Source organism: Phodopus roborovskii, unplaced genomic scaffold, assembly GCF_943737965.1.
Source record: "Phodopus roborovskii unplaced genomic scaffold, PHOROB, whole genome shotgun sequence".
Taxonomy (NCBI): domain Eukaryota; kingdom Metazoa; phylum Chordata; class Mammalia; order Rodentia; family Cricetidae; genus Phodopus; species Phodopus roborovskii.
In genome coordinates this window covers 34,240,977-34,301,924 of record NW_026126433.1, presented here as the reverse complement: position 1 = coordinate 34,301,924, position 60,948 = coordinate 34,240,977, and the positions used below count along the sequence as shown (strand labels likewise).

Sequence of the window (60,948 nt, the reverse complement as noted above, 5' to 3'; positions counted from 1 at the left end):
TATCACAGTGACTGAGCTTATGCCTAGCCTTGGCATTATAGGTATACAAGGCAAATCTCAGTGATGGCTTATCTTTTTCATCTGATAACAGGGAGTGTGTCAGTTGTGAGAGACATTTTCTTGGAACTGAAAAGTAAAAGATACAAAAGCAATTTGATGCCCACAAACATTGAGCAACATAACAAACAGCAGGCTATGGACACTCCTGATAGCAACTATTTTCATGGACCACACTGTGGGAGATGAGCTACACCCAGAGACTAAACCAGTGCCCCTGAAGAGAGGATAAAGGTTGGGATATTGAAGGTTTAGGTTAATAGGTTTTTATCCCTCCAAAGCTTCTGTGAACACTATTCTTAAACCTCAATCAAGAGCATTCCCAGCTCCCCTCACCCCACCCTCACCCTACCCACCCCCGCTTTCCCAGCCCAATGGCCATCTCTCCAGTAGAAATATCTTTATTTAAAGTCCACTGAGCTGGGAAAGTGTTTGCCTTGGAAGCATTAGAATCTGAGTTTGAGCCCTATAACCCACCTTTTAAAAGCCAGGGATGGTAGCTTCTAATCCCTGCACTTCAGAAGGAGATGAAGACAGATTCCTGGGAATCCCTGGCCAGTTTCATGTCAGTGATAGACCCTGTTTCAAAAAAAAAAAAAAAAAAAAAAAAAAACGAAGGTAGGCAATGAATGCCTGAGGAAGATACCAAAGCCTGAGCTCTGGCCTACATACACATGCACAAATACACATGCATACACCCCTGCTCACACATATGCAACCGCACGTGCTTGAACATACACAAACGTACACAAATACAAAAGTTCACTGAAATTATGTCATTTCACTACATTTGCACTTAAGACTTTTTTACTATACTTATAAGTAAATTTCTTTCAAAAATGAAGTACATTGTATGCATATATAAAGTTCCCAGACAAAGAAAGTTTTAAGAATAAAAATTACAAATGAAATATATATTCTTATTTCTTAATGAAAAACAGGTAAGGCAGATCAGCAGGTACAGGAACTTGCCACCATGCTTGATGACTTGAGTTCAAGTCACAGAACCCTCATGGTGGAAGGAGAGAACCTACACTTGCATGACCTCTGCAAGGGTGTTCATACCTACACCCACCCACAAGAAACAAATAAAATCCAGTAAAAAATAAATAAGAGCAGATTATTTTGTCAATTATTAAAAATTATTTTCAAGTCATGATGTCAAATCACCACGCCCGAGGAGCAAGGTTCAGCAAGCTACTGTGTGTGGACCACATCTACTCAAGTAAGTGTTGCATACATCTCTACTCATGTAAAAGTTGTACACACCTCTACTCATGTAAGGGTTGTATCCACCTCTACTCATGCAAGGGTTGTATTCACCTCTACTCATGTGAGGGTTGTATTCACCTCTACTCATGTAAGGGTTGTAGCCACCTCTACTCATGTAAGGGTTGTATTCACCTCTACTCATGTAAGGGTTGTATCCACCAATACTCATGTCATCATTGCTGCTGCACACTGAAGCAGCTTTGCCTATCACCCTACATCTACCATGAAGAAGATGAAGGACACCTGTTAGATTGGTGCTCAATCTGCAGGGAGGATTGGTTTTAACTGAGATAAAGTTATTATTGAATTAACAGCATTGAAAAGTTTACAAATCTCTTTAATATTTTCCAACTCTTCCTGATAATCACGTTTTCAGCAACAGCTTCTTTATAGAGGAAAACACCTCTGCAATGTCACCCAATCTCTTTCTGCCTCTGTGCATCTCCAACTGAAATATACCCCAGACCAACTTTCTAGGGAGGGTTGCTGTAGACCCCAGTCCAGAGACCACCTACTTATGGTACACATAAATATGACCTTATAACTGTTTAAACATAAACCTAGAAGTAGCCTGCTTCATCAGAATCTCTGCTGCTTCAAAAGCTTCTGTGCACTTAGACTGAAGAGTGATGAGTGTGGAAAGGAGTGTGTGTGTGTGTGTGTGTGTGTGTGTGTGTGTGTGTGTGTGTGTGTAGAGATAGGGGGGTGAGGGAGAGGGAGGGAGAGATGGGAGAAGAAGGCAGGCTGGCTGCTTTAACTTATAGTCCTGGGACTCTCAAGGCTGAGTCAGGGACATAACATGTTTGAGGACAGCAGCCTGGGCTATATATCAAGACCCTGTCTCAAATTAGGGGAAGGGAGGGGAGGGAAAGGGAGGGGAGGTGAGAGGAGAGGAGGAAAGGGAAGGAAAAGGGGGAAGGAGAGGAAAAGGAAGTGAGAAGCAAGGGGGAAGGGAAAGGAAAAGAGGAAGGAAGGGAAGGGATGGGAAGAGAAGAAAAGTCTTCCTTTCATGGCTGAGTCCCTGGCCTAGCCTCTCCTCTGACCAGATACCCCCTCCATTTGGTGATCCTGCTGCAGTCTGCAATATTTGCTCTTCTGAACTAATGTGAGCCAGTTCCCACTCCCTTCCAACTCTCTCCCCAGGAGGATTCTCCTTACTAATCTTTCCTTTAACCCCCCTCTTCATGAGAGCTCCTTGCTTTCCTCTATCAAAACCAGATGTGTCACATTTGTTCTGTACAGAAAAGCAAAGATATTGTTCAAGCGAACTACCCAGGCCATGACATATAAAAGAATTTCAAACAATCATTCCAAAACACTAAGGGTTTGAAAGCTTAGCCCAGAGGAATAGTTTTCTTTGAAGCCAGTCTTTCACCCTGAAGGCTGTTCCTGGTCTGGAGCAGCTTTGGCCTGCTTCCAGGGGAAACAGTGTGCTGACACCAAGCAAGACTCACTTGTCCATCCTGCACTATGACCCGGGAATACATCAAAGCAGCTAACTCAAGGCCTCTTAGGCTAAGACTCTACTCCATCTAGGTCAGATGCCAAAGTGCAATGAAACATGCACGGTTTTATTAAGGAAGGTCTCTGTGTCAGCAAATAAGAGGAGAGACTGGGAAGGCTGCAAGAGTCATCAGCCCACAGTGCAAGGCACCATCTGTGAAGGAGAGAAGGAAGAAAGGTCGAGTGCAAACAGTGCTCTGTTATACAATATAAGGAGGGGCCATAGAGCTGTCCAGTTGTCAGAGAAGTCCAGAGGAGCTGGTATTTCTGTCCTATGGATCCAAGCAAAGCATCATAAGGACTGACCACTCTACTGACACAGGTACTTCTGAAGCTTATCATGTATGAGTTAATAACACTACAAATTTTGGGACAGGATTCTGTTTGCAATCTATGAGGAATTTTATTGCTAAATATCTCTGTTGCTGGAGTGTTGACAGGTACAAGGTGGATGATTGTATAAAGGCCTCAGTTTCTCTTGGTGTTGAGCTATTTCAAGGTCCATCGACCTTTGTGACCTGGGTAAAATACTCAGAGGACCACCCACTCTCAAGCCTTTACTATGGTATGGGAAGGTACAGAGAATAACAAAGACATTGATCTTTGTATTTTCCAATAACTGCCTAAAATCAAAAGCTAATGTATTGTAGCAATCAGTATATTCCATCTCTATGCATCAAAGATGGAAATGAAGTGCAGGCTGTCAAGAAAAAATTTAAATGACTTTAACATGTCTGATATCATAGAATAAAATTGTATTGATGCACATGGCAATAAACATTGAATTAATTTAACTGTTATAGTATCTAAATAAGAATGGAAACTGCATTGTTATAAGAGTGATAGTTTCACAAGTGCTTTGGGAAATAAAAGCAAGAAGCTTCTGGGCAAGACTGGCTTAAAAGGGGAAATGTTCAAGTTACTTTGGAAATAAAGAACAAGAAATAGGGAAAAGATAAAGCTGGTAGGATGGCAAATGCCGTGTAGGGGTCAGTAACACCTCACCTAGGATCTTCTGAGTACTCAGTACTCAATGAGATTAACATAGGTAGTTAATGGAATTGGATTTTTTGAAAATCACAGGCTGAGGTGGAGCAAACAACTGGAACAAAGTCACATATCAGTGAGACACTATTTACAAGAACATGGCAGAGCAGTAAATAGAGGTCAGGGGGACAGGGTCAAGTCAGGGCCATGTATCCAGGGATAGGAGGATACAAGCCACTATCCAGTTACATATATTTCAAATGAGTTCCCCGGTTGTCTAAACTTAGATGTTTGTGGGTTTTTTAAGATGTATTTGTTTATTTATTATGTATACAGTGTTCCTGTGCCAGGAAAAGGCACCAAATCTCATTACAGATGATTGTGAATCACCGTGTGGTTGCTGGGAATTGAACTCAGGGCTTCTGGAAGAGCAGCCAGTGCTCTTAACCTGTGAACCATCTCTCCGATCCCTTAGAGGGATTTCTTAAAGGAGTTTATTCCTCATACAGAGACCAACTTAGACTCCCGAATACTTCATAACACTGTAGAAAAGCCTACACAACCCCCACAAGCAACATTAATCCATTCATTCATTTAACACTTCGTGAACACTACTATGCAGCAGGCACTATGCTATGCCTGGTGATACCAACATGTCAGTGAGTTATAAGGCAAGCTCTTGAACACTAAGCTATATCACTGGCCTCGTTTTTGCTTTTGCTTTAAAATAGGTGGTGGGGGGTGCTGTATATTGGGGCTGGAGAGATGGCTTAACCTTTAAGAGGACCTATTGCCCTATCAGAGGATCTAAGTTCAAATCCCAGCACCCACAACTGGGCAGCTCACAAATAACTTTAACTCCAGCTGCAAGGGACCCAATGATGTGCACACACACACACACACACACACACTACAAATAATAATAGTAGAGAGGAGCCATGATGGCTCAGTGTGTCCTCCTCTCTGCTATGTGGCTGTGGTATATTATTCTAAATACAAGTAAGCAATTCTAACTGACCACAAAGTCTTCCAGCAGCACAGCAGAGAACACTGTGTGCTGTGAGTGTCTAAATCACAACTGGAGACTTTCCCAGAAATTTTTCAAAAGTCTAAAGGCATCCAAAGAAATCCTTATTGAAGATGTGGCAGGCTGTTATCTATGCCAGTGTCACAGACTAAAGGCATGCATTACCTGCTCACCAGTTCTGGCAAAGACATACTTAAATGCCATAACTGGCATTGAGTAGACTTGGGGTTCCCCCTCCATCTTCCTTCAGCACCTCCATTTTGCAGACATGTTCCCACAGGAAAAACAAACAATAACTCCAACATGTAAGAGCCTTAGAGAACTGGCTCCTGTTAAAGATGCATGGTTTCTTGGGAAGACACAAGAAAGGTACTTTGTGTGGGAGGGTTGGCTGAGGAATGGGGAGCTGCATAGTTTTTAACATTGTTTTTTTGCATGGCTCAAAAGGAAAGGTGGATACTGGGTAGGTCTGATTTACAACTTGGGCTAAAACTAGCCCTGTGCAGCTTAGCAGCCTAAATTCTATGGCTCTAAGAATTAATCAAAGTAGGAGAAAAAAAAGATTTAAGACAATGGGGCTGGAGAAATAGCTCAGCAGATAAAAGCAAGTATTGATCTTGCAAAGGACCTGAGTCCAGTTCCCAACACCCACATAGGATAACTCAAAACCTCTTGTAACTCCAGCTCCAGGGGATTGAGTGCCCTCATCTAGACACTGCAGACACCTGCTCTCACACGTGCACATACATAACTAAAACTCAATTTTTTTAAATGAAGATGGTTTCGAGATATATTAAGTGAGCCAGTAAACAACCTTCTAGTGCTTTGGTTAGTGGTGGCTGGGGACAATTCACTAACCAAAATCTCCAAATCTCCATACTTAGAAAAAAAACAGAATTTTTCTTAGAGACCAGGGGTCTTTTGGAAAGGTCTCAGAACTTGTTAGTCACTATGTTATCCAAAACAGGAGAACATCTTTCTTGAGAGTTGATGGTTATCATGCTGAAGACAAAGGATTTCATGTGGAAGCTTGTTTTGTCGCTTTAGTTCCCTGGGCCAGAAGGACAGACATATGTTAACTTTGGCTCATAGTTATGTGAGCAGACTAATCTTGTTTCCAACCAGCCACTGGGGTGGGGGGACCATGCAGAACAAGTCCAGACTATTTCCTGAAGAGTCTTATTGGCTACCAATCTGGCTCCTAAGCGTTCAGAGCCTCTAGAATAACAGGCTAAAGAGATTTCTTTTATCCTGTATCCTTAACTATGGCTAATAAGCATCAACCCCTAAAAAGCAGCTAAAATGTTAACTACCAATGAAGGTCAGATGCCTCATTCATTCATAATACAAGTCTCTGGCCAATTATGGAAATGCGACAGTATAATAAAGTTCCTTGTGTGTGATGTGTCCTCACCGGGGCTTAGGGACTCCTTTAGTGTTCTGACATCAGGATAATTTGTTTGAGTACTAAACTTTGGGACAGTAACATAGTCCTAACTCTCAAGATTCCTCTGAGTTAAGACCACATGTATTCAGATATTCAAAGACACATTTGACCTAACAGTAGTCTTGAAGGCTTACTTGATAGTAAAATTTAAGTTTTAAATCATTCAATTACTGTCATCTTCAAAGCTGCAGGAGGGTAGCTGAACTCTAGCTGGCTCCTTGCCAAATATTTAATGAGTCATGAAGGGTGGAACTGAGCCCCATAAATGAATAGAATATTTGGTAATGTACAAGGTCTTCCAGAAGGGAGGCTAGAGGCTATGATGAAAAAGTATTGAAACCGAAAGAAAAGGTTCAGCCTGCCAAGAGCCTTTCATAGCCTCAGTCTCCCAGTATCTCTTGAAATTTTCTCTCAGTGCCTGTAGGAGTCACTTCAATATTGGGAACCAATCAGCAATTTTTAGTTGGACATCACACTATCAATACCATTATACATAGGAGTTTTCTATGCACATGGCCCTTTCTCATAGATTACCCCATCTATTTCCATAATAACTTTTGAAGAAGGCATTACAGTACCTATTTTAAATTGATGATGCTGGAGCTGAGGAAAACCATACAATTTTTTCAAAGCCTATTTTGATAATAGAGCTGGTGAAGACATTGAACTCAGACTTCAAGGGCTGTGTTCTTTTCATACATCTATCTTGTGTTTCCCAATCACCTGAGTAATCATCAACACTTAAAAGAGCTTTAAATTTTGTTGTTTTTTTTTTGTTTGTTTGTTTTGTTTTGTTTTTTGGGGGTTCTTTGGGGGGGTTGGTTTTTCAAGACAAGGTTTCTTTGTATTGCTTTGGAGGCTGTCCTGGAACTAGCTCTGTAGACCAAGCTGGTCTCAAACTCACAGAGAACTGCCTGCTTCTGCCTTCCGAGTGCAGGTATTAAAGGCAGGTGCCACCTACACCCGGCTGATTTTTTTTAGAAATAATAATTTTCTCTAAATGAGAAATGGACTCAAAGTCTTAGAAATACTATTTGATATAGCAGCTGTTAATGATTGTGATTTTATGTAGCAGCTGTTAATGCTGTCCTTAGCACCTTGAAGAGTGAAATGAAGGATGTCATTGTAAGTGCCCCATTTAATTTATAGTTTGCAAACATAAGGATGAATTTTAAGTACATATCAGCAGGCATACCACTGTAGGAAATAATCAGTTTAAAATACAAACGACAGCTAGCCTTGGGTCCCAATTTTTTTTCACCCCTGTAACATTTCTTATCTCTTAGACCAGGCTCATCCTGTTACTGGCTCATATACACTATTTTGATTTTAACTAGCTCTGGAATCCTAATTGTGGCAGGGCCATTACAATGAGCAGTTACAGCTACTTAAAGTAAGTGACCTGATAAAAATCTGATTCCCCATCTGGACTCAGTGGGCGGAACCCCTGAGGTCTTCCTGTTTTGTTATTGTACAGCAGAGAAGAATCATCTAGTCTCAGCAGAACACAGCTCCCTCTACCGGTGATCCTGGCGGAACTGTGCTGCCATCCCTTGCTCCACAGAAAAGCCTGAGTCCTTGTCACCGGATCATAAAGTCAGATCATAAACTTCTGTGTTCGCTGGTAAGTTCTCTGTTGAATGAATTATTAAGCACTTTCCCCAGCAGCCTCTAGCATAGTGTTAGTTAATTTTTGGAAGGTTTATCCACCAAGTATTGGCATTTTGCACAAACAGAAACAAAAAGCAAGCCATGCTGCTGTGTTTCCAGTTCTGTTCTGTGCATAGAGTTTAAATTTCTTGATTTTTATACTGCTTCTAGATCTTTGTCTGCTAGTCCTAAATCCACAAGTATTAATATCAAGGGTTTGAGAGTTGCTTCTATGCAGCCAGTTTAATTCCACACATTTTATGGCTAGAAAAACTGAGTCTTGATGCCTGCTTTTTTCTTGGTCTCTTGTCTCTTAGGGAACTTGAAAATAAAAACTTTTAAGAGGCAGAATTTGTGTTGTGTGGTGGTCGGGTCAGGATTAGGCTTGAGGAAGTGAGTGGCTACTATTAAGAGGATACAAATTCCAGAATGTACTCTAATTCCAACCCAGGTCTCAGCAGCCTCTGCTCTATGTTATTCTCTCTGCTAGGCTCTGGATGTTTTATGTTAGGTTATGGGTTCCTTTACCCACTCCTAATTATCCATCTGACTCTACTATAGTGGATAACACTTGAAATGTGCTTAGGGGTGTGCTCTTATTGGACAGCCTGGGCCTGTCAGAACTCTGAGAAACTCACACACACCTAAAGAGTGTGTGGGTATCTGCCTGTGTGGATAAAGGTGACTGCCTAGTAAATGCATACGTGAGTCATGCTGCTTAGTTAGTCTAGTGCTGAGACCAGTTACAGGACAATTTCCTGAAACAATTAATAAGGTCTCAAAATCAACTTGAAACACACTCAAACAGTGAGACTTTGTCTGGAGATTCACAAATGCCCTAGGTTAAGGTACAATTTGTGCAACTGCAATTTCTTCACAGTGTCCTCAGGCTTTAAGTCCCTCTTATTAAGTAGTCAAGGCCAACTGACTGAAGTTGGTTGTACAAATAATAAGTAAACCAAAGAAAATGGCATTTTCATTTCACTCTTTTTTAATTAAATTTTTTTCATTTATTTTACATCCAGATCCAAAGTTCCCCCTCCCTCCTTTCTTCCCTCCCACTCCCTCCCCCCACCTCCTCCCATCCACTCCTCTGTTTCTGTTCAGAAAGGAGTACTGTTAACCACTCTCAGGAACGGATTTATGGGGCTGCCAAACACTGTAAATTCTCAAAGCGTAGAATCGAGTAAGACATGATCTCCTCATTTGTCGCTCCACCTCAATTTTCCACCTTTTAGCGAAGAAGCTCCTGCACACCTGCCTTGCAAAGCTGCATGAGATATTATTAAAACTATGTGACATGCCCCAGGCTCAAGTTAGCATTCCAGTACTCTAGAGGTTGATTTGGGAAATTGGCAGAAGCCTAAGGCCAGCCTGGGTTGTGAGTCCTGGCCAGTCTAAGCTATAGAAGGAAACCCTGTCTCCAAGAAAAAGAAAAGAATATCCACTTACACCTGGGACAGTGTAAATAACATTCAAACACTAAGGATAGCTGTGTTCTCTATGACATTCTCAAAGAATTCTAGGCCCATCTGGTTTGAGAAGGAGACCCCCCCACACCCAAATATTATCCCAATAATGGAGGCACACACTCAATCTGACCTCTTTTAACTAATTATTTGTGTTTTCCTTTTTTAATATAGGCCACAGTACAAAATCCATGGGAAAACGCAATAGTTTCTGATCTTGCTGTTAAACATTAGTGACTTTTGTGCAAACAACAGTTATTTCCCAACTCACTTTGAAATCTGATGTGGCTTAATTACTTTGTTATCTTTGTTAAATTTCTGTTCCCCCAGTAACACCAACTTAGCAAGTTCACTATGAACCCTTAATTGGTGTGACTTATTTCTTCCATAGTCTGTTAACATTGACAAGGCTTTCTTCATGATACTGAATAAAGAGTAATAATACTTTAGTAATGTTACTAAATAATTAGTAACATTAGTGTGATATTTCCATTAATAAAATGTCTTACTATGTTCTTAGTCCTCCCCCCACCCCACCCAGTGCTGGAATTACAGGCATATGGCAACATACACGTTTGACACCAGTTATTTTCTCTCAGGCCTGGTGCACCCCGAGAGCTACTCTAAGGGCTGCTTGTACATTGAGTACAAGTACAGTACCTGAGGCCAGGTATACCTCTAGCTTCATATTAGAGATGAGGAAATGGAAACACAGAAATTTTAAACTATTTGCCTACTAATAACTATCCAGCACTGAAATTCAAACCCAGGTCTCCAATTTGTGACCCCCTAAACAAGGTTGCAAGGAAATGTACTGCTCAGAGGTGGCTGAGTAAATCTGGTTCACACTGGGTTACAGTGGCAGATGGGTGGAGGGAGGGCTTCTACATATTGCATAATTGCTAAAAGGTAGTTTTAAGGCATCGATCTCTGATTCAGGATATTAACTTCCAACAGATATTTGCTCTGTTAATTTTTTTAATAAAAAATCATGCAAGATGATGAATTCATTCTACCCAACAAGAAATCAATCCATTGTCAAATATTTATTCAACAACTATTATAGTACAAGCATCATGCTAGGAGCTGAGACAAACATATCATAGAAAATATCCTACTTTGGGGAAGCATAGCCTTGTGCAGAACCTTAGGAGGTGATCATCTTAATCAATAATAAAATGTAGTATGCTCATGTGGGTGCATGCTGTAGTTTTCCTAGGGATAAACAGGGAATTGAATTCACCATGTAGTCAGAAAACCACATATATCTTGTGGGACCAATGCCATCCCTGAGCTCCCTGACTCTGGAGCCCATTGCCTCCCCTCCTCTGCCTGCTAAAGTCCTAGTCAACCCTCAAAACCTGAGCAACTACCATTGCCCTCTGTCACTTTCCTGCCACTCCAAAGTCAGCATAACATCTCTTTCCTGCTCTGACTACAATGCAAAGATAAAATATCTTGCTTTTTAAGTTTGACTTTTCCACTAAACGGATCACTACTCTAGACAAAACTCCAATGAAAACCTAAAACAACAGTGTTACCAACAAAGAAGCCACTCAGCTAGTGTTTGATGCATGAATTAATCAAAGAATGAACTTCAGAAGTTAGTCAGAGGGCATCTGATTCCACCATCTACATGAACTATTCATCTCCTACTTAGACTGTCTTGAAAACTTTGTCATGTCTTGAAAACTTTGTCATCTCGACTCCACTTGGGTAAAGCCAATCTCAGAGCTTGAAATATTAGTAAATGTGTATATTGAACCAGTTACCTTTCCTTTGCACCATTAGTCATGATTCTAATAGTTTTCCCTGTGAGGTAAGAGCAAATGTTTACAGCGCTGTATCAAACCCTCCAGTTAATAGTCACTATGTGTCTGGTGGTGGTGGCACAGACCTTTAATCCCAGCACTCAGGAGGCAGATGCAGGCAGATCCCTATGAGTTTGAGGCCAGCCTGGTCTACAGAGTGAGTTCCAGGACAGCCAGGGCTACATAGTGAGACACTTTCTGGAAAACAACAACAACAAAAATCACTATGCTGTGTACTCTTTTGCAAAGTGAACCTGGGACAGTTCAATTCCTTGTCCAAAGACTCCATTATCTCACAGCAGAGCCAGTCCTTGACTTCTTCCCTCCACCCCTCTGAACAATAGAAAAAAATGTGCTCCTGTTTCCTTCCATCAGCAAGGCTAGACCTGAAACAACACACTAGGCAGGAAATAGACCAGCTGGTCTCACATCTGAGTGACTACTCTTCTGGGTACTGAGGAAGGGCAAGCCCTGCTAGCTAGCCTTTCTCCTTTCTCAGAGGCAGCCACACCCCCACCCCTCGCCCCCACCCCCCACCCCCCACCCCCCCGCCCCACCCCCGCTGACCTCCTCTCTATTTTCAGTGAAGACATAGGGGAATTACCTCCCCTCTTCCTTAACCCAGCTCTTATAAAGGTCTATCACCTTCCCAGAGATTAAAAAGCAGCCTGCATTGCTTCCAGCTGCCCTGCTCACACTCTTTCTAAACCAGCATACTTCTGCACACAGCTTTCAACATCAATGTTTATATGCAACGCAAGTCCCTCTTTTTTCCCCCTAGAGTCATTTTTTTCATAAAAGTAGTTAATTTTCATTGGATGACTATTAAGTTCCACGCACACAAAAATGAACATTATACCCTGTGTCACAAAGAGGAAGCCGGTAGGCAAAGGAGATGAGCAGTTTTCCCATGTCACCAAGTTGATTCCTAAAAGAACAGGGTCTCAAAACAGATGCATTCTGATGCAGCACCTAAGTTCCAGCTCCCTTTCTAAATGTTGGGTCACAGCATCCAGAAGATGGAAAATAGTAAGTTTGCCATTCTGCAAGATCCACTGTGGTCTAAAGCTGCCTTCCTCTGAGAGGACTCTTCTAGAATTCCCTGGTAATTCATAGCTACTTGCCGTAGAATGTAACCAATCTTACACCTTTACAGACACTTGGGGGGGGCAGGGCTTTTGATTCAAGAGACAATTCTGTATCTATTACACCAAATTCTCAGTATTTCCCTAGAAAGAGCACATAGCAGAAAAAAAATTGCCTCAGTCTCCATGGCTGAACTGCTTTTCTTGGGTTTCCAGTCATAAAAATATGAATCAGGCATACCCATTTCTGTGGACAGTTCATGTGGAAAACAAGAAAACAAAAAATGCTCAGGAAAACTTCATCACTGGGGACTTCCTTGTGCTTGAGGGGTAGGTGTCTGAATTATATGATACAGTGAATGACTAGTATGTGTGAAGCCAAGAACCACAAAAACAGGGTATGGTGGCTGGCACATGCCTGCCAACCCAGCAATGGGGGGGGGGGAACAGAAGGATGAGAAGTTCAAAGTCATCCTTGGCTACATAATGAGTTGGAAGCCAACCTGGCTTTGTGAAACCCTGTCTCAAAATATATGTGAGTGTGTGTGTGTGTGTGTGTGTGTGTGTGTGTGTGTGTGTAGAGAGAGATAAAATTATCTCAGAAACATCTTAGGAAATGATGTCTTATATTTGATTTAATATATGCTCAGTGTGTATGCTCTTGATCAGAAATTCAGAGAAAGTTTAGAAAAGAAGAAACCAACTTTGGAAATAGCTTACATTATTGAGCATTTACTATGTGCCAGGACCTGTTTCTCAGACACTTAACACAATGTTAACTCAATTGCTCCTCGGAAGAACACTGCTAAGAAGCTACAAGATTTTCTCTGTTTACAGGACGCCCAGAGGAACTGAATGATTCAGATCGCACGGTTTTAACTGACAAAGCTGGTTGCTTACTCAACCTGCTATATTGCCTCACAATGTTCTTACAAGCCCATGCTATTAACACATGGCCAGAAAATTCTCAAAGCTGCACCAATGCTGACTGAACTCCACAAAGGCGAACCGAACCCTACCCTTCCACTCCAAATAGTCCTGCAGCCACCTCCTCTCTTCCACTGGTGACTAGTGGTGAATTCTATTCCAGCAGTAACTGTTGTGGTCTTGGCAGAATGCCGGGAGACAGCCCAGAGGGCAGTGCTGTGGCACCTGGGATGGCCACAAGTGTCTTGGCTCTTAGTCCCAACCCCACCCTATCAGCTGCTGTGCAGTTTCCTGTGATGTCCCCAAACCAATCGGAGTGTCAACGTTACTGTGATTTAAAAAAAAAAAAAAAAAAAAATAAAGAGTGGGTTAGAAAGCCATTCTGTTCTGTCTGCTGCTCCAGGCTGCTCTGGGGTTGGAGCCGGGAGGATGGAAGCAAGCCAGTTAAGAATGCAAGGCTCTGCCCACCAAAGGGTCTGGTTTCAGCCACTCTGCCAGAAGATACAATTGCACTAAAGACCATGAGTGAGTGGACTGAGCGCCAGCTCTGGCCAAGGGGTGGGGACATAACCCAGGACAGGGTTTAACCCCGTGACCTGTACATTTTCTTTCTCACATTCGCACACCACAGATAGTCTACAGAGCCTCAAACAGAGAAAACCTCTTAATCTTCTGAATTCTTTTCCTGGTTTGTTGAGTAGCCAAGGTTTGGGTGGGGCTTTTGTGAATAAAAGGGCTCTACTTCATTTTCCCTCCACCGAGGAACATGGTGAAGCGCGTTGCAATTGTGGGAGCCGGGGTCAGTGGCTTGGCCTCCATCAAGTGCTGCCTGGAGGAGGGACTGGAGCCCACCTGCTTCGAGAGGAGCGATGACCTGGGAGGACTTTGGAGATTCACCGTAAGTAGGGGATTTGCACGCTTTTGTCTGCCTATTGAACAATGACTTGGAAAGACTGGAAAGGTCTGCCGAATGGAGACCCATTCAGGGGGAACTTTGAAATTGTGAATGGTAAAAAGAGACAAGGCAGAGCTCTACACTCTAGTCTAGAGGGGGCGTTCTAGCTGTCTAGGCTGAAGAGGAAGAAATGCCCCCAGAGAAGCCCTCAAAAGTGGAGAAGAAAAAGCAATGTCTGGGGCTGACCAGGAAAGCACAGGGCAGCGGTGCAGGACCAGGTGCTGGGGGGGGGGGGGGTAAATGGGGGAGGGGGATGGGTGTCTGCACAGAACGGAGGTTCCAGAGAAATCTACAGAGAAATGGGGCTGCCTCTAGTTGCACAGTCTCCCGGTCCTGCTTCAGCTGTAACACAGTGACACGGGATTCAATGAAGCAGGAGCTCCATAACGGAGATCCCGCTGCCTGGGCAAAGGTCATCCATACCATGGACTAGCACTACAGGATGTAAGTCTGGAATCTAAGCAGGGTACTAGGGTGGACGAGTCAGTTGTCTGGAAAGCCCTAGTGGGGTTAACAACAATTCTGCTTCGAGTCAATGAAACCCCAAAGCCAAAAAAGAAAGTGTTCTTTGGGCTCCAGCATTCAACCAGGGAAGAGATTTTTGTTGTTTTGTTTTGTTTTAATTCTTCACATCTTCAAGGAGAAACCATTTTTCCATGAAATTTAGGCAAGCTGTCAGGAGCTGGGGAAAGGAACCAGTGTCAGATAGCTTGGCCTCGGATCTTTTGAGAAACATTCCCCATTATAGATGCTAGGAACTTGGAACTGAAACAAACTGTTTTCTAAATCAGAGAGCAAAACTCTAGAGAAAACAACATTGTCTGTTTAGGCACAGTTCTCCAGTGCAAGCAGGCATGGCTCACATGAAAACACATCTGTCTTAAGATGGCTTGGCTACCAGACATGATCTTCACAATGTACAGAAATTTTCCAAAGGGGTCTGATAAAGGAGCTCTGTTAAGTCCGAGAGGATGGTGAACCCTCAAGTGCTAAATTTCTCTTCTGCATTCACATTCATTGCAGGCATTACTAATCAAACAGTTGGCCTTTCTGTAATGACCATCAGTATGTTAGATGAGTACCTCTGATCAGTAGATGTTGAGAACTGGCTTGAAAACAAATGAAACTGTTCCATTAAATTCAGAGGGTTTTTTTTTTTTTTTTTTTTTTTTTTTTGAGGTGACTTTTTTTTTTATTTATTATTTTACATGTTGATCCCAGTTCCCTCTCCCTCCCTCCCTCCCTTTTACCTTCTCTGGCCCCTCACATGCACCCTGACCACCCTCCCCTCCCATCCCCCCACCTAGATGCAGACAGAGAGGACAAGACCAGGTTGCAGAAACACATAAAGACAGCTGACCTGAACAAGGAGGAGCTAACGGGCCCCCAGACTGATAGCTGGGAAGCCAGCATGGGACTGACTCAGGCCCCCTGAATATGGTCTCAGCCAGAAGGACTGAGCAGTCTAAGGGACCTCAGACAGTGGAGCCAGGATGTATCCATGGTGCACAAAAGGACCTTGTGAACACATCCCTCATGGAGGGATAACTGCCTTAACCTAGAGACAGGAGAGAAGTCCTAGTCCCTATTTCAAATGACCTGTCAGATCTGCATGACCCCACCTGGATGGCATTGCCCTACATGTGGAATTGGGGTGGGGGGATGAGAGGGGAGGGTGGTCAGGGTGCATGTGAGGGGGCAGAGAGGGTAAAAGGGAGGGAGGGGGAACTGGGATTGACATGTAAAATAAAAATGTTATAAAGATTATGAATTAATTCCTTGGCCACTACTAAGATCATGATTCTGGTTCTCCTAGCTACCATGGCAGACAAAAGTTGCCATGAAAAGGAAGGGTACCATAGGCTGAGGCAAACATGGATGGAAGTCACTAATTTAAATAAAAAAAGAAAGAGCATAACTTGAGCATAACTTCTGATTGCCACTCGAGTGGACAGAGAACATGTATATGGAACACCTTTGTCACAGTGAGTCTCTCTGGTGGCTGAGGGGAAGGAGTGGCTCACACCAGTAGCACTGTTGATTGATGGTCTCACTTAAAAAACAACAGCTGGGGTTGGAACTCAGTTGCTAGATGACAGGACACATGAAGTCCTAAGTTTAGTCCCACGAAACCAGCAGAGTAGTGCATGCCTGTGATTTCAACATTCAGGAGATAAAGGTAGGAAGATTGGAAGGAAGATCATCTTCAGCTACATAGTAAGGGGCCAGCCTGGGCTACTTGTCACCCTGTCTTCCAAAACAGTAAAATAGTAGAAGGAAAAGAATTTGAGGGATTGCCTTGCCACTAACAATAAAATTGTTTTTACAGAACTTGACTGTAGGAAGGGAGAAGTAGTCTTTGAGTAAAACCACCTGAGTATTGCCTAGAGGAAATTAACAGTGCTAGCTAACACACACCCTATAACAGATTTTGGGGCTTAATCACCATCCAAAGGATACCTTCCTGTTGGTATATCAAGATCTTCACATACATCCTTTCATTTATTCAGCAGTTATTGATAGCATACAGAGCACTTTCCATATATTTTTATTCTCAATAAGGGAAAAGGTGAAGTTTAAAAATAGATCATTCTTGTGAATCACTGAGGAATTATTCCTCAGCTGTTGCTTCCTTGGGCTTGGTTAACTTGATTCTTTTTAAAAGGAATTTTCATGTATTAGTTTGAGTGCACATGTCTGACAGTCAGGGCATATCTTTGTGGAACCGCCTTGTCACCAAGCTTGTGTGGTGCCATCTCACTGGCCCCTACAACCTTCTTTAACAGTCTTCATTCTAAAACTTCAGTAGCCTTGATGGTTTTCATTTCATTCACATACTCTTTATTATACTTAATACCATTTATTGAATTTCTGTTATCCATATTGGAGTCCACTAGACAAACCTCTCCCCTCACTAAGATTATATTCTTGGACTACAACAGATTTCCTCAAAGATTTCTATAGCTCTTCTACACAGACCCAAGAGCTGGTCCCTGTCCTTCACTGAGAGTGACTGTCACCAGGAAGCAGTATGGGAAATGATGAAGCATTCTCTCACTGCTACATCTCAGTTATTAGGACTATTATTACCATCATTTTTATTCTTATGATATAATTAAAGTTTAATTAAAATTTTTAATACATAATATAAAATCAAGGTACATTGTATAGAATTCTCAAAGAAGTAATAAAATATCATTACAAAAGAACTTTTATATTTTTACTTCATACTTTGTGGGGTTTTCCTCGTTTCTATTGTACTTTAAGTATTTCACACAATAAGTTTCAATCATATTTACCACTCTCCCTCAACTCCTTCCAGATCTACTCCCCCTGCCCCACCCTTATGTCCTCCTTTTTTTTAACAATCAAGTCCAATTTGTGCTGTCCATACACTATTGAATGTGTGACATTTTAATGTACTGTGGTTAACCTACTTTCTTTTCCATGTTGGGACTTTAATGGCTTGAGCTAGAGTGGGATCTGTACATGTTATCACAACACCTATGAGTTGATAAATGGAACTGCCTTTTTGTGTCTTGAAAACACTACCCCTGGCTTTACAATATCTCCACCCTTCCTTCCACAATGATCCCTGAGAACTGGACAGAGGTGTGATATGGGTGTACAATTGAGGGGTGAGCATTCTTCAGTCTCCAAGACTAGTTCTTGGCTCTATAAAGTGTAAGATATGAGTTTCATCTTGTAGAGCTGGACTTGAACCAATCAGAAAGTAGTAGTTACCACCATGAATTTTGTGCCACTATTGCAAGACAGTGAGCATATGTTGCTAGTCTAGTCGTTATTGTAGCTCACAGGGTTCACAATTGGGTAAGATTAACGATTTCCCCTGCAGTAGCATGCATAGACCCTTCTAGCCCTCTGAAAGCTAGCCTGCATGAATGAAGCTTCTGGGCCAATACCAGATTGATTTCTCCATGTTCTGTGACTTAAGTATGTGGTGCCTTCATCAATCAGGTCTTACTATCAAGCTCTGGATGAGAAATAAGAGTACTAGCACTGCCCTGTAATGTTTGTGAGCCTGTGGGTCCACAAAGGCAAAAAACTTCAGAAGAGATAAGCTACTTCTGGCACTGGGCTTTTTATTTATGCTGTCTAGTAGAGGCATTGTCCCCTCATCGTAGGATAACTCTTGTTATTTGTTTATATGTGCCTATTTTAGGAGGCTTTTGGAGTAGTAGGTTTCCATATGACTTCTTTGAAAGGCCTTTAAAGCTAGCCATCCTCCCTGTATTTCTACCTCTATCTTTTCTACACACTCATCACCCCAATTTAACCCATCTTGTTCTATTATTCCCCTTTAACTCCTTATACCATTGCACTCTATACCCCCTCTCTTGAAAACCATACCACCATGGTCCCTACTAATTTTATGACCTTTATGGATATTCCAAATGAAATACATATTTTTGAAGACTAAAAGCCAATATCCAAAAATGAGAGGGGAAAAATGTGCCATGTGTCTTTCTGAGTTTGGGTTACCTCACTCAGAATAAGCATTTCCAGCTCCATGCACTTACCTGCGAACACCACCTTTTGTTTCAGAGATGAATTCCATTCTGTAAATGTATCACATTTTGTTTTCTATTCGTCAGCTGATCAACATCTTGTCCACTTCCACTTCCTGGCTATTATGACCAGATCATCAGTGAATGTAGATCACTGGAATCCTTTGGGTCCAGGCCCAAGACTGGGACAGCTGGGTAATGTGGTGAATCTATTTCTAGCTTTTTGAGGAACCTCCACATTGATTCCCATAGTTTCTGCACCAGTGTGCATTGCCTCTTTTCACCATATATGTGCCAACATTTTTTTTGTCATCTGATTTACTTTTGTTTTTAATCTTGGCCATTTTGATTGGGGTAAGATGAAATCTCAAAGTTGTTTAAATTTTCATCCCTGAGGCCTAAGGATGTTGACCATTTTTTAAAACGTTTCTCAGGTATTTATATTCACCCTTTTGTGAATTCACTGTTTAGTTCCATGCCCCATTTTTTTGTCTTCTTATTATATTTGTATTATTTAAAGCAACTTTTAGATTTAAATATTTTGATCATATTTTCCCTTCCCCCAAGTCCTTCTAGACCCTCCCCCCTCCCTACCCACCCCATTTTAACTTCTTTCTCAAAATAAGGCAGAAAAGACCTTTGACCCACAGCACTTCTGCTGCCAGCAGCTCCCCTAAGCTGTCCCCCTGATATCACAGCTAATAGTTAACTTGAATGAGAAGCTTAGCAGCACAGTTTCAAATAGTTTGTCCCTACCATTTCCATTTAGCCCAGGGCGGGGGTGCATTCCACTGTCCCTCCATAGAGGTGGGGAAACTGAGAGGGAGAGAGGTTAAGGAAAGTCCAAAGATCACCCAGAAAAAAAAAAAAACACGAAGAGCTCACGTGTGGACCTAGGCAGTCTGCCCCTGTGCTATGGAGACTTACCGTGCAGTTCTAGTTTGTTTCACAGTTCAAAGGTCAGGCAAACCCTGAGATGTACAGGGTCCCACCAAACACCACAATCCCATTGCGCAGCAGAGCCAACGTGGACCAGAAGCCCCAAACCATCCCATTCATTCTCTTAACTTGTCCCTTTCTCCAAAGCCGCTCTCCCCATGATCACTTTCATGAGAACCAAACTGTTCCCCTAAATGGCCCCCATCATTAGCCGAGGCACCCAAGACGGTCGGCAGCTGGCAGGGAGGGGTTGTCTGAAGACAAATCCAGAAGGTCTGGGAACCATTGGGGCAGATTGGGGAGTCACTGAAGCAAACTCTGGTCTAGGACTCATAAATAGCATCGGGTGGTAATATGGACCCATGTTGATTACATATGTGCTCAATACTGAAGCCTTGGTGTTTATACAGGAGAAACAATTGGTAGGAGAAAAGAGAGAAGGGAGCAGAGTTCCCCGTGGATTCTACCCTAAGGGCAAAGCCATCTCTCTGCAGCTAACATCTGTGGTACATTATTTCACAACAGGCTTCAGTGTTTCCTGGAAGCTCCCCTCTGTTTCCAAGAATTTTCTAAGTTTTACAAAATAGAGGGCTTCTCCACTCCCACTCACTGGCAATAAGAGTTTATGAAATACAGGGTAGCTTGGCCTATTTAGTTCAGTGGACCCTCATTACTCCCTGACATGTAAACATGCCATTAAAATGCTGTAACTTTGGGAGATAGTTTTATATAAATCTTCATGGTATCTCTCTCTCTCTTTCTCTTTCTCTCTCTCTCTCTCTCTCTCTCTCTCTCTCTGTGTGTGTGTGTGTGTGTGTGTGTGTGTGTGTGTGTGTGTGTGTATGTGTGAGATTCATCTTTACTAAAAATTGTCTGTACTAGCATTAATATAGTTGTGAAGATCCTGGAAGCCAGAGAAACTTGTGAGAATTTGGATGTCTACAACCATTTTTTTCTTTTCTTCTGACAACGCAGCTTCTTTTCTGGGCAGTTTGTTCTTACTCAGCAGGACTTTAACTCTTCATAGCTACATTCTTATTCCTGGAGCTCAGAGATCACCGCCATTTGGAGTAAATCAAGCCAGCTTTATATTTAGTGCCCATGCTCACCGGACCTTCCTAAACTCTTGCTATCCACACACAGCTAGGAAGTACTTCCGATATAGCTGGCATGTGTAAAGAACTAAATTTTCAGTTCACTTACTTTTAATTCTAAATTCGATTAGTTCTGGTAGAATTTCTCAGCCTATTATATCAACTTAGCTATATGGATCCAGTTTCCTCTTCTCCATAGCCCAACTCTCCCTCGCCTCTCTCATTCATTTTTCCCCTTCATAAAAACAATTTTTTTCTCCTAAATGGTCTCATCAATTCTCAGGAAACATGGGATCTCAGAGTATCAGGGCAACTGGCAGAGATAATACTAAAAATATTTAACAGATAGATAGATAGATAGATAGATAGATAGATAGATAGATAGATATAAAGAGAGAGATCATTTTTGAAACTTAATATGGAAAAATAATGCAAAACATTTCATTAATAATTTTAGGTTAGTTACATGCTGAAATAATATTCATGCGTTTTAATTAGATAAAGGATATTTTTAAGAAACTTCACTTGTCTTTTAAAGTATGACTACTCAACAGAAGTTGTAAATATAGCTTCTATCACATTCCTATTAGGTAGTGCTCTTGCAAAGCCTTGTTACTCAAATGTGGTCCATGGCACAGCAGCGCATCCTATGAATATGCTTGTCTAGAAACTCAGACTCTCAGGCTTACCCAGAAACAGGGTCTACATATGAAGAGATCTCATAGCAACCTTTGTTCTAAAGTAATGCAGAGAGCAGTACTGTCAAAACTTAGAATAATTGGGTTTTCTTAATTTACACTGTTGGCTTTCAAAGCATAAGAAAATGAAAGTGAAAATTGTGCAAAATATAATTTATATTGAGTTAGGGATTATAAAATTAATTTCAATAAATGCCATTAAACATAACAATTACAAAAATGATGTATTTTTTATTTGAAAGGTACACATACAGTATCACTACTACACTTGGAACTTTTAGCTGAAGAAAATATTTCGGTGAAGTAAAAGTTCTGCACCGTAAACAACTACAGGCAGGCAAGCTTGGACTATATGATGCTACATTGATGTCTAAAAGTGTTTTGTTTTGTTTTGTTTTGTTTGTGGCAGTAAGGATAGAACCCAGGGCCTTAAAAATGATCAACAAATACTCTCACACTGATATACCCCAACCCAATATCCGAGGTTTTTGTTATGACAATTAAGATAACTTCTTGCTTATCAATGTACCTAGTTTGGATTCCATGGATAATAATAATAAAGTAAATGTAGATGATTCCTAAGTATTGCTTAGTAGCATTCTAAATAGAGAAACAAAGGTCACGAAGGTATGTTGACTGAAATGGAAGATGTTAAACCATGTCAGTTCAAAGTATTCTATTTTAAAACTGCTGTCCAATATGAAGCAAAGGGTGTTACAGTTTTAAAATGTAATTACATCACTCTCCCCTTCTCTCTCCTTTCTCCAGCCCTCCCCATGTCCTCCCTCATTCCCTCTCAAATTGATAGCTTTTTATTATCACTGCTACATATATACATATGTATATGTGTGTGTATATATATACACACATATACATATATAACCTGTAATGTCCATTTAGTGTGGCTTACCACTTTGTATTGTATAGTCCATTAAGGGCCTTATCCCTGGGAGAGGCTAATTCTTTCTCTCTCAACAGTCATCCGTGGCCTGTAGTTCTTTATCTGGGGTGGGACACCCTGAGATTTCCCCCTTCTGCATTAGCAGATCTACTGATATTATTATTCAAGTCTTGTTTTAGGCAACTAAAGTAAAGTTGTCAGATGTGGGTGGGATCACATTCCAGGTTACAATCAACTCATATAAATTGATATAGACCAATACTGCTAATTTAAACCAGTAATGTTTGCTTTTAATCATATTTAACTATATTCTCTATGATTGCTGTACATTTTGTTTATACCTAGATTCATATGCTTTCTGGGAACAGAGTGAGCCTATCTATATGCAAGGTTTATGCTCACATTTCCACTTGCTCATAAAAATAACTTTCTGTAAAAAGAAAGTGTGTGTGTATGATTACAAATAGTGTTATAACACTAAGGACTTTCTCTTTGAAATTGACAGTCCTCCATAATACCACCCACAAGACAAAGGCAACATATAGTCAAAGATTACTAAAACATATCCCTCAGTCTTGCAAGAATTATGTGCAATATTACTGTTACTAATTACTGGAGTCCAAATTGAGGGAGGAAATTGGTTAGGGTCATGCACAAGGTTGTCCAGTCTTGAAACTCTGATCCTTCATCTTCCTAACTCAAATTGTTCTCACAGTCCTATGGGATTTGCCTTATTGCCATCTCAAACATGCCAACTCTCTCAGTCCCAACTGCTATTATCTCTAACCAGGTCCTCATTAACAATCAAGAAGATTTGTGTCTTAGTTTTTACCTGGATTCTTTCTATGTCATCTGCATACCCTATAATCTCTAATACATCTTTAGTAGAGTTTAATATGAATCATTTTATGTTGCCATGAACTTCCTATAAAATTCTAAAAGCCATAGTTTTTATGCAAAGCCTTCATAATTCAAATTATGCTCCTCCATATCATTCTAAGAGTAATTCATGAAGTACCTAGCAATTCTTCTTTATCCAAGCCTATGTCCAGGCTTTTGCCTGTGTGTTTATATATTCGCCTGTATTTTGCTGCAATGCTGCACTGGATGAGTTCCTCCCAGATTTATTTGGTTCCATATCATGACTGAAATAGTGATATGGTCAAGCAGTTTACACTGGGGTCCAATGTTCATCATTTCTCAAATGCAAATCCTATTTTAAAAGTGACTGGTAGCATATATTATCTTGTTTAGTTTCAACTCAACCAATGTTTGAGATTTCAAAAATGTTAACAACCATTGAGTGTGTATGTACAAGCATGCATGCTCATTGAGTGTGCACTGTTTACACAGGAATATGTTGAAGAAGGAAGAGCCAGTCTTTACCAGTCTGTGGTTTCTAACAGTAGCAGGGAGATGTCTTGTTACTCAGATTTTCCATTCCCAGAAGACTACCCAAACTTTGTGCCAAATTCTCTGTTCCTGGAATATCTCAAACTGTATGCAAGCCGGTTCAACCTTCTGAAATGTATTCAGTTCAAGGTAAGATATGAACATCAATTATCAGTCAGGAAGTTGTCTTTGACTTGTCTCCTATTACCCCTCTGTAGCATAGCCCTGAGCTCTGAGGATGAGCTAGTGAACTGGTATGGGTAATGAGGCTTTTGCACAAGACAGAATGTAAAAATGTAGAATCCCAAAGACATTTTGAGTAATATAAAGCAAACAATAACATCTGTAGGAAAGACTTAAGAAATTCAACTTCTCTGAGTGTTTAAAAATAAGACAGCAAAGCCTTTTGGCTAGTGAACAATTTTTACTTTGACGTTTGACTTGTATTAATTTTTTTAAAAAAAAAATCTTGGGATTGGAAGTAGAGTATTTAGCTAGCATGCCACATACGAAGACCTGGATTTGCTCCCCAGTACACAATCAATAAATCAGAACTTTATACTCATTTTCATATGTCTAGTCAATGAAAAACAATAAGTTATTTGTACCTTGGAATACTCCCAAATAACTCAGGCCATAGGTTACCATCAGTTTCTTGGTATGGGTAAACTTCAGTAGTATTTTGTCTAAGACAACTGTGATCAAATTTTTATTTTCAATGATGTATAATTGTTGATTCTGTTAAAGAAATGTCTCTATGAGAAACAAGTTTGCACAATAGAAAGAATAATTTTCAAGCCTCATCAGAAGCATGGGTTATAAGACTGGGCCTTGGAATAGAGTGCTTACCTAGCATGTCACATTTGAAGACCTGGGCTTGATCCACACATCACAATCAATGAATTAAAACTTGATACTCATTTGCATACATGAGTTCAATAAAAACAAAAAATAGATTGTTTGCCAGTGAGAATTTGAGCAAATTACTCAATGTTTTTGGTTTTCACCTTTTCAAACTTGAAAGCTATCTAATAATACATCATGTTGGATTTGATAGCCTATGACTCTAGGGTTCTGTTCATTATTATGCTTGGTCTCTCTATTCCAGGCCTTTTGAAATGTCCACTCGTGTATCAGCAGCTCTGAAACAAACTTGACAGCTGCTAATCATGTCTGTGATTCTTTTCAGACCAAAGTCTGCAGTGTAGCAAAGCGCCCAGATTTTTCTATCTCTGGACAGTGGGAAGTCGTCACTCTCCATGATGGGAAGCAAAGCTCAGCTACATTTGACGCCGTCATGGTCTGCACTGGTTTTCTAACTAACCCTCACTTGCCCCTGGATTCCTTTCCAGGTACAGAAGTTCCTATCAATTACCTTGAATTGTCTCAAGGGACCCATCCTCATATGTGGTTGGTCCCAGGATGAATTTTTATGGCTCTTCCATTAGATAGTTAAAATCGTGATGTAGCATTTTTTTCCAAGAAGAACTTTTCCTAGCCAGACAATTTTTGGCTTTCAAACAAATTATGAGTGCAGATGAGACTAGCAGATAACATACTAAGCAGGTTTCTGCTTCACTGGGGTTCTGTGTTCCTCCTTACATGACAGGCAGTACTTAGTCTTCAGAAATGTGGGGTGCTTACACAACTTGTTCACCCCAGCAGCTGCTGCTCACTGCTAAATTTGTGTTTAAAGGACACAAAGGGCAGTCTTGGAATAATGGAATGAGAGACTTGATTTGTGCTTGCTTGCTTGCTTGCTTGCTTGCTTGCTTGCTTGCCTCCCTCAGAGTGGGCAAATGAGAGCTTCCTGGCACTGGAACAATAGTCGAAAGGAAAATCAGTCTTCCCATACAAGTTAAGACATTGTCAGGTCTCAGTTCCTTTACTTAGCTTTTGCAGCCATAATTCATGTTACTCTGTGCCAAATTTCAGTTCTGTATGAACTCAGGGAAACAGAAAATTCAATGGCTTGAAAGTTTATTTCACCTCCAGTAAGCTTTCAAAAGTTAGACAAGGAAAATTTCCTCCAGTTCATCTTGACATGACCTGAAGTGATTCCATGATCCATCTTACACTGTCACACTTACTTCCAGTGAGCCCCAGATCTACCCCAGAGCTCACTCAGCTCAGGTCAGATTAGGATAAGTAGAACCTGAAAACTACCCTACAATAGAATTGAACCAAGGTAGACTTCTTCCCAACACAGGAAGCTTCCCTGAGCAATCCAAGCCTAGGCCAGTGAGATGGCTTTCTGTGCATATGTGATGTCACCCAAGTGCACGCATGGATACAGGCACACACACACACACAGATCTCCAAGCTTCTACTTGAACACATTCAGCCCTCAAGGAGAAATAACATTTGACATTCTTGTCTGCAGATTAAAGCCTTGAAAACCCAGCCAACCACTTACATCTCTCTAAAGGATCTCCCAGTATAGGATTACTCTCAAGTATCCAGGAAGCTCCATAGTATAAAAGGAGGGGGAGCCATGTACTCAGTACTCACAATACATTACACTAAGTGCTTTTAACACAGAAGTGAATACAACATGTAACTAGTACGAAAGACATGAATAGAATTTTTACTGGTTTGATATAGGAATCACAACATACATAAGACCCAGAGTAATATGAGTGCCCCAAACTCAGAGATTTCTGTGGTTCTGGATCTGATCTGGGAGCTGTATCAGGTTGGACTAGAACAGACTATGAATGCTTGCAAGCCACTGTGTTCAGTTTGAACTGGATGAGCTGCCAATCTGAAAGGCACAAGCTAAGCCCCATGGCTTACCACATAATAGTTTTCTCTCTTCCCTCACCTTTTGAAGCCTCTGAGAGTGGGGAGTTGATGGTAAATTGAGAAAGTCAGATTACTTAGCCTAAATACATGTATCACAAATCAAGTGAAGAGGGCTACACACAGGCTACAGCCCTTGGTATCATCCTCACCAGGCACTACCAATTTGAAACCCCTGACTCCATGACTTTTCAAGGGGGCTCTGAGCTCTAAGACTCTGATTCTGATTTTAAATGGAGACTTCCCAGCTCTGCCATCTCCTCCCTGCTTTGGAGTGGTTGTGAACCATGACAAAAATTTAAATTCAGTGAAAATGTCCAAAATATTTATCACAGGTTCTGAATGCTCCAAATAGGGAAAGGAGTTCTCAAGAGTCTTTGTTAAAAAAAAAATATGAGTATCACAACTAGAATTAGTGTGCCATTTCCCCAAAATAACTATTTTTATTTCTTTAGTTATATTTATTCTGGCATTTGTTTACATAGCCATATTTACCTACCGTAAATTCTTATGCTGTCTTCCTGTGAGGTGAGAGGGGAAGGTATTAATAATTGGAGACTCATATAGTCTCATATTTGTCCATGTGTATCCCAAACAGGCTGAGTCAGGGATATTCTATACTAACATATGGATCTAGAGACAACACTATGGTCCATCTTGGCTTTTTCCAGTTGTCCTTTCCTGGAAGGTCTCTGAAGTGTATGGAATTTCTGAACTGAGTTATTACTTAAACATGGTCAAAAACTATACCAAATACTAAATTATCTTAATTGTGGTTAAGTTTTGACCAGGATTCATTCTAGAGTGTGAATGATTCTGTGTGCACTACAGAGACACCTGGTCTTAAGATAGCCACTTCCTGCGATCACGTTTGTACTGAGAGCCTAGATGTCTTATCATTGTTCTACAATGATAAGCCAGGGTTTCTGATGATCAGGTACTACTTCTGATTGTGTAATTCAGCCTTGAGAGGATTTTCTAAAAGCTTTCTGTTTGCATTGGATGTCTCAATGGGATTTGACACCAACTGCCTGAGCTATCTATGAGCCCAGGAGACATTGTCCTGATGTCATACAAACAACTCTTTTTTTTTTTTTTTTTTTTTTTTCTGAGCCAACTCTGACTCAGCAAACTCAGCCTGAACTGTGTACTGTCAGCAAACTCTCCATTTTATGAGAACCTTTGTGAATGGGGACCATGTTTCATTGGTTTTACCACCCCCCCATATCATTTAGAACAATGCCTGTTCTATGGGGTACATATTCATGGTCCCCAGAAAGTTGGATGAATTAAATCAGTGATTAACTTCTCTGCTCTTGCTCCTGTTTATAAAAAGCTACACAACTAGAACACCACCCTCCCGTGGACATCATCTTCCATGGTGTGGTAACAAGGCCTCACACTCTTGTGCGCTATGTCTTATGCCACAGTGTTTCAGCTTAATGCTTAATCATTTAGTAAGTAAAATGAGAGCACTATCTAATGAGATAATTAACCCCTTTGCCTGTAATCACATAAGTGATTAATTAAATAGTTGTCAGATAACATTTTATAAAATTGTATATCCATATTCCAGGTTTTCTCTAAAAAGAGTACCCAGCCTAAATCATCTTTCAGGGTATTATCAAGGGGAAAATATGTATGCTTATTTTACTGATTTTGTAAGTTCTGTATGTGCTTTTGTTTTCTCTATAGGTATAAAAAATTTTAAAGGACAGTATTTCCACAGCCGACAGTATAAACATCCGGACATATTTAAGGACAAGCGAGTCCTTGTGGTTGGAATGGGAAATTCTGGCACAGATATTGCAGTGGAGGCCAGCCACTTAGCAAAAAAGGTAACCTTGATGTTACCTAATGAAAGAAACCTTCATGTTAACGTGTATGCCTCAGCCAAATGGTGCTTGACATTATGACAAATGTCGAAAGACAAAGAATGCCCAACAGAAAACTTTCTTTTTCTTTTCTTTTCTTTTTTTTTTTTTTTTTTTTTTTTTTTTTGAGATAGGGTCTTACTATGTCACCCTAGCTAGCTAAAAACTCAACATGTAGATCAGGCTCACCTTGAATTTGTAATAATCCTCCTGCTTCTGTCTCCTGCCTAGAATTATGGGCTTAAGCCACCAGATGCAGCTAACAATAGATTTTTGGAACTTGCTGTATAGATGATGATGACCTTGAACTCCTATTCTCCTCGTCCCTCAAGTTCTGTAATTTTAGACATGTACTATCAGGCCCAGCTAAGTGCTTTTGCTAAGGATCACATACTCTACTGTGAATCCCATTTGCCACCTTTCCTCCAAAACTAACCTCTCTAACATTTAATTGTGTCACTTTTCTTATCTTCCAACCAGAGCTACAGTACACATGTTTCTTCACTCAGTCCCATGAGTCCTTCAATCCTGGCAACACTTTCTTACTAACAGTTCTTATTTTTAGTCATTGCTCTGCCGGGCCCCTACCATCTCATGCTGAGCCTGGATCCTTGTCTCCTAACAAAACTGGAGAGACAATTCATATTTATCTGGATTCCTCATTACCAAATACTGTACTAGATGCTACTTGGTCCATGATTGCAATCACCAAGACAAGCCACTGAGATGGATACTGCTCATACCCCTGATTACAGACCACTAAACCAGGAATGAGAGAAATAGCAAGCCTAAAGTCCTGCCACTACCTCAAATCCAAACACAAGCCTCAGTAACTCAAAGTTCATGACTTAGGAAACTCTGCTCTTCATCTTGACAGCCCCACCCCACAGTCCACTCTCCCACTCTTAACAAACCATGCAGACTCCAAACTACCAACAAATGAATCCTCTGAAAAGCCACTATGCTACTTTGCTTTCTGATGATCAAAAGCAATTTTAGGGGAGAAAGGGTTATTTGACTTATGCTTCCTGGTCACAGTCCCTCAGCACAGGCAGTCAAGGCAGAAACCATAGAAGCACACTGCTTGCTTACTGCCTTGCTCTGGCTCATGCTCAACTAGATTTCTTATACAACCTAGGCCCACCTGTCCAGGGATAAGGCTGCTTCCCGCAATGGGCTGGGACCTCCCACATTGATCCTAGATCAAGACAGTCTTTCACAGACATGGCCACAGGCTATTCTGATTGAGGCAGTTCTTCATTTGAAGTTCCATCTTCCCAGGTGCCTCTAGGTTGTGTCAAGTTGACAATAAAAACCAACCTGCACATATCTGCCTTCACTTACATTCTCAGTTTGGAAACCTAGTAACTCCCCTTTCCTGATAAATCGTAGATGTACTATCCCTGCATCCTAGAGGGGAAAAAAAAAGGACCTATCTCATTGTTACCTAATGAAAACTTCATCATAATATATCTCAGTCAAACTGTTTGAAGTTACGATAAATGTCATCATAGTGGAGAACACTCCATATTCTGGTTCAAATCTGCCATTTACATTCTTATTGAAGGACTGATTTTGACCTTTCCACTTCCTTGACTTTATTTCCTCTTTGCCACACCAGCCCCTCCTGCTGCAGTGATCTTTCTCTTAGATTGTAAAATACATTTTCCTTTTATACAAAGTGAGTTTTCCCTACTCAGGATGTGCCAAGCACTGTACAGGACCCAACCTGACAAAATCAAGATCCACTCTCTTGGAGAATAAATCTGTAGGGGAAACAGATGCCAAATAAATAAATGAAAACCTCATAAAGAAAGAACATTGAGGGCATGTAACTTTGAGATCATCCCCCCCCCCCCCCGCCGCCGCACCATGTTAATTTAGACAAAGGAATGAGTGGATGGTTAATTCACTAAAACATTAGTTAACTGATTTAAAGAGACTTAGCAATTTGGAGACATTGTCCTGAAGAAAAAGAAAGGAACTCCTGAAAGCAAAACTTAGAAGGAGTTGGACCACTATGATCTCCACCTGTGGTAACATTGAATCTATTTCTCCAATTATCTGGAAATTCTGGTGGTCAAAAACCATGCTTTGATCAAAAAGATGACCTCCCCCTTGTTTTCCAGCAGAATTGGTGTCTACTATTCTATACCATGACAAAGAGGCAGCATCAGTCAGTGAAAATAGCTCATATCAGAACCTCTGATGGGCCTGAGGCTCTTATCACATTTCCAGGGCTGTGTCCACTGGTCCATGATGTTATAAAGTTAAACAAAAATAACAACATTGGCTGTGGTCTACTGGTCTACCTGCATCACTTAGTTGGAAGAAAATGCAATATGTTCAGTCTGTTTGTATCAGCAATCACCAGATTGGGACAGCCAAATGTTTTGCTTTCTGAACAGTTATCCAGAAAATTACTTACTGTGTAGATATCAAAACACTATTTGCTTAGCTTAATCAGCTAGCTGATAAATAAAAATGACCAAACAACCAATATGACTGAGAAAGAAAGACAGATGACGAGAAAGGAGGGAAGGGAGGAGGAAGGGAAGAAGGGAGGGAGGGGAAGAAAACAAACACCCAAATTAATACTCTAATCTCTTGGACTGCCAGTCAAGCTAGTACTTGTATTGATATCACCTTTGTAGACAAGTTCCAATCCCTGCCCTGTTCTTATTGCTGACACCTCCAGTGAGTACATGAAATTACAACCAAATGTCTGTTGCTTTCTCAAATGAGATTTAAAGCTTCCTGTAAGTTGCTATTGTCTCTCAAGCCTTACAAACAATGAGTATTCGATAATACACCCTGTGGTGTTTTAATACGCTGAATATTGAAACTATTAGAAGAACCAAGACTATCTTGTCAGGTGTGAATCTTCACAGTAACAGATGTATTCGTATTATCAATCTTCATCCCCCTGAGACTATTTGGTTGATTCTAGGTGTTCCTCAGCACCACCGGAGGAGCATGGGTGATCAGCCGAGTCTTTGATTCAGGTTACCCATGGGACATGATATTCATGACACGATTTCAGAACATGTTCAGAAATTTACTCCCAACTCCAATTGTGAGTTGGTTGATATCAAAAAAGATGAACAGCTGGTTCAACCATGTGAATTATGGCGTGGCTCCAGAAGACAGGTAAGTATATCTGACAGAGGGTACTAGGAAGAGGGAATGTTGACTTTTCCAATAGCAGTGAGAAGGCTGAATGCTAAAAACTACTTCATACAAGTTTCCTCAATAAACAGAGGAGAAGTAGATTGGGGAGTGGAAGCAGAAGGGGTGAAGGGGAAGGACTGTGAGGAGAGAAGGGAGGGGAAACTGCAGCTGGGACGTAAAATAAATAAAAAATAACTTAAACACATTTTAAAACACTATATATGTATATACACATACATATAGAAATGTGATAACAATTAGTGAAAAAAAAAAGGCCATAGATTTGAAGGAAAGTGGGATGCATATGTGAGTGTTTGGAGTGAAGAAAGGGAAGGGAGAAATGTTGTAATTATAATCTCAAAAACATGGCATAACGAAAACCTTCACTGACAGATTTCTAGAATTCATTTCTGTCATATAACAGAGACATGACGCCACTGGGCTGTAATTCCCAATCCTCCTCACTCCACCTGCTGGCAATGTTCTATTCTCTGCTTGAACAAGTTTATTTTAGATACTTCATATAAGTGGTAACATGTAGTGCTTACCCTTCTCTGACTGGCTTATTGGAGAATTTCCTTATGATTACAGAAAAATAATACTCCATTGTATGCATAAATAACATTTTCTTTATTTAGTAACTTTTTCTTAGAAATTTGGGTTATTGCCAGGACATGGTTAATGTGAGTAATGCTACAATAAACAAAAAGGTACTAAAAAAAAAAAAGTTTACTCACTAATAGGAGTGAACTAGCATATGCTCACTAGGGAAGTTTCTGTATTCCACTTTGCCAACAACTCCTTCAGGTAAGTATTATTATATTCTCTCTATTACTGTGGGAAAACTTAAACAGAAAACTCTGATCACTTGCTGTAGCTCATTTAGTAAGAGGTTTCCTCGAATCCAGCAAACAGAAGATAATAAAACAGTCTGATTTGACAAAAACAACTTGGATTGTTTCATTTGTGGGGATGAGGACTGAATCTAACAGTCACCCTAAGGCATCTCTGTAGTAACAGTGCCTTCTTGCCTTAGTGACCATTTTTATTTCAGTAACCTTTAATTAAAACCTGTAGCTTAACCCATTATCAAGAACAAAATGTCACTTTGTCATTCATTAAGTTTATACTTGTATTAGGGTTCTCTAGAGGAACAGAACCAATAGATATTTTTTCGTTCATTTGTATTTATGGAGATTTATTTGAGTGGCTTACAGGCTGTGGTCCAGCTAGTCCAACAACAGCTATCTACTGGTGGAAACCCAAAAGTACAGAAGTTATTTAGTTTACAAAGTTTAATGTCTCAACTGGACTTGAGTATACATCCGAATTCCAAAGAAGTAGACTCTAGCTCTAGTGAAGGAGTGGACTTGCCAGACAGAACAAGGGCAAGCAGGCTGAGTAAGACTTCTTTCTCCCTGTCTTTATATAGGCAGCCACAAGAAGGTGTTGCCTGGATTTGAAATGGGTCTTCAGACCTCAAGTAATCCAACTAACTAAAAATCCCTCTCAAGTGTCCCCAGCATCTTGGGTTTTTAGCTAATTCCAGATGTAGACAAGGTGACAACCAAGAATAACCATCATCACAACAATTCAAACTCATTGCTGGGGACACCGCAAACCCTCTCTGGTCTCCTTCAGCTTTCATTCTGGACCAATATGGATGGGTGACTCAAGACCACAATGGTGATAGGCAGAGAATGTCTCTGTTTGCTTCCCTCTTGCCATTTCTCTTTATTGTCTTCACATCTTTCCTTATTTCCCTCTTCTACCTCTAGACCTCTCTAGGGCTCTAGCTCTTTCTGCCAAAGCTTTTGATCTGGAAGAAGTTTTATCTAACCCAGCTGGTGGCTAACAAGACTGCAGAAATACAATTCCTTCTCTCTTTGATATAGTCAGTCCTTTTCCATTTCCAAAATTCCCACACACAACTTTTCATATGCTTTTTCACTCTACCCAGTGTCAGTATCTGTTCTTTTCAGATGAACAGAGGAATCCCCTAAGGACTATTTGACTTGTCCAAGCTCTGTTAAGTACACACACTATAAAAGAAACTACACTCACCACCTCCTACTCTCCTACTGTTTCCATTCTGTGAATTCAGCACAATCCATAAACACGTTCAACTCATAGCAAAGCAACTCAACAAAAATATTTTTCTCTGTTGGGAAAGGAGTGTATAAGAAAAAGATGATGTTGTTTGTGTCCCCTTGGCATATGATGGTGATTTTCTTACACAATTGTCCTCTAGGAGGGGAAATTAAAGAGATGGGCAGAAGTCCTTGCCAGATAGGGGCTTCCAAGTTTACCTTGTGGTCCTTCAGCATTCTGCTGTCTCTAGAATGATAGCAGTAGCTGAATGCTGAAAAATCAACAAGAGGCTGAAGAAGGCTCTGGCCACCTCCTCAGCTTTCAAAGTCTAGTGAGTGGTAAACACAATTCTTAACCCTTGGATATGGTCCCTCCCCTCCAAAGATTGGCAGCAGCTCTGGTCTAGCCAAGAGGAGAGTAAAGAGGGTTGAATTGTTGACCTGCAGATCTCTCTGCTCATGTTTTTGTTTAGGACCCAGCTGAGAGAGCCCGTGCTAAATGATGAGCTCCCAGGTCGTATCATCACTGGGAAAGTGTTGATCAAGCCAAGTATCAAGGAGGTCAAGGAAAACTCTGTCATGTTTAACAACAGTCCAAAGGAAGAGCCTATTGACATCATCGTCTTTGCCACTGGATACACCTTTGCTTTTCCCTTCCTCGACGAATCTATAGTGAAAGTTGAGGATGGCCAGGCATCACTGTACAAGTACATCTTCCCTGCTCATCTGCCAAAACCAACTTTGGCTGTGATTGGCCTCATCAAACCCCTGGGCTCCATGATACCCACAGGAGAAACCCAAGCTCGATGGGTTGTTCAGGTGCTAAAAGGTAACTGTATGAGGAATAGCTAGGCACATTTATTAAGTTGTTTGCTATGTGAACTTTAATACTGGAAATTAAAAATGAAATCCATCCAATGAGAATTATTCTGGCATAGTAATTTATGTCACCACAGTACAAATGATAAATCAGGGATTAAAAAAGACATGTGCCTACCTATTATTTTGACTGAATCCACTGGTTCAATAAAAATGAAAGGTTCAGTCAATTAAATTACATCATTGGATCAAACCAGGTTTGAGGTTCTGTCACATTAAGTAGTTAGTGAGTTGGCCAAACATTCATCTTGTCAGTCAGCAGTATTGATGGCCAGGAACACACCACCAGGCAGCTCAGGCAGCTGATACTTTTGCAGAAGGACAGGTAAGTAGGTTGAATACCAGAAAGATGAAAGGTAAGCAATGAGAAAGCAACTATATCCCTCAGTCAAAACATAAAGCAAAAGTTAAATTGCTCTGTCATGTGTTTACTTTATAGGTACAACTACAGTACCACCACCAAGTGTCATGATGACAGAAGTTAATGAAAGGAAGAAAAACAAGCATAATGGGTGAGTGAACTGGTGGATGTCCTTTATGAATGACAGTGTAGTTGGTGAAAGAGTTAAGTGGCAATGAGCTTTACACTGCAAAGAGAGGTGTTTCAGACTGAATAAAAGTGGAGAGAGGAGGCAAAAAGGATAAACTGAGGCATCTTTAAATTTCCAGAATCATCTACTATCCTAGTACACATCTAGACCTAGTGTAAGGAAGCCTCTCATACCAGACACATTATCTCACACCTTATCCACAATCAGCAGGCAAAACATATGTTTCCTGGAAATATCTGTTCATTCAAGAGATCTCTACTGGCTTTATTATTTTCATACAAGTTGTTACTCTAAAGCAAGAGTCAGTTGACCTTGCCTTTTGAGACAGACACACTGACCTAGTTTTTCATTTTCATTTTCAAAAAGTGTTGAAGATAAAAATTTTGCAATTTTGTTAGGTAAAATGTAAACCAAGGTGACTGTACATTGTCAATGGCTACCTTTGTGTTACCATAGAGATGCCCTGCAGTAGACATAGTAATAGTCCTGAAGGTGTTAGCATTTCCAGTGGGCCTTCCTCGGAGACAGTTGTTGCTTATGATCTGCTCTTCATGCCCACTCAAGGGCCAAAGGGAATAGAAGGGACATGGACAACAAAGAAGACACCCATGTCCACCATCCACTATGGATCCAAAGCAGCAAAAAATACCTGTTTTACGTCTGCCAAGCAAATCTTTACTTGAAAAATCTAAAGGGTTCTATGGAGGATTTATTTAAGAGGGAAGCATTTCTTAAAACGAACTAGGGTGATAACTCCATTTGTAAGCTTCATTGTGAGCATCAAGACCTGAGTCTGGTCCCCAAAATACACTCAAGAAAAGCCATCTGTGCCAGCAAATGCTTGCAATCCCAGTACTGAGGAGGCTCACTGACTGGCCAGCCTACTACACTTAAGAATTTTCTAAAAAACAAAAACAAAAAACTATGTTTTCAAAAAAGGAGAGGCAGAGAAACAACACCCCAAGTTGTCTTCTTGCCTCTACAAAATATATACGCACACACATGCACATATGTGCCTGCTTATACAGATGCAGCCACACATGAATGAACATTCACATACATACATACACACACTAAGAAATTAGCCAAATTCATTGGTTTATACCTCTAACCTCAGTGCTTGAGAGGTTTTGGCAGGAAGATTGCTGCAAGTCTGAAACCAGGCTGGGATACAAAGTAAATAAAACTCTGGCCAGTTTAAGATTAAGAATAAGGCCTCTTCTTCTTCTTCTTCTTCTTCTTCTTCTTCTTCTTCTTCTTCTTCTTCTTCTTCTTCTTCTTCTTCTTCTTCTTCTTCTTCTTCTTCTTCTTCTTCTTCTTCTTTTTCTTCCTTCTTCTTCTTCTTCTTCTTCTTCTTCTTCTTCTTCTTCTTATTCTTCTTCTTGTTAGTAAGTGGCTTGTCTCAATCATAGATGTTACTCTAGTTTTGTCTATGCATTAATATTCAAAACAATGAAAGCATTATAGATGTTTCTTCTCTAATGTGTAGATTGAGAGTGTGTATGTGTGTGCCTATATCTCCTGCATGCAAAGGCCTTCAGAGGCCACAAGAGAGCATCCAATCCCTGGAACTAGAGTTCTAGGCAGTTATGAGCTCCCATGTGGATGCTGAGAATGAAACTTAGATCCTCTACAAGAGCAGTAAGAACTCTTTACTGTTAATCCATCTCTCCAGCCCTGGTGATTTTTTTCTTTATTCTCAGTCTAGAATATGGTCTTGTCACATTATAGGACATCAGTATAATGTATAAATAACTGGAAATACTAGATAATGTAGAGTCCTCCTGTCACAAAAGTTAGATAGTGAATCTAAGGACAAATATTAGAGGTATGAGAATTTCACTCTGTGGAATTGTGTGGCTCATCATATTATACAAATGAAGAAACAATTGAATTTTAAGAAAGAATGAAGCCAAGTGTGGTAACTTGTGACTGTGATCTCAACACTAGGGAGGTTGAGTCAGGAAGATTGCCAGGAGTAAGAGACAAGCCTGAGTGACAGTTTGAGACCCTGTCCCAAAGAAATAACAAAAGAAATAGGAAGAGACCATTTTAAATGCCCATGGGCATAATGGAAGAATACATCAGGCTGTTCCCAATCTTGTAACAGAGTTTGCTTTGAACAAAGATTCCATTTCCTTGTTATAGGAATATTATCATTGTGATTTTCATTCCTTTTCTTCCCATTCTTTCTATTGGAAAGGTTTGGCTTGTGTTACTGCAAGCCTTTGCAATCAGATTATATAACGTACATCGATGACCTTCTGACCTCTATCAAGGCAAAACCAGATCTGCGGGCCATGCTCCTGACTGACCCACGCCTGGCTCTGACCATCTTCTTTGGCCCATGCACACCTTACCATTTCCGCCTAACTGGTCCAGGAAAATGGGAAGGAGCCAGAAATGCCATCTTGACCCAGTGGGACAGGACACTGAAAGTCACCAAAACTCGAATCGTACAAGAATCCCCATCTTCTTTTGAAACTTTGTTTAAACTCTTTACTTTTCTGGCTTTGCTTGTAGCTATTTTCTTGGTTTTCCTGTAAGCAAAAGATGTAACTGGCCTTCAGAAGCATGGAGTATAATGCTCCAGTCCTTTGATATAACAATTTTGCCTTCATAATCATAAACCATGTCCAGAGAATGAAACCCAAGCACCCCTCCCTGCTTCCCAGCTCACGCCCCTGGTACCCTGGGATTTCTGAGCCTCTAACAGCTCCATTAAGTTTAACTCCAAAAGATAATGTCCAACAATTTTCTTTATTTAAAGAGCTGGAAGGATCCAGGCTCGTTTTTTAGGTAGGAGCTGTCCCAGAGAACTCTCTATGTACTCTGCCCCCCTAAAAACTCTTCTCCTAAATCTTAATGAAAACCCCTACCTCACAGAATATTGATTTGCACTAAAATGGTTCTTTGTGTATTGGTTGACTACAAATAAAATGGAAGAAACTGCTTGTACCAAGTAGTCTTTTGTGAGCTAGAAGAAAAAAGGATGTGGGTGGCTATGAATAAAGTCCCTAAGAAGATGGGTGGGGTGGCAGGGCTGGAGAGATATCTCAGCAGTTAAAAGCTATGGCTGCTCTTTCAGAAGACGTAGATTCAATTCCCAGAACCTACATGGCAGCTCACAACTGTCTATAATTCCAATTTCAGGGGATCTGATGCCTAACATACATGCAGGCAAAACACCTGTGTATAGCAAATATAACTAAGTAATTTTTTTTAAAAAGAAGATGGGTGGATTAATGAGCTAGACAATGAAGGTATAGGCCTCCTCCTCAAAATGTCCTATATCATGATGCTTTACAAGGCAGTGGGTGGTGCTACCTCTTCTTAAGAGTCAACCCATTTCACCAGAATTCAGTAGAGAAAGAACACAACCAAAATACTTCTAATAGAAAGTTAAAAGAGAGAGAGAGAGAGAGAGAGAAAGAGAGAGAGATAGAGAGATGCAAACACCATCTCAACAGCAATACTTGACCAGAGTAGAGCCAGTTCCTCTTGCAGTCTAGTCAGATGAAAGTGTGATGCCGTGCCAGGGGTGAGCTTGGTCTCCTTCACCTACTTAATAGGCTTATTTATGGAGCCTCACCTCACAAGAGAGCGCCAAGATTGCTGGAGAGGAACTCTGGTGTCAGGCAAGAGTGGAGGCTGGGGTTAACCTTAATAAAGATTATTTCATTTTAGCCTGCCCTGATATCTCCCAGGATTAGTTCTAATATCCCTCCTGACCCATGTCATTAGGCAACAGACACTCATAGTAGAAAACTATCCCCACCAAGAATATACTTGATGACTTCTGAAATGTCCTGCATTGGAGTTGATAATTTAGCATCCTTCAGTAATCTAATGAGAATCAGGGAGGTGATGATTAGTGACCAGCATGAGACAGGCCCAACCAGACTCCACAGATCACAGTGGCACAACACGCCAGCTCTACTACTCTGTAAATCAGAAGAGCTTCTGAGGTTGTCAGCCTCTTGGGGTAATTTTATTGTTTCTGAAATTGTTTATAATATACTCTCTGAGCACCCCTTGTTGGACTATTCTTAAACTGAGATGTCCATTTCCACATGCCTTATTCTGGAGGGATGCTTAGAGAAGCAAGCCCAGACCTTAGAAATGTGGGCTCTATCACTTACTAGCTGTGTGATGTTAACCAAGTCACTTACTTTACCTTAGCCAGCAGGGTCTATATAGCAAGTTTGAGGCCACCCAGAACTACATAGTAAAACCCTATCTACACAAAAACAAGAAAGGAAATTCTGCTATAAAGATAGATGAACCTGTAAGACATCACACTAAGTGAAATAAATCTGCCATAGAAAGACAAATGTCATATGAGTCTACTTATATGAAGCATCTATAATTTTCTAATTTATAGAAGCAAAGAACACAATGGTAGTTGCTAAGGGGTGACCACAGAAAAGGATAGTTGTTATACAATGGGTATGAAGTTTCAATTATGTAAGAGAAAAAAAAACTGGATAAATCTTCTGTAAATGGTCCCTGCAGTTACTAATCCTATTCTCTTCCCTGAAAAATTAAGATAGTGTATATCTCACATTACGTGCTTGTGCCTTCCCTTCATTCAGACTCAATAAACAAAAGATGGGTGAGGAAACTGTAGGAGACAATGGATGTTTATTACCTTCATTGAGGCAGCGGCTTCATGGGAGCATTAGGATTCATCCACCTGCAGTTTTTATCAGCCATGTTTCATTAAAGGTACTTTTATAGTATCGATATTCTGGTAAAGAACAAGTGGCCTAGAGTGAAGGAAGCCAACTTTATCACCTGCCAGTTTACTCAGTGTAACTATTCCCACTGTGTCTTGTTATGTTTAATTCTGAGCAGGATAGATGCACACACATTCTCTATGCAAGCCAGTTCCAACATACTATCAAGACATTTTGGAGATATTTTAAAGTCTACAATCCATTGTCAAATGTATGTGGACTTTCTCAAGACACTAACAGAGATGTGGGAGGGGTACCTGTTCTTGTAAGATACACACTGAGATGGCCTGGTGTCATCCTGAGGTTAGCAAATTATTTTTAAGTGGTTTACTAAATAGAAATTGTGTGTGTGTGTGTGTGTGTGTGTGTGTGTGTGTGTGTTTGAGGGACAGAGAGAGAGAGAGAGAGGGAGAGAGAGAGAGAGAAATAAATGCATCAAAAGGTTAATGAAGCTCAGCTTGGTGGCTCATGCCCATAATATTAGCACTCTGAAGGGTAAGTAAAACTGATACAGAGTAAGTTCAAGGCCAGCCTGGACCTCATAACAAGAACCTGTATTGGAGAGAGGACTTCATTATTTTAGTATTGAGAACATGGATGAGGGATACATTTGTTTGATTTCATACATCTCATTGATGAGAGCTGTTTTTTCTTAATATTTTTTTAAAAAATTAATCTATTGCTCAGATAGCATTCAGTATTAAAAGCTGGCCTTGCCACTTCTACTGAAAAGAGAAGCCTAGCTAAAAGTGGTGGTCCAGGCACTCACACAAGGAAAAAGGATCCCAGTAATTTCCGGCTAGCTTAGGCTACACATCAAGACCTAAAAGAAAGGGGGAGGTATCAAAGAAGAGAGGGAAGGAGGAAGGAGAAGGGTATGCTGAGACTAAAGCTTCAGCACACTATGCTTCTATCTCCAAATGACAGCATTTAGCTAAACTGAGCAGACCACTGGGCTTCCCAATCTGCTCTTATCTGTCCACCTTTATTCATGTTCCTGAATCCTCCAGGTATTTGCATTTCTGACTTGTGGTTCATAAAATGGTCAGTGAACCATGGTGAAGAAAGTCCCTTAGCAATAACAGTTCAAGATGGGGCATCATTAATATGGTGGCTTCCAAGCATTGAGGGGAAATAAGAACAAGACCTGGTTCCCTGGTATTTTGATTGCTACTACTTCTGGGTGGTTCTTCCTGCACCCAGACAAAAGTATAAAGATAAAGGATTTTTTTTTAATCTTCTCACAGTTAATGAGCTCCCTCCGCTGACCCAAGCTGAAGGACACACCCACTTTAATTTCTTGTGAATCTTCAAAATCAAAATTACATTTCTGGTAATAGGAAAGAATGGAAGAGTGTAGTGGTTGGAATTCTTTTCTCCCTTTTTGACATCTCTTAAGATGTACAGTAAAAGACTAGGAGGGTCAACAAGGTACCTGTCACTAAGAAGGTTGTGAGTTTGGCTCCCTCTAAGGGCAAAGGGAACAGTTTACCATTGCTTTGTATGTTCCAGCTAGCCTAGGCTACCTGGTAAATCCCAGACCAGTGAGAGATCCAATCTTGGGGCTGGAGTGGGGGTGAGGATATGGCTTGCACTAGAGGACTGGAGAAAGTGAGTGAAGATGGAGACTGAAGAATGCCACCCAAGGCTATCTTCTGGCTCTCAAACAAACTTATACACATGAACACAAAGTGTGCTAAGTTTAAGTGTAGAGGCACATACATGCATGTAACCACAACCATTTAGGAGGCTGAAGCCAAAGGCCAGAATGAGTAACATGGTAAGACTATGTCTCTAAATAATGTTTTAAAGGGCTACTTATGTATCTTAGTGGCAGAGTCCCCATTCGGCATGTGTGAGACCCTGGGTTCCATCTCCAGCATTATAAGAACAAAAGAGCTTTTCCAGTGCTGAAGGCCTGCCTGTGAGAACATGCCTCCCATAAAGGATCTCCTTCATCCTTCTCCAGAAAAGTCCCAATTCCTACTTCGTTAATATGAAATGCCCAGGATGTTAAATAATCCCCAAAATCTTTAGTCATGCACAAACAGTAGCTGTGTTAGTTTGAATAAAAATGGCAATCAGGGCAGTGGTGGCCCAAGCCTTTAATCTCAGCACTCAGGAAGCAGAGGCAGGAGGATCTCTGTGAGTTCTAGGCCATTCTGGTGTACAGAGAGAGCTTTCAGCACAACCAGAGCTGCACAGAGAAAACTTGTCTCAAACAAAAAACAAAACAAAATGGTTTCCATATGTTTGAATGCTTGGTCATTTTTGAATGACATTACTAGGTGGCCTTGTTGGAGTAGGGATGGCACTACTTGAGAAAGGTTACGAGGTATAGGCTTCTTGAAGACATTTTTTCTCTGGGGGTGGGATTCAAAAACCAAGCCCAGACCCACTGTCACTCTCTTTTCCTGCTGCCTGGGGATCCAGATGTAGAACTCACAGGACTTCTCCAGCACTGTCTACCTATGTGATATCCTGCTCCCCACCATAATGATAATGGACTAAGCCTCTGAAACTGTAATCAAGCCCCAATTAAATGTTTTCCTTTACAAGAGTTGCCTTGGCCATGGTATCTCTGCACAGCAACAGAACAGTGAACAAGATAGTAGTCTTGTGTTTTGATTGTTCCGTTGCCCTTTGCCAGTCTACAGGAAGAAAAGCAAGGCTTATAAAGAGACTGGTTCTTTAGGAAGAAGCAAACTAAAAGCACCCTGAATCAAGGAAAGCAGAAAACTATCCAAACAAACACATTTTGGATTAAAAAAAAAAAAAAAGGCAAAGTACTTTTACCTAGACCTGGTGGAGAATATTCATATATATATATATATATATATATATATATATATATATATATATATATATGTTTGTCTTATTGGTTGATGAATAAAACACTGATTGGCCAGGCAGGATGATAGGTAGGACTAGGGGACAAGGAGGATTCTGGGAAGTATAGGCAGAGAGAAGTGAATCCTCATGTGATCCCAGAATAAGAATATAAGCAAGAAAAAAACAGGAAATTGTTCTCTTCTCTATGGGGATGTTGAGCAGTCAACATGTAGGCTACCAGAGGAGTAACACTATGCTGGGCATAACCAGCCTCATGGCAATAGATTGATAGAAATGGGTTAATAATTAAGACAGAGCTAGTCAATAAGAAATTCTAGTCACCAACCAACAATTTCATAATTAATATAGTGTCTGAGTGTTCATTTGGGATTGAAGTGGTGGCAGGGCCTGCTGGGCCAGAAAATACACCTTACATAGACCCATTTATCCCATCACTCTTTAAACAGGAGCAAAGAGAGTTTGACAGCACTCATTCCCAGGGCACACTGACTTTATATGGTTTTCACATTATGTTTACATGTCAAGCTCTCTTCATAAAGCTTAAAATCTTTTGCTTTGTCTCCAGGTGTTACTCACACATGGATGAGTTCAAAAGATGGGAAAAGGCTTTATTAGCTGTAGCAGGTAAAGAGAACATTGAAGTTGCTTCGAAGCAATATCTTCCTCCAACAAAGAAAATGAGGATTTTATTCAAGGAGTCATGACAGAGTCGTGTAGGAAAGCACGTTGGTGGCCAGCCCATTCCCAGGCATTAATTCAGACTGTATATTTCTGAGTATATTTCTGAGCATGGTTCAACAAGGAAAAATAATTGATGGTAACACTTGGACCATGGTAAGTGTGGTAATCTGAATAGTAATGGCCCCATAAACTCTTGTGTTTGAATGCTTGGTCATAAAGAACGACATTACTAGGAGGTGTGGCCCTGTTGGAGTAGGTGCGGCTTTGTTGGAGGAAGTGCATTACTAAAGAGAAGGCTTTGAGATCTCAGAAGCTCAAACTGGGCCTAATGGCTCTCACCTCTCTTCCTGCTGCTTGTGCAACAAGTTGCTCAGCTCCTCTCCAGCACCATGTCTGCCTACATGCTGCCATGATGATAATGGACTAAACCTCTGAACAATAAGCCAAACCCAATTAATGTCTTCCTTTGTAAGAGTTGCTGTGGTCATGGTGTCTCTTCACACCAATAGAAACCCTAACTAAGACAATAGCTTACATAATGAAGATGTAAGGAATACTTTGAGCATGCATACTTTCTTTTCTCAGAGAGTACTTAGTAGCAGCCAGGACCTAGTACTTGGTGACTTAATACAATTTGCTCCCAAGGATGTTGCCTCACTTAGATATGAATGGTTTTATTTACCCATTGAGTCTCAGTCACCTCTGAACCCACACTCACTTCCTGCACCAAGTGGCCCACATGGCACTATAGTAGATGGATTCCTTTGCTGCTGGTCTGTTCCACTCACATAGCTCCCACTTTACCAATTTAACCAACAACCACTCCTCTTGTATCTTTGAAAGACAGCAGAGCAGAGATCTGACAGCTTCAGACCTTCACTGAGTAGCCCAGAAATTCAAGTGTTCTTCTTGGTGAAGGCATCTTGTTCCTGGTTTTAAAACTCTCAATTAGGTTTTCTAATGCTGTGACCAAACACCATGACCAAAAAGCAAGTTGAAGAGGAAAGGATTTATTTGGCTTACACTTCATATTAGTGTTCATCTTTGAAGAAAGTCAGGACAAACTCAAACAGGGCAGAAGACAGAAGCTGATGCAGAAGCCATGAAGGGGTTCTGCTTACTGGCTTGCTTCCCCTGGCTTGCTCAGTCTGCTTTCTTATAGAACCCAGGCAGGACCAGCAAGCTCAGGGATGGCCCCACCCACCATAGACTGGGCCCTTCCCCATGAGTCACTAATTGAGAAAATGCCCTACAGCTGGATCTCATGGAGGCCATTTCCTCAATTGAGACTCCTTTCTTTCTGATGGTTCTAGCTTGTGTCAAGTTGACACAGAAAACCAGCCAGTATAGAATCCATCCATGCCCCCTTCTCAACTCAAGGGAATCTACAGTTGTGTTTGCCTACTTGTGTTCACATTCTATGTTAAACATAACTCTGTGAGGTACCCTTCCTAGAGAGGAAGCAGGGCACGAGGCAACAAGGGATCAGAGAATGGACACCAAGTAAACATTCCTGTGCTCAGAACTTCGTTTAATACATAATCCTTTGGGGTTTTTTTTTTTTTCTCTCTTTTCCTGTTTTGCTGTTCTTTGGGGTTTTTGAGACAGGGTCTTGCTATATAGCTGTGACTGGCTTGGTACTAGCTACATAATCCACACTGGTCTCAAACACGCTGCAATCCTCTAGATTCAGACAACTGTGTGCAGTAATGAATTCTATATCATCACTCTCAGCTTCGGGATTTTTTTTTTCTTATGCAGATACTGCATCTCAGAGTGTTTTTCTAGTTTTCTTTGGGTTCAAAGATTAGTAGGTATCAAAGTTCAAATGCTGTTTACTACTTCTAAGGTCCATTGGTCTTTCACCCTAGCTCACTGTAAACTTAAAGACTTCCAAATAAACTCAGTTGAAATGGAAGAGCTATAGACTTGAAAATACACAATGAGCCATGAAACCCCTGCCCTGCTGCCCCATCCTCACAGAGGGCTGAACACCAGTAACTTTGGAACAGGACTTCCTGAGAAATTCCTCACTGCCACCAATGGAGTCTGGAAGATCTGAGGTCTCAGAACCTGGCCTTGCTCCTTTTACTCAATAAATCCACTTTGCTTCTGTACCTGGTGCTTCTGACCTAATTGTGGGGCAAGTTGTAAAACCATAGGGACAGAGACCCCAAGCCCACCTAATGGTGCAACAGCAAGTCTGAGCAGAGGAGAAAGGAGAGCCTCGGTGACAGGGTCACAGGACACCTCACGCCTTCAGTTCAGCAGCACACCCATGCTGGATCCTGAGCCAGAGGTGCAGCTAGCTGTAGGCAGACTCTACCTCTCAGAGCACTGCGGATATCAGAATGAGGAATGCCCATGCTGCGATCCTCTTGCTGAGCCCACAGGCACAATACACATGCTAGAGAAACCCTGTCTTGAATTAAAATGAAAAAAGGAAAGGAGGGATGGAAGGAGGGAGGCAGGGAGGGAAGGAGGAAGGGAGGGAGGGAGGGAGGGTAGACCAAGCATGAAAAACTGTGGTGGCCTGGGTTATCTTTTTCCTTTTCATTTTATTTCCTTCAGTTTTTCCATAGCTCATATGTTGGTTTAAGAGGAGACTCATTCTTTGAAAGTGTGGCCACTGGTAAGTTTCCCACTCTCCAGTCAATGAATCCATATCATCTACATATGGGCATTACTTTGTCTACTTAGTTATTAAACTAAAAATGAAGCCATTATGTTGGAATGCCATTGTGTTGGGAGGATGAGGGAGGTTGGCAGGGAGTAATGGATGGGTAAGATTATATTTCATTGAATACATGTAAAAAATTCTCCAAAAATAAAAATACACAATTAAGACAAATGATGAAGTCAGGGTGTCCCTGAGAAGGATAAGAGTTTGGCGCCCTCTAAAGGCAGCAATGATAACAGCATGACCTTTCAGTGCCAGGGAAATTTTGGCTCTTGTCCTGCTAAGGGTATGGGAAAGGGGCGGACCTTACTTTCCAATCTGAAAGTTGGACTTAGTCGTCACTCAGCCCTCCCCGGAGAGAGGGGGAAGTGACAAGTACGTATTAATACATCTCTCTGTTGTCAAGAGCATAGGAGAAGCAAGTGGTTTTTGTGTTAAACTGAGAAAAACTTGATCAAAGTCAGCACTTTTCTTAAAACAAGGCTTTGAGATAAATTCTTCTTCTGTATCCTAAAACAAACACCACCTTTGACTTCTCACCTTTGTCCAAGAATCTGCTGTGCGCTTGCAAGGTAAGTCTCCTGGGTTGTTTTGTCTTCAAGAAGAAGTTTTTTGAGAAACTGCTCTTGCAGACGGTAAATGGAGAGCGTGTTTTTTGCTGGAGTGTGATTTACTCCTGAAACCTGTTGACTGAGGTTAGAGAGATCGAGTTAAAGAGACAGAAAACAGCAAAATTGGAGTAAGCCATCAGTCACAGCCATGGGTCTTTCAGTTCTATTCTGCCTAGGCTTGACCTCAGAACGGTATAGCAGGGAGCCGCATTTGGAAACCTAAATGGGGGGAGGGGCACACAGCAGAACACACTGAGGGTAAATCGAATTGGCAATCTCCCAAAACCCCAGTTGATTCTGCAATCTGCTACTCTCATGTCTCTTTCCATATCCCTGGAGAGTTTGCTGCCCAGATATGAAGTGGGGTTTGCTGTTGTACAGTTCAGAAACTCGGGTCTCCTTTATTAGCTAGAAAGCAACACAGAATTTCTCATGGTTTAGTTTCTTTATAATTGACAAAGATGGCACACCATGCATTTTCTTAGCCCTTCAAGTTTGAATTCATAGTTGATCGTTTGGCTGTGGATTTTGCTTGACTGTTTAATGGGTTTTTTGGTTTTTTGTTTGGGGGGGTTATATTGCCTTTCCTTTCTTTCTCTCTTTCTTTTGTCTTTTCTTTCTTTGTTGTGGATTTGTTTTTATTTTATGACTTTATGGTCTCAGACACACTACTTAGAGAAAAGCTATTTGAACTGTACTCTTCAAGAATTCTGGTCAAGGTCACATACCTGGTTAGAGGCAGAAACAGAAACAGAATTCTGGTCCCGCCGTTTCTATGTTCCTCAAGACCTTCCCTTGCACACTCTCAAATGGCTACCCCCATCAGAAGATCAATGTATTTAAATAATAATATTGAAAGTACAAATGTGTCTCTATTGCCCATGTTAATAACCAGCCCTGAAAAGACTGGTACTGCAGTCCAGTTTTATCCCAGGGTCCACTCTAGACTGGGCCAAAGACACCGCCAGGATTGTACTGGGCCAGGTGCTGTTGCAGAACCTACCACATGAGCAGTGTGTATGTCTGGCTCTCTCCTTCTAGTGTCATGTCACTGTCTGGCTCAGGGCTTTTATTATCTCTAAGACTTCCTTTCTCACATGTAGTCACTGAGTCTCTGTAGTATTTGGAGTTACCCTCTCAGCTCATTCCCCCACCGAGAGATGCCCAGGGCACACCAGTGGATGGACTCCTTTGTTGCTTGTCTATTCCACTTGCATACACCTGACTTTAACAATTTAACCAACAAGCACTTCTCCTGTGTCTTTGAAAGACAGAGCAGAGATCTGACAGCTTCAGACCCTCGCTTAGTGGCCTAGCAAGTCAAGGGCTCTTCTTGGTGAAGGCCTTTTGTCCCTGGATAGAAGCAATCGAGGTGTTCTTCTCAACTCAAGAGAATCCACAGGTATGTTCGCCAAACTTGTTGGTGAAATTTGTCCACAGGAACTATTTTCCCAAGGGAGAAAAAGTAGAAGGAAGGAAGGAGGGAAGGAAAGAAGCTATCATTTACAGAACAAACAGCAAGTAAATATTTTGTGATGGATCCTTTTATGTAAATAATATATTGACTACATAGTCCATTAATATAGGTATTTTTCTTATTTTACCAGCAGTATATCTGAGAGTGTTCTGGTCAGTTTTGTTGTTATTGTTGTTTGGGGATGGAGTCCAATAACCTGTTATATTCACGGTTCTATTGCTGTGAATAGACAATATAACCAAGGCAACTCATAAATAAATATATATACATACATTCATACACACACACACATATATATATATATATTTAAATTTCATTTTACATTTCAACCAAAGTTCTCTTGATTCCACACCTCCTCCTGCCCTTTGTCCCGCCTATCCCCCAGCCCACCCTGCATCCACTCCTTCCAACAGGTAAGGACTTCCATGGGGAGTCAACATAGTTTGGCACATTAAGTTGGGGAAGGACCAAGCTCCTCCCCTCTGCATTAACTCTGAGAATGGCATCCCCTTATAGGAAATGAGCTCTAACAAGCTAGCTCATGTACTATGGATAGATCCTGGTCCTACTGCCAGGGACTCCTCAGATAGCCCAAGATTTACAACTGTCTCCCAAATACAGAGGGTCTAGTTTGGTCCCATAGAGGTTCCATAGCCATTAGTCCAGAGTTCATGAATTCCCAAGAGCTTAATTCAGCTGTCTCTGTATATTTCTCCATCATGATCTTGATCTCCCTTGTTTACAGATTCCCTCTTTCCTCTCTGTCGGGAGTGGACTTTGTAAGGCTGCAATCAGAACCAGCCGAGCGACCGGGGTCCGTACCTGAGTGGGGGAGTGTAGATGAGGGAAAGGCTAGCTATGGACTATAAAGAAGAGAGAAACACAGAATAAAAGTCAGGAGGGCAAATCAGTCAATACTGAAAGGCCAATAATTTATTTTTCAGCACTCTTATATACCTTATCCAAAAAGGGGAACACAGTATCATGTATACAGAACAAGCAGACTTTTCTTCCTCACTTATTCTAAGGGTTCAGTAACCACACCTTAGCTCCAACTTCTTGTTCCCTATCCTTGAGAGTCAGAAGTAGCCACACCTCAGATTCAAGTCTGTTATTTAGAATATGACAGCCAAACATCCTTCTGTAGCCACACCTTTGACATTTAGGTCTTATGACTTGCTGAGGACAGCTTTGAACTTTCTTTCCTTGTGCCAAGATGGAGTTCAGCAATTTTTATAGGCATCCACACCTTTCTTTGACTGGATTCTGAGAGTTTGTATCAATGTTCATGAGGGGGAAATTGGTCCATAGTTCTCTTTCTTTGTTGTATCTTTGTGTGATTTGGGTATCAGATAACTGTAGCCCCCTAAAAGGAGTTTGACAATGTTCCTTCTGTTCCTATTGTGTGGAATAATTTGTTGAGTATTGGTATTAGCTCTTCTTTGAAGTTCTGGTAGAATTCTGAAGCCATTTGGTCCTGGGCATTTTTTGGTTGGGAGAATTTTAATGAATGCTTCTATTTCCTTAGGGGTTATAGATCTATTTAAATTGTATATCTGCTCTTGATTTAATTTTGGTATGTGGTGTTTTACCTATCCAGAAAATTGTCCATTTCTTTTAAATTTTCCAAGCTTATGAAATACAGTTTTTTGAAGTATAACCTGATGAATCTCTGATTTCTTCAGTGCCTCTTGTTATATGCCCTTTACACTTCTAATTTTATTAATTTGTATATTTCTCCCTGCCTTTTGATTAGTTTGGATAAAGGTTGTTTGTCTTGTTGATTTTCTTGATAAACCAGCTCTTTGTTTCATTTATTCTTTCTATTGTTCTCTTTGTTTCTATTTCATTGATTTTAGCCCTCAATTTGATTATTTCCTGGTATCTACTCCTCCTGAGTGAGTTTGCTTCTTTTTGTTCCAGAGCTTTCAGGTATTCTGTTAATTCCCTAGTATGGGATTTATCCAATTTGTGTACTATGAACTCTTCTTTTAGTACTGCTTTCATAGTGTCCCATAAGTTTGGATATGTTGTATTCATTTTCATTGAATTCTAGGAAGTCTTTAATTTCTTTCTTTCTTTATTCTTTCACACAGGGGTGATTCAGTTGGGCATTATTCAGTTTCCATGAGTTTGTAGGCTTTCTGAAATTTGTGTTGTTGTTGTTGAATTCTAACTTTAAGCCGTAGTGACCCAATAAGATACAGGGTGTTATTCCAAATTTCTTTTGTATCTGCTGAGGTTTGCTTTGTTATTAAGTATGTCACCAATTTTAGAGAAGGTGCCATGAGGTACTGAGAAGAAGGCATATTCTTTTGTGTTTTCTATAGATGTGTGTTAAGTCCATTTAGGTCATAATATTGGTTAGTTCCTTTATTTCTCTGTTACATTTCTATCTGGCAGATCTGTCCAGAGGTGAGAGTGGAGTGTTAAAGTCTCCCACTATTAGTGTGTGTAGTTTGATGAGTGATTTAAGCTTTAGTATTGTTTCTTATACAAATGTGGGTACTCTTGTATTTGGGGCATAGATGTTCAGAAGTGAGACTTTATCTTCATGATTTTTGCTGCTACAAATATGAAATGTCCTTCATCATCTCTTTTGATTACTTTTAGTTTGAAGTCTATTTTGTTAGATGTTAGGATAGCTACACCAGCTTGTTTCTTAGGTCCATTTGATTGGAAAATCTTTTTCCAACCCTTTACTCTAAGGTAATGTTTGTCTTTGAAGTTGAGTTGTATTACTTATATGCAGCATAAGGATGGATTTTATTTTATTTTTTATCCAATCTGTTAGCCTATGTCTTTATAGGTGAATTGAGTCCATCAATAATAAGGGATATTCATGACCCTTATTGCTAGTTCCTGTTATTTTTGTTTTTGTTGTTGGTGGTGGTAGTATTGTGTGTTTCCCTTCTCTGAGATTTGCTGGTGTGAGATTATCTATTGCCTGTTTTTTTGTTGGTGAAGCTAACTTCCTTGGGTTGGAATTTTCCTTTTCTTTTTGTAGAGCTGGATTTGTGGGTAGGTATTGTTTAAATCTGGTTCTGTCTTAGAATATCTTGTTATGGTGATTGATGGCTTTGCTAGGTATAATAGTCTGGGCTAGGATCCATGGTCTCTTAGTGTCTGCATAACATCTGTTCAGGACTTTCTGGCTTCATTGTTTCCATTGAGAAGTTAGGTGTAATTCTGATAGGTCTGCCTTTATATGTTACCTGACCTTTTTCCTTTGCAGCTCTTAATATTCTTTCTTTATTCTATATGTTTAGTGTTTTGATTATTATGTGGCAAGGGGGCTTTTTTTGATCTAGTCTATTTGGTGTTCTGCTAAGTTTCTTCTACTTTCATAGGCATTTCCTTCTTTGGGTTGGGCAAGTATCCTTCTATGATTTTGTTGAATATATTTTCTGCGCCTTTGAGCTGGACTTCTTCTCCTTCTTGTATCCCTTTTATTCTTAAGTTCGGTCTTTTCATGGTATCCCATATTTCCTGGATACTTTGTGTTAAGAATTTATTGGATTTAACATTTTCTTTAACCAATGAATCTATTTCCTCTGTAGTATCTTCAACATCTGTGATTCTCTCTTGCATTCTGTTGTTTATGCTTGCCTCTGTAGTGCCTGATTATTTATCCAGATTCTCCATTTCAGAATTTTCCCAGCTTGTGTTTTCTTTATTGTTGACTCTATTTCAGATTTCAAGTCTGGAACTGTTTCCTTCTCTTGTTTGATTGCTTTTTCTTGGTTTTCTTTAAGGGAGTTGTCAATTTCTTCCAATTTTTTATTTGTCTTTTCCTCCATTTCTTTAAGGGAATTTTTCATTTCCTCTTGAGGGTATCAATCATCTTCATGAAGTTACTTTTAAGGTTATTTTTTTTCTCCTTCATCTGTGTTGGATATTCAGGTCTTGGTGTTATAGAACCACTAATTTCTGGTGGCGCCATATTGCTCTTTATGTTATTGAGTGAATTCTTGCATTGTTGTCTCTCTATCTCTTCCTCCAGTTGGTACAGGTGGAGCCTGTGTTTCAGGGGGTCCCTCTTCCTCCAATTGGTGCAGTTTGTGGCTGTGCTCCTCCAGGAGCAAGCAGGGCAGAGCCTCAGGTGGTCACTCCTCCAGGTGCAGGCAGGTCTGTGACTCCTGTGGTCAATGATGCAACAGAGTATCTCATACAGAGGATGGCACTGGATGCTGGCTGGGACACAGGTGCTTTTTCCCAGAGAGACTTCTTAATATGATTTCTGGAAGCTACTGCTGTCAGTGCTTCCAGGCTGCCATGGCTGTCTGTGCTCTCTCTCTCTCTCTCTCTCTCTCTCTCTCTCTCTCTCTCTCTCTCTCTCTCTCTCTCTGACACTTCTGGTCCAGCCAGGACTGCTGTCATGCTCCCTCTCTCTCTGACACTTGGAGGCTGAGGCTGTGGTCCACTACCAAGATTCCTCTCCAAGACAACTCTTTTTACATCATTTCTCTGTGTAGCGCAGGCTGGCCTGGAACTCACAGAGTGCTGACTCCCTGAGTGCTGGGATTAACGGTGTGTGCTACCACAGCTCAGCCAATGCAACTCTTATAAGAGAAAGCATTTAAATTGAGAGCTTGCTACAGTTTCAGAGGTTTAGTTCATTATTATCATGGCAGGAAGCATAGGCAGGTGTTGGAGCAGTAGCTGAGAGCTACATCTTGGTCCACAAGCAGAGAGAGACTCTAGGTTTGACATGAGCTTTTGAAACCTCATCCAACCCCCCTCCCAGTGACACACTTCCTCCAACAAGGCCACACCTCCTAATCCTTCTAATCTTTTCAAATAGCTCCATTCTGCTGTCTAAAAACTCAAATATATGAGGGTATGGGTCCATTCTTATTCAGTAGCTAAGCTCAAATCTTATCCTGCTGCTTCCAATGTCCATTCTCATTTCACCTTAACTCTCTCTAAACTAAAAGACTCTCTCAGTTGAAATTACTTGGAAATACACAATGAGCCAGGTATGAGACACCCAACCTCACACAAGGCTGAACACCAGTACATTTGGTACAGGAAGCCCTGAGAAATCCCTCAAACCTGAGCAGAGGGGAAGAGTGAGCCTCAGGGACAGGGTCACAGGACACCTCATGCCCTCAGCTCAGCAGCACACCCACACTGGCTCAAGCACCAGAAGCACACCTGTGGGTAGACTCTATCTCTCAGAGCAGTGCAGATATCAGCAGTGAGGAACACTTATGCTGGGTCTTGTGGGCAGCATACACACATGCTCTCATGGTCCCCCATGTGATGAGTGGTACATGCAAATAGAGTTGCTCTACTGCAGTGTATGTATTAATTTACTAAACACAGCCCCATTCTCCAAACTTCACATATGAATTCTGGAAAACATTACTTCTGGCTTGATATTATTAATGTGATTGAACAGGTTTTCATGTACTTCTTGACTATTACCCACCCATGTCAATTTTTCCAATTGGTATATTGTTTTATTATTTTTTCCCTTTTACTGAAAATAGATTCTTTTCTCATAAGAATTTTCTTTTCTATTATTAATTTAAGTTTATTTTCATATTAAGCATAGGGATATTTTGTATATTTCAAAATGTTTTCTTTAGGTTATTAACCTTGTTTTAATTTTGGAAGTTTGTCTTATTATTTTATATGTATGAGAAGAACATTTTGCCTGCATTTATGTATGTGAAATATGTGCCTGACAGGTTCCTGAGGAAGTAGAAAAGCAAGGCACACAGAAATGTGACAGCTAGTCCAAGGTCACACAACTAAACAGAGATAAGGCCACTATTTAAATCAAAATAATCCAATTCCAAAACCTACAATTTCTAATCAAACTATAACACAACTTCCAACCAAAGAGTAAATAAGAATATTTCTGACACTACATAGGTTGAGCCTTATGTCAAGAATTCTCTTCTGACTGCCATACAAAGCTTTCCTTGATCTTCACACAGAGCATACCATGGTCAAGAAAGTTGCAGTGATTGGAGCCGGCGTGAGTGGCCTGTCATCTCTCAAATGCTGCTTGGATGAGGACCTGGAACCCACCTGCTTTGAAAGAAGTAATGACTTTGGAGGATTATGGAAGTTTGCTGTACGTATCTTCTTAGCTCAGCAATCATAATCAGTTGCATGCTACATCTGCTCACTTGTGGCAGCATGAGCTTGCTTTGATGATCAAAATGGGAGTTCTCTGCATCAAGCTAAATATGTATATGGTGCCATGATAAATACTGTGTTGGGTGTAGTCTGAGATGTAAGGAGCCTTAGAAATGGGCAAGGACATGGAAAAAGAGTGAATCTGACAATATGATAAATATCAACATAGTTTGTAAGTTTGCGGGGAATTCTGGACTTGCAAATTCTAAAGGTAGAAGAGTATCACATCCTGCAAGCTTGACAGTCTTGTTAAATAAAGAATTATACACTTGTGAGGATGAAGTTGGAGTAAAGTAGTGGTGATACAACTCCCACACACTGTTCAGATCTTATGGAGGACTCATTCACTCAACATGTACTGACCATGTCCCTCTGCCAGGATGCAATGGTGCACTTAGTAGGCAGGGCCCCACCACCCTCCACATAGTCAAGAGAACAGAAAGTCATGTAGCATGAAAAGCTGTGAGATTCAGATTGCCAGGGCTGTAAGATTCAGATCACCAGGGTGATCTCAGGGGTTACTGTCTGCAAACCCCTGACTCCCAGAAGACCTATAGTAGAAAGTGACAGGGAAAGAAGAAACTTGAGAGAGAAATGGAGATTGGCTTCAAACAAATGAAGTTCATTGGTGATTTTGTTGTTTTGTTTTTGAGTGATAGAGATCAATACCAGAGAGTGAGTTAAGGAATACAGGGGGAAACAAAGGTTCCTAGTGCATGATGAGTCTTTCTTGATGGTTGAAAAGGGGGAGGGAGAGAAAAGGCTAATGGGGGAGGCCATATTTTGTTCCTAAAATTAGAATCTTTGATATTTTTGATGCTAATGGAAATAATATAATCATTAAATATGCACAGAGTGTAGTGAGGAAAACTATCAAACAAATCCCTAGAGAAAGGCAAGAAGAGAAATGTCCAGGATGAGTGGAAGGAGTGAGTATGACAGGTGAAGATGGAACAGCCAGTCAAGACTGACCATGAGCCTTACATTTGTGGAATCATTTAAGGACAATTTTTGCTGTCATCAGCTTCTCTGTGATGGAGCAAAAATACTGCACTTAATTATTCCAGTCCAATAAGGATATCTTATCAGGACAGCATGGGTACCCAATGTTGGGTATTCTAGTACTCTTTACAATTATAAATAGAATGCTAATTGCTCTGAACCAAGGCAACTGAGATTCTCTTCCAATTTCTTCCTTCTTTCCTCCATACTAATACCTCCCCTATAGGAAACTTCCAAGGATGGGATGACCAGGGTTTACAGGTCACTAGTGACAAATGTCTGCAAGGAAATGTCATGTTACAGTGACTTCCCATACCAAGAAGATTATCCCAATTTCATGGATCATAAGAAATTCTGGGAGTATCTCAGAGAATTTGCTGAGCACTTTGACCTCCTGAAATATATTCGGTTTAAGGTAAGAGAGTTTGGGTTATGGAAAGTTCATGAATGGATGCTAGTCTAGTCAGTGAACTAATGGAAATGAAACTTTTCTTTCATTTTCATCTTGATAGAAATAAGATAGGTAATGTCTTCACTGTTCCTTACTCAAATCATTAAAATACTGGATTCCCTGATTCCACTACTAAATGTCAAACTCTCTGTCTTAGGGCTTCTATTGCTGTGAAGAGACACCATGATCATGGCAACCCTTTAAAAGAAAACATTTCATTGGGGCTAGCTTATAGTTTCAGAGGTTTAGTTCATTATCATCATAGTGGATCATGAAGAAAAATGGTGACATGCAGGCAGACATGGTGCTGGACATGGAGCTGAGAGTTTTACATTTTGATCCACAGGCAGCAGGAGACTGTGTCATATTGGGCATAGCTTGAGCATATACAACCTCAAAGCCTGCCTTCATGGTGACACACTCCCTCCAACAAGGCCATATCTACTCCAACGAAGACACACCCCCTATGTCCCACTCCCTATGTCCCAAGCATTCAAACCTGAGTCTATGGGGGCTATTCCTATTCAAACCACCACACTCTCGTTTAGGATAAAATTTAGAATCTTTCCCTGAGAATAAAGTAAGAATAATTCTATTTATGAAACCCATTGGGAAGAAATAACTACAACTCTCAACATAGTATGGTGGATTTGCTTTCCTGGTTTTCCCCAACTCATCTGGAATTATAACTCATTTCCTTCTCACCAAAAAAAATGTCATGCTTTATCATTTCAATGAAGGGATTTGGTTGTCCTAAGTCCTGGTCCACATAGGAGCACCTGTGGGAACATACATATTAATTTCTCTAAGAATGAGATAACTTATAACCTTGTTTATATCACACTACTTGAAATGGCAGATGGGCTGTTATACCAGTCACAGTGTGAGAGTCAAAGGAAGTGTTTGTCTTGTGCTTATAGACTACCGTGTGCAGTGTAACAAAACGCCCAGACTTCTCGGAAACTGGCCAGTGGGATGTTGTCACAGAGACAGAGGGCAAACAGGACAGAGCTGTATTCGATGCTGTCATGGTTTGTACTGGGAAATTCCTGAGCCCCCATTTACCTCTGGAGTCCTTCCCTGGTGAGTCAACTCTACCTGAGACCATCAACAATCTTTTGGGTTCTTCTAGAAGAACAGTGACTTACTTGCTCGTAATAGAAAATACTTCTGCAGGCTTATAGGCAATATTACATTTGTTTGAAAATTACATGTACAAAAATACTTTGAATGGTAAAAACTACTATTTTGTGTGCAGTTTTACTATTTCTGTACTAATATAAATACTGTGGTTGAAGCCTCATCATACATGTCTACTTCAATACAGCAATCAAATAAGACTTAATGTATCAGATCTGTCATTTTTTTTAAAGGGCTTTAATTTGAGGGAATTGAGTTATAAATCATTTGAATCAGGGCTGGTCTCTGATTCAAAACCTTGAAGTAATATAATACATAAGTTAGACAGGTAGTTTTTAAAGTAAACAAGCCAGTAATTATATATTTAAATGAATAAGTTCACTCTTTAAAATTGCCAATGACACTTCTCAGATCATGGAGCTTTAAAATCCCCTTTTAAAACAGTTCAGCACATTCTTTTTAACATACTCGTGATTGGCAAACCTTCTTCTTTGCGGTGATAATTAGTTATTTAGAAATCTGATGTCCACTCAAATACAGGTGTGACTAATAAAATTAGGGTAGTGAGGATTGCTGTTCCTATTCTGTCAGTTCCTAGTGACCCTGAAAGCAATAAGTAAGTAAAGCTTTGATTTTTTTTTTCTGTTGTTTCTTCCTATGTGCATGTGATCATGGTATTTGTTGTGTGGCATATACACGTGTGTACAGACACACAAAGGTGAGAGGAGAATGTTGAGTGTCTTGCTCTTCCTGGCCCTTCCACTAGGCTGATAGCCAGCAAGGCCCAAAAGCATCCTGACTTCAACTCCAACAGCATCTGGGTTCCATGCATAGGTGAGGCCACATCCAGCTTTCTACATGGATGCTGGGATCCAAACTCAGGTCATCATGGTTGCATAACAAGTCATCTTTCATAAATCTTATGAAAGCCAATCACAAATAAGCAGACTGTCCTATTCAAAAACTGTGTTTAGAAATAAAAATTGAGTGAGAATTCAGTCCACAGTTTCTCAGGAAGCAGTATTCTAAATGGTGTCTAGGTTTGAACTCAGAAATTAAACTCAGACAGATCATCATGTTTGATGGCTTGTCCTTTGACCCACTGCACCCTCTAATGACTCCTCATCAAAGTTTTTAGACATTTTCCTTTTTGACAATTTATTTCAGGCTATTTTGTTCTAGCTATTATATATGGAATTATTCTATTATTTTCTATTAATTTCTATGTCTGATCACTTTCGATTGTTATACAGCAATAATACTGATTTTTGTATGTTGGTTTAGTATTCTACAATTATGCTTAATTAGTCTTATGGGGGCTTGGGGGAGTTATGGCATTTTCTGTATATAAAATCATTTTATGTATAAACAATGAAAACTTCCTTGTCTCCAAACTGAATGCTCTTATCCTTTCTCTCACTTTATCGCTCCAGCTAGGAATTCCAGTAGTGCACTGAAAAGTAGAAATCACAGGCACCTGTGCTCTGTCCAAATGTACATGAACGCTTTCAGTTTTCTTCCTATTTGATATGATGTTGTCCATGAGCTTATTTTACATGAACTTGAGTATATTCATGTACACTCAGAGTGTGCATACTACAGTGTCCATAGAGAAATCAGAGGACAAACTGTAAAAGTCAGTTCTCATCTTCCACCATTTGGTTTCTGGGAATCAAACCCAGATTGTCAGGCTTATCAGCATGCACCTTCACCCATCTTAAACCATCTCTCTAGCCCTGATAAGGATTTTTAATCCTTCCTTAAGTGTGATACAAGCAATGTGTCTCTGTGTCTCTGGGACTTCCCTACCATTGGACACTGCAGAATTATAGCTTAAACATTTCAAATCATTTCTTCATTCCCTCAGGAATCCACAAGTTTAAAGGACAGGTCCTACACAGCCAAGAGTACAGAATTCCAGATGCCTTTCAGGGCAAGCGCACAGTAGTGGTTGGTCTTGGGAACACCGGAGGAGACATCGCGGTGGAGCTCAGTAGAACAGCAGCTCAGGTACACTATTTCTAAATCAGAGCCTGCGCTATTAGCATGGTGGACAATGGCTACAGAGAAGTTGTCAAGATGATAAATACCTTCTCAATTGGCAAATTATGATGGTATGAAGTAAGTGAGGGAAAACCCCAAAGCCACCCTTGGTCTGCTATGTCAGGAGATATACTTGGTAGAACTTGACTATGTCCAAAAGACTCGAGAATAACCACATAAACACCTAATCACAGACATTGTTCAAAAGTGATTTTAAGGAATATGACCAATTAGGCAAACTGCTCCACAGAAGGCAAAGCTCTCATTCATACCCTTTCTTTCTCGTTCCCTGTTTTTCTCCCTCTCTGTCTTCCTCTGTGGTTTTATCTCTCTATTCTACACACCGACTCTCTTTCTATCTCTGACTATTGTTTCTCACTTTTCTCTATTGAAATAGGATCTTACTATGTAGCCTCACAAAGCCTTAATTAAACTCTTGCTTCAGACTCCCAAACTCTGAGATTACAAGCAACCAATACCTAGCCATCTTTTTTTCACATAAACTCTCTAATTTCTGTCAAAACCCCATGTTAGAATCCAACGGTAAGGTTGTTTGCCAAATGTTTCTGTATTAGTTAAGATTTCTATTGCTGTGAAGAGACACCATGACCACAGCAAACTCTTCTAAACAAAAATATTTCATTGGGGTGGCTTACATGTTCATGGGTTTCTTCTATTATCATGGGGGGACAAGGAAGCATGCAAGCAGACATGGTAATGGAAAAGAAGCTGAGAGTTCTACATCTTGATCCACGGGAAGCAGAAGGAGTCTGTTCCATACTAGGTGTAGCTTGAGCAAAGGAGACCTCAAAGCCCACTCCCACAGTTGTACACTTCCTCCAACAAGGCCACACATCCTAATTGTACTACTCCCTATGGCTAATGGGGGCCAATTACATTCAAATTACCACAGACTCTAACTCTTGTACTAGATGTCAGATCTGTTCTTTGTTTTAATACAAAATCAATCTTCAATTTGTACTTATACAGGATGATTTTAGAAATTGCAAACTCACAAGTTAGAGATCTATTTCACATGTATATATCTAGGAAAATTATTAGATCTCAAAAGAATAGATTTATATTTAATTTGATTACAATTGCTTTCCTAAACCTTTTAATTCTGTATTATTCATATGTTAAAAAAAATATTACCAGACCAGAGCCTGAAGAGCTAGCTCAGTAATACAAATAAATGCTTGCTACAAAAGCATGAGGATCAGAGTTCCATCCTCAGGACCCACATAAAAAGCCAGCATGTTAGGGAAGCAGGTTCCTGGGGCTCACTGGACAGCAAGCCTAACCTAATATTTGAGCCCCAGGTGCAAGTGAGAGATCCTGACTCAAAAAAACCCAGATAGATGGCTCTTAAAAAAAGGACACCAGAGGTTGACCTCCGGTCTCCACACATATGTACACACACATTTACACATAACTGTATACCACAAACACACATAGAATCACCAGACAAATACATAATACCTACAAATAATACAATCCTACTTTCATAATTTTATAAATAATATAATGAAGAAACAACATATGCAAATCAAGTGATACGTTTTTAGGATAATTATAGCAACAAAAACATATGGTCACACGTAGATCTATGTTAGAAAACCAGAATATAATTTGAAATACATCAAAGAAAAAAATACTTCAAAGTGTTGGATGTGTGTTTCCTTCTTATTTTTCTTTTCAGGTGTTTCTCAGCACTAGAACTGGCGCTTTGGTTTTAAGCCGCTCTTCAGGTGGTGGTTACCCTCTCAATATGATGACCACAAGAAGATGGTGTAATTTTATTGCACAAGTTCTGCCTTCATATTTTGTAAACTGGGATAAAAAGCTGCAACTTAACCATGAGAATTATGGATTAAAAATTGCAAAGGGGTACTTAAGTTTTTATTTCATGGGAAATCTTCAGTTCATTTTCATTACTTTTATTAATATGTACAAATTTCACATATTAGTAGAGTTCCATACATGCATATAGTATCCACTATTCAAA

At 40.5% G+C, this 60,948-nt stretch overlaps 2 protein-coding genes across 3 annotated transcripts in view; both read left to right on the top strand.

Moving 5' to 3' along the window:
• The first annotated feature begins 13,621 nt into the window (after nt 1–13,621).
• On the top strand, nt 13,622–38,061 carry Fmo1 (flavin containing dimethylaniline monoxygenase 1). Of its 2 annotated transcripts, none has more exons than XM_051186117.1 (9): nt 13,622–13,760; nt 13,998–14,133; nt 23,705–23,893; nt 24,933–25,095; nt 28,241–28,383; nt 31,370–31,569; nt 34,154–34,509; nt 34,999–35,071; nt 37,314–38,061. In XM_051186117.1, the coding sequence occupies exons 2-9, from the start codon at nt 14,002–14,004 to the stop codon at nt 37,654–37,656; spliced, it is 1,599 nt and encodes a 532-aa protein (XP_051042074.1). In that variant the 5' UTR covers nt 13,622–13,760; nt 13,998–14,001; the 3' UTR covers nt 37,657–38,061. The 2 variants fall into 2 exon arrangements, with proteins under 2 accessions (XP_051042074.1, XP_051042073.1); XM_051186116.1 differs by having other exon boundaries at nt 13,662–13,760; nt 13,867–14,133.
• A 9,885-nt stretch (nt 38,062–47,946) lies between these two features.
• Fmo4 (flavin containing dimethylaniline monoxygenase 4) overlaps nt 47,947–60,948 on the top strand; it is a 21,232-nt gene continuing 8,230 nt past the window's right edge. Inside the window, exons 1-6 of the mRNA XM_051186115.1 lie at nt 47,947–48,076; nt 54,100–54,239; nt 55,533–55,721; nt 56,678–56,840; nt 58,765–58,907; nt 60,643–60,830. Of these exons, the coding sequence (XP_051042072.1) occupies nt 54,108–54,239; nt 55,533–55,721; nt 56,678–56,840; nt 58,765–58,907; nt 60,643–60,830 (815 nt within the window). The 5' untranslated portion in view covers nt 47,947–48,076; nt 54,100–54,107. The remainder of the gene's footprint in view (nt 48,077–54,099; nt 54,240–55,532; nt 55,722–56,677; nt 56,841–58,764; nt 58,908–60,642; nt 60,831–60,948) is intronic.

What these genes read in the sequence shown, in the direction of transcription:
- Fmo1 (XM_051186117.1), top strand. Translation starts at nt 14,002, where the DNA reads ATGGTGAAGCGCGTTGCAATTGTGGGAGCCGGGGTCAGTGGCTTGGCC. An exon ending in TGAAATGTATTCAGTTCAAG is followed by an intron (nt 23,894 to 24,932) that starts GTAAGATATGAA and finishes GATTCTTTTCAG; the next exon opens with ACCAAAGTCTGCAGTGTAGC. An exon ending in CCAGCCACTTAGCAAAAAAG is followed by an intron (nt 28,384 to 31,369) that starts GTAACCTTGATG and finishes GGTTGATTCTAG; the next exon opens with GTGTTCCTCAGCACCACCGG.